Here is a 72,089-nt window from a genome sequence, read left to right on the forward strand (position 1 = left end):
GTTCAAATAAGACCATATTCATTGAAAAGCCCGTGAAATGAAAGTAAAGGGAGAGAAGAGGAAGTACTCATCACATGTGCACCAAGGCTCAGAGTCCAGATGAAAAGACTCAAAGCCCCATGTTGGACACCAAAACTATGTAATTTATAGTGTTGGGGTTCGGAGCCCACAGCCAAGAAAGAATTCTTGAGACATCTTTGGTACAAAAAAGGTGGCTTCATAAAAGCCTGAGGACAGGACCCATGGGCAGAAAGAGCTGCATTATAAGTGTAAGAAGTAACTGATTATATTAAGAATTTTCTATCCTATGGGGGGCAGGGTGACATCAAGGTCCCAGGAAATTGAATCTATAGGTTTCTGGAAGTTTGGCTGTTGATAAAATTGCTTTTTTCCTTGTAAACCATTAAGACATTTGCAAACCGATGGAGACTCGCGTCCTGCATGACTGTGACCTCTATCAGTTAACCATTGGTTTTTCCCTTTCCTTTGTTCCTGGGCAGCCAGGAGTGCCTGAGGGATGTCACACATATCCCACCTGGGACAACTGTTAGCTTGTGCTTTGCCCTCGACTTGCCTTTGTTGCCCACATCAGGTCGGCGGTATGGTGATGAAAACCCTTAAATCCTGCCTTTTCCGATACCATCTTGTCAAGCTGCTGTATCCTCTGGTCACCTCCCTCGAAGAGCTGCAGGAAGCTAGCCTGAACACGGGTGGTGCCCTTCATTCCCCAGAAGCACAGGTCATCTCAGGCACACTTCAGGTTCTGGAGATCCGGGCAAAGATCCCGAATCCAGGGTTAATGGAACACAGCTGGGGGTGGGGGGTTGCACAGGATGATACTGGAATTATCGACAGGGGTGCAGGCTGCACCAAGAATTTTGGATTTTATTTTGAGTCCAGTGGGAAGCCAACGAAGCATTTTAGGCAGGAAAATGATGCCCAAGGTGAGCTTTTTAAAAAGGTCATTTTGGCTGCTTTGTCAAGAAAGAAATCGAGGTGGAAAAGTGTGGAAGCAGGGAAACTAGTTGGGTCATTGCACAAGGCCAAGAAAGAAGTAGTAACAAATTATACCGAGACAGACCATACTAAACCATGATGTATGGCACTAAACAAGGTCAAATAATTTTACCATCACTTCATTCAGACCCACCCATATGTACCAAGAGAAGACCACAAATAACTCTGAACAGACCCATGTGTTCTATTAAAAAAACAAAAAACAAAAAACAAAAAAAAACAGAAACAAAATTAAAACAAAACAAACAAACAAAAAAACCCAGAAACAAAAACAAAAACAAAAAACAGGCCCCAAATGGAGTCACTTACGGTAAGCTCTACTAGATTTAATACCTAAGGTAACTGCAATGTCAGCCTCTCCCAGGAGTGGAATTTTAAAGCACTCAGTCTGGAATTTTCTGACCAGCACTAGTTAGGTAATCTGCAGGGTAAAACACTCCCCCCACCCCCTCCTCCTACCACCTTCCTTGAAGGGAAGTTAATCTTGCCTGAAATAGTCCTTTCTTTTCATTGTTGCCTGAAATAGTCCTTTCTTTTCATTTGCTAATAACCTCCTTGTCCCAACTGCTCTGTTCCAGTCTACAAAATCCTTCCATTTTGTACAACTCCTCAGCGTGCCCCTCCATTTACCAGAAGCAATCATGACCAGCACATGAGTTGTTGAATAGAGCCAATTAGATCTTCAAATTTACTCCGTTGAATTTTTGTTCTTTAACAGATTCCAAGAGAAGACCAGCATCTCCTGCCAAGTTCACACATTGTAACCAAGACCTTGCTTGCCTTCTTCTGTCTTAAAACCTCCCTTTGATAACCCCAGCCTCCAGAATGTGTAGGTACCTTTCCCTAGCCACCCCCCCCCCCCTTTAAGACACTGTCAAAGGTTGTCAAGGCAGTCCTCTTTCAGCTTTACACAGTCTGCCTGTTTTCTCCTGGTCTTTATACGTGGCAGCTTTGACCGTAACTTAGACTATGGTGGTACCAGGCAAAATAAAAAGTGGATGGAGTCCATGTGTATTTTGGATGTAGACGCCATAGGTCTTGGAAATTGAATATAAAGGATGAGAGAAACAAGATGATAAACAATTTAATTCCAAATTTCTGTCCTTTTATTTCACTCCAAGGAGATAAAGCCTGAGGACCCGATGCAAGGTACTGGCACAGTTCTTGGCATGTAGCAAACAATAAATGTTACCTGCTCTACTGAAGATGATTCACAAGCACGAATTCTAATATGCAAGACATTTAGTTGTCTATATTAATTGTATTTTCCTATAATAATTTTTGTTACAAGCCCCTTTTCTGCCTGGTAACAGAAGCCTCCTCAGTCAGTTCCGGTGTTGCCCCAGCTCCATCCTGCAGGGGGAGGCTGAATGGCTCCCTAGCACCAAGCCATCAAGGTGCTCGGGGGACAGGAAGGTTGATGCAGCTGGTCCTTGCTCCACATCACCACAGTGATATCTGCTAACACTACCTCATGTCTGTCAGGTGTTCTGTCATTCATCCACTAAGTCATCCCTGGGCCCTGTTCGTTCCCACCTCAAGACCTCACGACACTCAGCTGTCTCTGTCACGTGTGCCTGTCTGATCCATGAGAAAGACTGTTCCTTCTTCTAAACACCAACTATGAGAAATTAGATGGGGCTAGCTCAGGCACTTTGCCTTTTATATTCCACTGTCCCCATTTCATGCCGGACCAGAGAAGTCTGGGACTTTGGGGGGGTGGGGGGAGGGTGCTTATCAGCCTCCTGGTGTTTCCCTGGGTCTATAAGGGATGGGCAGGAGGCTCAGGTCCTTTCAGTCTCACACCTGCAGATCCCTGCAGTACTTTCTTCCCTCTCTCCCATCAAGAGAACTTAAGGGAGGGGAAGCCAGCATCACAATTTCCAGTTCTATCTCCTCCAATGAGAAGATAAGCCCACCTGGCCCGGGGGTGAGATAAAATGGTATTCTTTCAAAGCCTTTGTTTATGCACAGAGCTTACTTTTTTTTTTTTTTTTTCCTGTGTTCTATGCCCCCGGAAGATACTAAATCACTGAGATTTGAAGGAGGGAAAGGGTTGTACAGTTCAGGAAACACTGAGAACAACAACTAAATTCTTTAATATATCAAACTACTGTCCCACTATACAGTTATTATCGCTGTTCATGTTTACTGTGAATTCACTGATTTCAAGAGGCTCTGTAGAGAAGTAATTAAGCACTTAGACTCTGGAGGCTGAAGGCTTGGGTTCAAATCCCAGCTCTGCTAATTGTGCGCTAATTGCTAGCGGTATGACTTTGGGTGATTGTTTTTAGTGCCTCAATTTCTTCATTTGTGTCCTGGAGATGATCATAATATCTCCCTCACAGTGTTGTTTTGGGTATTGAATGAGATCACTAATGTCAGAACATGTCAGAATAGTGCGCATCTTGCCTGCAGTGTGTTTGCTTTACGACTACTAAGCCTGTCGGGCCCTTCTAACACTTGGCAGAAATCCATCACTGGTTCCTGTAATTGTTGGAGAAAACAAACCACTGTGTTGCTTCCAGAAGAAAATGTCGTATGTGAGCCCATAACATGACATTACAATCCCTACCCTTAACAGCATAAAAGGCAGATATGGAACATAAATTTAGAACTATGGAGCCATATACTGTTAGAAAAGACTCCCTATCTTCCTTTATTCACTCATTTTCTTTTTATTCAATTAAGTATGTATCTACTAGCATGAGGCGCTGCTCTAGAAACTGGGGGCACAGTCTGGATTCCATGGCCCTCACACTCTGGTGGAGGAAGACAACAGAAATAAACTGAGAAAGAATAAACAGCTGCCCAAATGATACAAAGCCTGTGTTAAAATAATTAAGATTCATTCTCTGCTTGTTCTGGAAGACATTCAAGAATTTTTCGGCAATCCTGATAACAGTTACCAGGCAATGGAGAAAAATTCTCCAAACCCAGGAATACTATTCTGAGAACGCCCAGATTACAGGAGGGAGACACAGATAGATCATCAGGCATATGTTGCCACAGTCTGCGATCCATGTTAAATGTTAAGCTAGCTGTGGGGGCACCTGGGTGGCTCAGTCGGTTAAGCGTCCGACTTCGGCTCGGGTCATGATCACATAGTTCGTGGGTTCGAGCCCCACATCAGGCTCTGTGCTGACAGCTCAGAGCCTGAAGCCTGCTTGGGATTCTGTGTCTCCCTCTCTCTCTGCCCCTACCTCGCTTGCTCTCTGTCTCTCTCTCTCAAAAAAAAAAAAAAAAATGTTAAGCTATTTGTGGCTTAGTAGTATTGAGTCACATTAGGGCCAGCCCAGTTCATGTAAAATATCTGTGCTTAGTGTGTCGAGATTTAACATTAACTATGTGCCTTAGGAAGTCACTTAACCTCCTCTGAGCACTGGTGCTCATTTGTAAAATGGAAAAGGTCACGTCTATCTTATAGGACTCGATTAGAGGCAATGCCTATACAATACATGGTAGGAACTCAAAAATTGTTGCTCTACAATGGATGCTTAAGGGGAACCAGACACTATCACATAGACCTCATTGAATCTGCAGCACGTTGCTGTGATGTAGGTGTTATTATCATTAGTTTGCCCTGGAAGAAACCAAGACTGAGTGAAGTGACCCACCCACCCCACAGACACTTCTAATTTCCCACTATAGCTCTGACATGCTCACAGGTAGCTGTAGGAAGTGTATTGCTGTGTAAATGAAAACAGCTTCCGGTAGCCTTGTGGCCTGGATTTGCACAGCCTATTAACTAGTAGTCCTCTAAGAACTCCAAAAACCCTCACTTTGGGGTGCCTGGGTGGCTCAGTTAGTTAAGCATCTGACTTCGTCTCAGGTCATGATCTCATGGTTTGGTGTTCGAGCCCCACTTTGGGCTCTGTGCTGACAGCTCAAAACAGGGGCCTGCTTCTGATTCTGTGTCTCCCTCTCTCTCTGCCCCTCCTCCTCTCACTCCTGGTCTCTCTCTGTCTCTCAAAAACGAATAAACGTTAAAAAAAATAATAAAATTAAAAAAACAAAAAACCAAAAATCCTCACTTGGTTTAACTCTTCCCTGGGCTCTAAGAAAATTAAAAAACCAGCTCCCAAACCAACTTCCTGGTGAATGGGTCAAAACCGGACTCAGGCAGAGTTGGGGCAAAGACAATACCTTTTACCGGGGTTTTCGACTCACATTATTACTAATGAATGCCTGGCGGTGCGTCAGGCACTGTTCTAAGTGCTGAGGATACAGCAGCAAATAAAATCGAAAGGAGTCTTTGCCTTTATGAAGCTTATATCCAGCATAAGGCAAGAATAGATAATAAACAAAACAAATAAATAAAGGTTAGATCATGGGAAGTTCTGTGGGGAACCATAAAGTAGGGGAAGGGGAGAAATGTGGGTGAGAGCGAGCTGTTCCAAGCAGCCTCTCCAACTCTGCACAAGTCCGGGGGGTAAAACCAGAAAAGGCCACCTCGGTGCTAGATGCTTCACAGCAGGGCTGGTTTGCTTTGTCCCTACCACTGGAGATCACGGTTACGAGTTACTCTTCTTGGAGTTGCTTGGACGAAGGATGCGAGCCTACCTGCTTTGAGAAAAACAGTGACATGGGGGCTTGTAGAAGTTCCAGGGAGGACTTCTCCTACGTGGGTTGGTGATATCCTGTTATTGCCAAGGTTGTTTACCTTGGGAGGTTCAGGCAATTGGGCAAGCTCACCACTAGAAGGACGAATTGGATGGCTCTCCCTTTGCAGAAGTACTACCAGTTCAACAAACACACCATGTTGCATGCCAGGCTGTGGGCCGTCCCTGGGAACTGTGCACCCATATAATTTCATTGCCATATCAAACTGAGTTTATAGGGGAGGAAAAGTCATGGGGCGAAAGCATTTTGTAGGGCAGATAAATCAGATCATTCTTTAGAGAGCATTTATTCTTTAACAGGCCTATATTCATGTATACCAAGCTTCGGAGATTTTATTTTATGGTTTGAAATAAAAAGCCACTTGCACATTGATTATCTCATGAGCATTTTTGTTAGAAAAGACATTTACAAAGCCTATTGTAAATGGATCCCTCAGTTGCCAACAACAGGTTGCATTTCTGTTTCTTATGACATTATGAAACTGGTCTTAAGTCATTTCCCTTTTATAGTGTGTGCTCTGCTCTCTTGGTATCTAGTAACCTTCACCTCCTCACCACGTAGCCCCTGTTCCCACAGCTACGCCCTGGAACCCTGTCATCACCAGGAATTACTCCACCACTCGTCTCTTAAATTCAAGCAATCCTGCTTTGGGACCTCCACCTCTTATATTTCCAGAACCCTGAACCTCCTATATTACTTTCGTAGGGCTGCCATAACAAATACCACAGATCAGGTGGCTAAAAACCCAGAAATTTATTTCTTCACAGCTCTGGAGGCTGGAAGTCCCAGATGAAGATGAGGATTTCTTCTGAGGCCTCTCCCTGCTGGATTAGTCAGGGTTCTCCAGAGAAACAGAACGAAGAGCCATTTGGAGACACGTGTAACAGAGTATAGGAATTGGGTTCAGTAATTCTGGAGGCCACAAAGCCCCACTATCTGCCTTCTGCAAGCTGGAGAGCCAGGACTGAGAACCAGAAGCTCCAATATTCAAGGGCAGAAGGGGTTGGATGCCCCAGCTCCAAAAGGAAGAGACCAGATATACCCTTCCGCCCTGTTTCTGTTCTGTTCAGGCCCCCAGTGGATTGGATGCTGCCTGGCCTCCTTGGTGAGGCGGATCTTCACTCACTTTCCTGATGCAGTGCTAATCAGAAACTCTCACAGACACACCCAGAAACCATGCTTTACCAGCTCTCTGGGCATCACTTATGCCAGGCAAGTTGATACCTAAAAATTGACCTACACAGCTGCTTTCTCTCTGTCTTCACACAGTCTTTCTTCTGCATATGTCTGTGCTACAGTCTCATACTGGATTAGAGCCTATCCTAATGACCTCATTTAACCATAATTATCTTTGTTTTTTTACAAAATTTTTTTTTAATGTTTATTCATTTTTGAGAGAGACAGAGACAGAGAGAGAGAGAGAGCACAAGCAGGGGAAGGGCAGAGAGAGACACACACAGAATCCAAAGCAGGCTCCAGGCTCTGAGCTGTCAGGACAGAGCCCGATGCGGGGCTTGAACCCACAGACCGTGAGATCATGACCTGGGCCGAAGTCGGACGCTCAACCGACTGAGCCACTCAGGCGCCCCCCCCCTTTTTTTTAAGTTTTATTTATTTATTTTTAAGAGAGTGCATGCATGCATGTGCACAAGTGGGGGAGGAGGAGAGAGAGAGGGAGATAGACAGAGACAGAGAGAGAGAATCCCAAGCAGACTCTACCCTGTCAGTGCAGAGCCCGATACAAGGCTCAAACCCACAAATGGCAAGATCGTGACCTGAGCCGAAGTCAGACACTTAACCGACTGAGCCCCCCGGTGCCCCATAACCTTAATTGTCTTCAAATAGAGTCACATTCCGAGGTACTGGGAGTTAGGATTTTAACAAAGGAATTTGGGGGGGACATAGTTCACCCCATAACCGTCATTCCTACCACACCAGGTCTCCCAATCTGTTGGGACATTCAGACTCTTGAGACCATCCTCTCACATCATTTCCTTCTCTGCAAGGCCAAGGACTCTTGTTTTCCACTTCAGCAACCTTCCTAACAAAAGACACAATTCCACCACTCTTCTGCTGTCGACCCATCTAAAGAAAACATAAGTCTTGGATTAATTCACCTATTGTGTAACTGAGCTAATTGTGAATTTGCTCCTCGGTGAGATACAGAAAGAGACCACACTAGCTGGAATCGTCTCACAGAGGATACTTTATTAGATACAAATAAGGAATCATGGGTAATAACTTCCAAAGCTGTGATGCTCCGAGTGGGGGTGAGTGGGTTTCTTTTATTTAGGGGTAGGATAAACATTCAAGAGGGGAGTTTGGTCACCACACGTAAAGGTGGGTATAAGGTTGCTCACGTGTACTTAGGAAACATGCTTATACATGCATCAGATGCTATGTCATTAATAAGGAGATTTGTGTTCCCCTTTGGGCAGAGATTTCAACATTATAACTGGATAGATTTAACCACCGGACACTCCATAATTCATCTTTTTAATTTTTTTCCTTCAAAGACATGATTTTTTTTTATTCACTTCTCAATTTTTTTCTGTTTTGACAGTCTGGCTAAAAACGAAAGCACATTTCAGAAATTAAAATTTTTAGTGGTGAGCCTACCTACTTTTTATAATCCAACTTCATGAGCAAATTGGATCTGAATCAGAAGGCTCTTCGCCTTCTCTGAAATAAGACATGTGATTCAGCGACCTCACACAATATTCTCCTGCCACTCATTGCTGACGGGGTAGCAAGTGTAGCCGCGACTGACAGTCTGCATATCCCGGGTCCAATCTATTAGATTTAGTCATGTTTCACCAAATTCACATGAATTTAAACGTATTGATCCTTATTTTATCTACAAATATGTATCTTTTAAGATTATTTCCATTATTTAAATGCTTTTCAAATATGTATTCAAATTAAATGATTAAATAAACGAAGTTTGAAAGATGAAGATAGGACTTTGCAGAAGCCACAACCCAACTGTTGGAAGAGATTAAATACCCCCAACACCAGCACTACTCTGCATCTGATGCACTAAACTCTACTCGCCACAAACTCCTGCCTCTCCTCTCTGTCACTCTTTTTAGGATTTTGTCCTACATCAATTAACACTTTTACTGAGTACTCTTTGTTTCAAGATTCTGTGCTAGGCATTGAGGATATCACCATAAGTATATGTATTCCCTTCCTTTGAAGATTTTAAAGGGTAATTGCAAAAACAAGACAAACAGGAAATTAAATAATAATGCAAAAGATAGTAATAACAGTGCAAAATAATAAGCAAGGCAGAACATAAAAGGTTGTCACAAGAAGGGTGCCTGGGTGGCTCAGGTGGCCGAGCGTCCCACTCTTGATTTGGGCTCAGGTCATAATCCCAGGGTCATGGGATGAAGTCCCATGTTGGGCTCTGCACTCAGTGTGGAGCCTGCTTAAGATTCTCTCTCTTTCTCCCTTTGCCACTCTCCCTGACTCCCTCTCTCCCTCTCTCTCTCTCTCTCATATAAAAAATTTTTTAAAAGTTGCTACAAGTTGGGGAAAGAGAGTCAGAGAGGGAACTGGTACTTTTAAGAACCTGTTGGGGCGCCTGGGTTGCTCAGTCGGTTAAGCGTCCGACTTTGGCTCAGGTCATGATCTCACGGTCTGTGAGTTCGAGCCCTGAGTCGGGCTCTGTGCTGACAGCTCAGAGCCTGGAGCCTGTTTCAGATTCTGTGTCTCCCTCTCTCTCTGCCCCTCCCCTGTTCATGCTCTGTCTCTCTCTGTCTCAAAAATAAATAAACATTAAAAAATAAATAAATAAAAATAAAAGAAACTGTTTTATGCCAGGCTCTGTACCAGGTGGTTTTACAGCCTAAGCATTTCTAGATGGCAACAACTTTGTTAATTAGCATTATGTAACTAATGCTGTTCCCCTGAGTTTCGTCTGAGCCTTCAGAATCTTGATCATAATAGAAAATAGCCATTTAATGTAGGAATTTACTACGAAAACACAATTCTATCAAGTTTGCTGCTATTAATATCCCCATTCTATAAAAGAGAAAACAGAAGCTTGTAAACATTAAGTAATTTGCCCAAGGTCAAACATCCAGTAGCTAGAAGAAACACTTTTTTAATTCTAGACTTTATGCAAGTCACTCAAGAACTTCAGAGTATCTCAAACCCACACTCTGGAATAAGTACCAGATGGCCTTCCCTTAGCCAAGTTAAGCATAAATACAAGTAGCACTACCTTAAAAGACAGGAAGCAGGGTCTTTATGTGAATGGGCAGTTGCTCCCTGCTGAGGAGCTGGTCAAAGTAGCCTGTGTAACCAAGGGACCAAATCTAGTGTGGTCTGGTCTGGTTTGTATGATCCTTAAACTCAGCAGTTCTTATGCCCGGGGAAGAGTTTGCTTTCTTTCCTTTCAGAGCCAGTGGGGGAGTAAGGCGTTACAAGGCATGTGATTCATTCTTGGACTTCACCCTTTGCTTCTGGCCCAGTAGGTTTGAGATGAAGCCTGGGCAGGGGAATCTGCTTTCTTTTGTAATCCCTTCAAGTTCATTTTGGTGTTCACAGATGTTTAAGAACCTTTAATGCCCTAAAGCATGTTTCAGGGCAAAACGGATTAGGTTTAGCTTCGGTGTAAGTGATGAAATAAAGGCCACTTTCAGCGATTCATCACTTGATTTCTCAAGCTGTTTGCTCATGTCCACTAAGACCTACAAAATGCACTGCCTTAACCGAAGAAAGCTCCTCTTAAACAGAAGAGTGTGTTTTTTGGTGCCTATATTTTCCTTACCAGCTGTGCTTTCTTCCAGAAAGATACTTTGCTGCTCAATGAGTATGTGTGCAAAAATACTGTCTGCCGAGTAGCATATGCCTCTGTTTCATATACATCAGCTAATTTATCCCTGTGGCCACTTTTTGCAGTAGTGTCCGTTCTTACTTTACTGATTAAAAAAAAAAAAAAAGATTTGGGAAAGAAATAACTTTCTCAAGGTCATGCAGCTAATATACGCTGGAGCTGAGTTTCAAACCAGATCTGGGTGATTCTAAATCACTCTCCTTTGATGTTTTCCTCTTGGTCTTCATTTTCTTTCCTGCCCATGTCTTGAGCCCCATCGTACTACCCACAGGCGTCTCTGAGTCTTATTCCTGGTTCTGAAGGCTAGGGAAGTTGAACCTTGGTGCCAGGTAGATTCCTACCTAGAATTTTCAGCTTATATATGAGCCTTTGGAGAATTCATTGGTTTGATGCACACTAAAAAGACGAACAAGTTTGCTGTTTGGTAACTTTGCCTTTCATTTTAGAGACTACGTATAAATATTATCTAATGTTTATTCATTCACCTTCTTCCTACCTAATTGTGGCTCTGAGACCAATTCCCACATTTGTTGGGGGGATGGGGTGCCCTACACCACCAAGCAATTCTCTGGACACCATCTGGGTGTCCTACAATCCAATTCAATTCTGATGCTATCTCCCAAGAGATGGCCATCAGATCACACAGGTTATGAATTCAGTCCTACAAGACTGCCACCTCCCCACTTCAGAGGCTGGTCACAAGCCCAGGTTGTTACCTGTGCTTCTGTCCAACCGGCTACAGATTGGAGGTTCCCATGACTCCCCCTTTGGGTTCAATGTTTTACTAGAGCAGCCCACAAAACTGAGAGAAACGTTTTTCATACTAAATTACCAAAGAAGACTAAATTATAAAAGAATATAACCCAGGCAGACAGAAGAGATGCATCAGGCAAGATAGGGGACAGAGTGTGGAACTTTCATGCCACTCTTCACAATCTCCACTTATTTGCCAACCCAAAACTCTCTGAGCCAGTCCTTTTGGCTTTTTATGGAGGCTTCATTATATCATCGTAATTGATTAAGTCATTAGCCTTTGACAGGGGGCTCCAGCCCCTCTCCCCTCCCAGGAGGTAAGAGAACAAGAATTCCGACCCTCTAAGCACGCGGTTGGCTCCTCAGGCAACTTGCTGCCATTTTTAGGTGGCCAAGGGGTTTCCAAAAGTCACTTCCTTAACATGACAAAAGACACTACCACTCTTACCTCTTAGCAAGTTCCAAGGGTCTTAGGAACTCTGTGCCAAGAATGAGGATGAAGATTAAATTATATATTTCTTATTATAAATCATAAATTTAAATGCTTGCTTTTTATTATAAACATTGATGTATTTCCCAGGAATACAAGGTCTCCAATTAGAAAGAAAATCTTTCTGTTACTGGACTTTTTTTTTTTTCCAGGTCCAATCAAACCCCCTAGCAATAATGTCACCATGGATGATATTATCAAGAGAGAGAAGGACAGTGAGAAGAAGTACAATAATATTTGTCAAAGTTTCATAACTTTAAATGGGCTTGACTGTAAGGCAGACTGCTAAAGACCATAGTCTCTTCTGCTGTCCTGGGCTTCTGATTCTAAAATTGGACCTCATTTCTAAAACCTCAGACCATTCAGTAAATAACCTGGTGAGAATATACTATGCATTGGACATTGGGCTAAGAGTTGTGCTAAGATGAATCCAAGGAAGAATAGAAAACATGACTCCCACATTCTGCAATGAATTTTTAGAAATGAAGTATCATTATGCAATGATAATGATAATGGTAACTAAGGTATAATTGTGTCAAAATTAAATAAGATGAAGGTCAGGCTTGAAGATCCCCTGAGCAGACAAAAACAGCTAAGCACTTAAGCAAAACTTAACCTAGCTTACTTCATGAATGTAAGGGCAACTGAACTTGGATTATTTCTTGTAAATGTCTCTACTAATCATAAATGAAATCTGTCATCTTCCTAAAATGGTATGTCAATCAATTTTAACCAATCCCCTGCCATCTGGAAACTTCTATTGTAATAATCATTGTAATAATCACTACCATCATCATCACTGTAAAGGTTAAACAACTTCCTTGCTCACACTTTATAAATCACCCTGTAACAGCATGTCTCTAAGCTTCAGGCCACTTTGGGGTTTGAAGTCTCCCTGTTCCAAGACTATTTTGTTTCTCACTCAATAAGATATTCATATCGGGTAAAGCTCTCTAGATTTTCTTTTGACAGTAGATAATCAGTACAGTGAAAGTTGAGATATCAAAATAAGCAGGTGCTTCTTTGAGCCTAAGTAAGTCCTTGCAAAGAAAAGGAAAAAAATCATTCTGCTATCAAATAGCTGTACTATAACAACTTTGACTTTTATCATGCCAGAAAGTGCTAAATTATGTGCTTAAACAGGGTTCTTTTTGTTGTCTGCTGATAAGATCAAAGACGGTGTGGATCTCTTGTAGAACCTTCAGAAGTCAAGCCAGCAAAACTAGTTTACAAGTACACTAGGTTTCATGTAAGTAAATGCATGCTAATCTTCAAACCAACTTGATCCACAGATAAAATCCATAGTAATCACCGCTATAACATTTTCATCACTATATGTAACGTTTTCATAATCTTCAAGCTTTCAAAAGCAATTTCAATTTCTTTTTTTGTTTGTTTTCTCATGATGACTTCTGTGAAAGTGGCTTCTGTGTTGCTTATGGGCCAGTAAGTGTTGGGTCTTGTCTTGATGTGACCGGGTTTGGGAGGGATAGGGAAATGGAAGAGTATTTATTTGAAAACTTACCAATGATATCTTAAATTTTAAAGATATACCACTGATGGCATTCAGTTAGGAGTAGAACTGGAAAGTAGCCACAAAGAAGATCACTTGAATAGAAATTGCACGAGGGAATGGATCCTTGATGCTCAAAACATTAGCTGGCGCACAGTAGGCATTCATTTACTAGATTAATGACTGTGAAAAGTACACATGACTGTAGTTCAAGATACAAATGAAAGGCATCATTCTCCTTGGTTATAAGTTCCAACCAGCTCTGTGAACCTTACCTATTTGCTCTTCTGCCTATTTAATGTCATCCAACTCTGCACACTGAACAGTGTGTGTGTGTGTGTGTGTGTGTGTGTGTGTGTGTGTGTGTGTAAAAGTGAAATTACCTACTTATGTGTCTGCCTCCTCTGCTAGATTCTGTACCCGGTGCCATATAAATCTTTATATCTTTGGAGCACCTGGGTGGCTCTGTCTGTTAAGCATCCTACTCTGTATTTCAGCTCAGGTCATGATGTCATGGTTTGTGAAACTGAGCCCCGCATCAGACTCTGAGCTGACAGTGCAGAACCTGCTTGAGATTCTCTGTCTCTCCCTATTTCTCTGCTCCTCCCTGGCTCATGCTGTCTCTCTTTCTCCAAAATAAATAAATAAATATTTAAAACAAACAAACAAATAAATAAATCTTTATATCTTTAGCAACTAGTTCAGTGCCTGACATATAAGAGTCATGAATATTTGTTGAACTAGTCAACGACAGTTTGAATAAATCTTTCAACATCGTTCACATTTTTTTGGTCCAAAAATAAGGTAAGTGGGTTGATCTATAAGTGGTTCTCAGTGAACCACTATGTGGTAGGCGCATCTAGAAATGTACAGAGACAGCTTTTTTGTTTTCCTAATGCCACAGAGTTGTCACTGGCCCTTCTGACCAGGTCGCAGGCAAGTTAAATACACTGCAATCACTAGGCTAGTCCCACACACTGAAGAATTGCTCTGCCCAAAATATCATAATGAGGCCATTCAGAATTTCATTCCCTAAAGTCTTTTCTAGTTCTGAAACTCTATGATTGTAATATTTTAAAAATTACTGTTTCAAAATGCAGACACGAATATCGAGTTAACATCAGCTAATAAGGCTCCTGATTTGTTTCCTATTTGCCTTCAGGTATGTTCCTGCCTGGCACATTGCTCTCAGATACAGTATGTGGACTACATGAATGAAAAGGCCAGTTTTTCTAGTGTGAAACTGAACTACTGTCCCTGCTCCTCAGGGCCCCCAGACTAGCCTAGGAAATCTTTTCTCGCCCTTGTATACTAACCTCATTCCAGTAGATAGGATCTGGGAAATGCAATAGGGCCAAAAGGATCTCTAATCCCTTCACCCCCAAATGTCGATCAAAGCCCCCAAGACAAGGAATCTTCCTCTCACGAGCCATAAAACTGATCTTCCTTATTCTCTAAGCCTCCTGCTCTAGAAGGCTCTGGTATTGCTGCCATTTTCCTGGTGATTTAACTTATTTGTAATTTGTGTAAGATAAGCTCTTCCTCACGTAATCACAGCCCTTTGATTGTCTGGCTCCTAGGATAATAGTAGTTGCAGAATAATGACCTTGCCCTTTTGTAAAGGTAAACACCAGGGGGAGGGATCAACCCCTCAAAGCCTGTGGGTAGATCTGACTTTTAAGTCAGTGTTTCTCAACAGTTCATCCAAGAGTCAAAAATCACAGTGATTCACAGCGAAACTCCGTTTCACCCTCCTGTTCCAATGTTCACTTGCTTGTTAGCTCCAGGATGAAATTTACAGTCTTTTTCCTAAGTTGCAGAACACTTAATTTTTTTTCCTGATCAGAATATTTTCATTTCAGTTTTCTTTATTTTTTAAATTTCGTCTATCGATTGATTGATTTGGTCCTAGCTCTTTCATCCATTCACGTATGATTACCTCACACGAAAAAGCATATTACCAACTTGATATATATCCATTCATATTCCTCTCCCTAATCAAAATTCATTACAGATTACATGAGTGATTGTGTGTGTGTGTGTGTGTGTGTGTGTGTCCATACATATACAGAATTGTTAAAAATCATGGTTTATCTTTCAAATTAGGATCATGTCATAAGCACTTTTCTATGTTTGGTTTTTGGGTTTTTTAGTTTGTTTGCTTTGCTCTCTAACACTTTATGGGGTGTTTCTCTAAGTCATCTGTTATAGCTCTAACTCACACTTTTTAGTACCTGCAAAAAATTTCATGGAAGGGATAAAATAACTTATCCACTTCTCTAACAATAAGCATCTATTTTGTCCTCAGTTTTTTGACACTTTGACAATACAGAAATAAACTTCTTCATACAATATGTAGAAACGTGCTTGTGTTTTCACTTCTCTAAGATAGATGCCCAAGAATAAAATTGCTAGATCAAACACGATGTATCTTTTTTTTTTTAAAAAAAAAAAAGAAAAACTGGGAGCACTTTATCATCATGATTGAAGTTAACAAATGATAAACCCAATAAAGGAAATGTTTTGTATAATTTTACATCACTGATCCAAGACCTACAGATACAGGAAACGGATAGAAAACAGAGGAAAACACATACATCTTTGGAAATGAACACAGCATTCCTGTGGAGGTGAAACTTAAAATACAGAACACTTCTTAAGTTTGTAGCTCAAGTGCAATGGATTGCCTCAGCCTAACTTCACACTGCCTGCACAAGATGTCCCTTCCTGACTTGAGATGTTAGCTTCAGAATATGTACACTAAAGAGGCTGCTATCTCTGGAATGTTCCACAGGAGCACTAGGGATCCAGTCTGAATTTTCAAAGGCCATTGTCATTTCATACAAGCCTTTCATCCATTAAGGACGACATGGCGTCACCAGACTTACCCACCACATCTCTTGTGAGTCATTTTGAAGGCAAAAACAAAATGTCTTTGAAATACAGAGCAAATCCTGCTTCTCTCTGAGGAAGTGTTAGAGAGATTGATGGGACCAGATATGCATCTCTGTGTACCAGTTGGCAGATGTAGATTTGATGATGGTATCTGCAACTCCAATGGAGCAGACAGTGCTCTCAGTATCCAGCTGACCCTCAGCAAGTTACAGCTCGGGGCAAACCGGTCAAGCCAGCCTGCGCACTCCCCCCAGCACTGTGTCGGAAGACTTTAACGCCTGAAGACATAAGCCACTGTAGTTTTTAGTAGGGCACTCCAGGGTCGTCATCCAAGTAGCAGTGTGTAACATCGTTCGGTAGGGAAAATGTGTAGGACAATTTAACACAGTCTGACCCACTCACACAATCCTATCTACTCTCAGCAAACAAAGACATGTTTTAGCTCGAATCTGTTCTGTCCTAATCTTAGCCACTACACTGAGACTTCATACATCCAAACAGCAAAGCATAATATGATGACCTCTAAGTCAATGCTTATTCTGGATTCTAGTAGCAGACTTCTTAAAACTAACGTGAATTGGAGGTCAACCTGTTGAGCGTCCCTTTATTATTATTGGCCAACTAGCCGCAATCTACATCTTCTTCTTATCCTTGTGACTATACTGCTTACAAGCTTAACTGGATGTAACCTTCTTAAATTACGAGTCCTTGTATATTTATTACTCCAGTCTTCCAAACCAGAAATGGAGACAAATTTCTCCCCACGGCCATCAAGGAAGGAGCCCTCAGCTCCACCATCAGCACCCGGAGTTGAAATTCTACTTAAACTATTCCTTGTATGGTTATATGTAAACAAGAAGCATTATTGTCATATTCTATGTTGATATTGAGGAAAAATATTAAAAATTCACCCACTATGTATATCATTCATTATGTGATCCACCACATACTATTTTATCAGCATATACATGTTTAATTATACATAATACTATATGTAATTGTACATTAAACTACCTGCCCCATTCACATAAGCATGTACATTAAACTATTTATCTTACATAATACATATCATACATAAAACCCCAGACAACATGAATAGTATATGCTACATATCACCATTCACATTACATACGATATCACATTATTGAGCATCCAGAGCCAACTGAGTCAAATTAATCCTTGCCACCATGTTTATCATAGCCATTGTCTTAATCACCAAGTGTTGAGGAACTAGCAACCTACTCAGATTATACCCATTCCCTCTCTGGCCCCATAATATGTTGGGGTTTTTAATGGGAAACTATACCTGGCATCTGGTTCTTACTTCAGGACAATTCCACCCAAAATCGTCCATTCATTACCTTAAATAAGACATCCCAACAAACCAGTGACTAATCATCTCATGCTCACATAACTGTGGTGCCATACATTTGGTATTTTTTAATTTGGGGAGGCTGTCAAAGGTCTCAACACAGTCAAGCAACTTGTAGCTGAGCTTAAATTGAGTATTGCTTACCAATATCATAACCCTATGGCTTTAATTAGTTAATGCTTGTAGGATATGTAAAAACTTAATTATAAATTTGTACACATATTATCATCAAACAAAATTAGCTTAGCAAAACTCCTCGTCCCCCAATAGACTTTTAACTGTAAAAAATATATAAGTTTATCTTGCCAAACTCCCAAAATAAGACTCTCTAACATACAAGGCCCAAATAATCTTAATTATTCCATAATTTGTATATTTTCTCCAATTACAGTCTCAACCAAAACATATTCTAGCCCAACTCCTAATTAAATAAAATTTTAAGACACTAAAAATTTTTCAAATATTAGGCTTCATGAGCTAATTATTTTTTATTCTTTATTAAGTTTAATCCCACCCCTTTGAAAAACTGATACAGCAGTTAGTATTTTGAAAATAAAATATTTGGAAAGGAATTTTTCTAGATATGATTTAGTTAATGAATCTTAACAATTAAAGCCAGGCACTGAAAATGCCTAGATGAGTTTATAAAACTCCATAAGCTCATAGGCTTTGTCCCACTATTTCTACTAATTTTGTATCAAATTATACAGGCAAGTATATGCATCCCAGTGAGAATGCCTTCCAGATCTGTGAAGATAAGGGAACAGGCCTCAAGGTCAATAACAAGGAGTTCATTATGCCTTGCTTAACCACACACCCATGAAACACAGCAGTGATAAAAATTGTTATAAGTGAAAGTTTGACTAATTTATATTAGCTTACTATTAGAGTTGGTAAATTTTGTGCCAGCCACTGCAGTCATACAATTAACCCAAATTAATAAAATTTGGGGGTAAAGCATGTTTAAGAAAATTTAATAATAAAGTTAAATTCTGATTAAACTACAAGAAGCTGTGACTAAAATCAAAACAACCTGCAGAAATGACTTTGATATTTCTGGTTACACAATAGCTAACTGAGATCCGAACTGGGATTAGATACTCCACAATGCTCAACCCTACACCCAGATAATTAATATAACAAATTACTCGCCAGAGCACTACTGGCAATGTCTTAAAACTCTAAGAACTCGGAAGCCTGTTCTATAATTTATAAACCCAGATAAACCTCACCACCTCTTGTGAATCCAGACCATGAACCACCCTCAGCAAACCCTAAAAGGAATGATAGTAGGCAAAAATATCAGCATAGAAATATAGGTCAAGCCATAGCTTACGAGGTGGAAAGAATGGGCCATTTACTCCACTTCGAGAAGATTAAATGCCATGCAAAAGCCTGTATGAAACTGAAGACTAAGGAGGAGTTAGTAGTAAATTAAGAACAGAGAGCTTCATTGAATTAGGCCATGAAGCAGGTGCACAATCATCCATCACCCTCATCAAATGTTAATTTCATTTTTTAAGACTATTTATAATTATCTAACACATGAAAAAAGACAAGTGTGTTTGGACAAACCAAGGTGTAAATAAAGCATTTGGTTTACCCTCCGGAGATTTCATCTTAAAATGACCGCTTTGAACTAAAGCCAGCCAAAACTTAACTAAACCTAACAATTCTATTTAAATGCAACAAGACATTTATTTACAAAGGCGAATATAGGGGAGAGGAATCTTAATGGGTGCTATGGAGAAGATAGCGCAAGAGAATGATGAAATAAGTGTTTAAAGTAGTAAAGAGCAAAGTTTGCCCGTTTATCTTTTGCATCATGAATTGACTAGAACAATTTTGACAAAGAGAGCTTAAGTCAAAACATCAGACTGCTACTTGCAGACACTTTAAGGAACAAACTCATCTATTTGGCAAAACAGTGACAAGATCTATAAACACAGGTAAAAAGCCTGATGAGCTGGGAGATAGCTGACTCTCCAGTTCAACTTCAGTGTTACCCAGGGGCTTCTGGGTGGCTCGGTCGATAGAGCATCTGACTTCTGCTCGGGACATGATCTCACAGTTTGAGAGTTTGAGCCCCATGTCAGGCTCTCTGCTGTCAGCGCAGAGCCCGCTGTGGATCCTCTGTCCCCCTCTCTATCTCTGCTCACGCTCTCTCTCTCTCTCAAAAATAAAAAAATAAAATAAAATTACCCAAATTAGTTCAACTTTACAGTTACCCAAAAAAGTATGGGGCGCCTGGGTGACTCAGTCAGTTAAGTGTCCCACTTCAGCTCAGGTCATGATTTCATGGTTCATGAGTTCAAGTCCCTGGAGCCTGCTTTGGATTCTGTGTCTCCCTCTCTCTCTCCCACTCCTTCACTCACGGTCTGTCTCTCTCTCTCAAAAATAAACATTTAAAATAAAATAATAAAATAAAATAAAATAAAATAAATAACCCAAAAAAGTATTAAGTCCTACATAAATTTAAATGTTAATTTTAAAAGGTACAGCTCTTAGGACATGGGAAATAACCTTCTTTAGAGGTTTTTACAATATTTACAATATTTTACAATATTTACAAATCCACAGTTGCCTTAAAAGGCAAATATTTAGAGTTCTTATTGACAATAAGGTGCCAATAAGGTGACAACCTCAATGCCAGACCAGAATATCCCAATGTTGTAACTACTATCAATGGTCCTTCTGTTCAATGATTAAAGTTTCATATGATTTGAGTTCAAACTAGAGCAATCCAGATTGATTTCTATTTCATATTTTCCCCCCAGGAAAAGACAAGAGAAATGAGGCCAACCTGAGAAAAGTGCCTTTGACCGAATATATGATATACTCTTCATCTAATTAATTTCTATCAGCCCTGCTCTTGGTCTGGGTAAGTAGAAGTCCGGTAACCTCATAAAACTTGAACCTTTATAACTAGGGGTTCAAATCTTCTTCTTCTTAACAGCACATTCATGGGGTGCCTGTGTGGCTCAGTCAGTTAAGCCTCCGAATGCAGCTCAGGTTATGATCTCACAGTTTGTGAGTTTGAGCCCCAAATCTGGCTCTGTACTGACAGTGTGGAACCTACTTGGATTCTCTCTCCCTCTCTCTCTGCCCCTTCCTGTCTCGCTCTCCCCCTCTCTCTCTCTCCCTCAAAATAAATAAAATTTTTAAAAAGGTATATTTATAATTAATCTTCTGTTAATTATTCTCCCCCCCACTTTTTTTAATCTAAATTCAAAGTAGTTAACTTACAGTGCAGTCTTGGCTTTCGGAGTGATTCATCTCTTACATATGACACCGAGTGCTCATTCTGAAAAGTGCCCCCCTTAATGCCCATCACCCATTTAGTCCATCATCCCATCCACCCTCCCTCCAGCAATCCTAAGTTTGTTCTCTATATTTGAAAGTCTTTTATGGTTTGCCTCCCTCTCTGTTTCTATCTTATTTTTCCTTCCCTTCCTCTATGTTCATTGGTTGAGTTTCTCAAATTCCACATATGAAGACCTAAATGTGAGATAGGAAACCATCAAAATTCTACAGGAAAAAACAGGGAGCAACCTCTTTGACCTAGGCCGCAGCAACTTCTTACTTGACATGTCTCCAGAGGCAAGGGAAATAAAAGCAAAAATGAACTATTGGTACTTCATCAAGATAAAAAGCCTCTGCACTGCAAAAGAAAATCAACAAAACTAAAAGGCAACCGATGGAATGGGAAAAGATACTTGCAAATGACGTATTAGATAAAGGGATAGTATCCAAAATCTATAAAGAACTTACCAAACTCAACACCCAAAAAACAAATAATCCAGTGAAGAAGTGAGCAAAAGACATGAATAGACACTTTTCCAAAGAAGACATCTAGATGGCAAACAGACACATGAAAAGATGCTCGACATCACTCATCATCAGGGATAAACAAATCAAAACCACAATGAGATACCACCTCTCCCCTGTCAGAATGGCTAACATTAACAACTCAGGAAACAACAGATATTGGCAAGGATGTGGAGAAAGGGGAACTCTTTTGCACTGCCAGTGGGAATGCAAACTGGTGCGGCCACTCTGGGAAACAGTATGTATGTTCCTCAAAAAATTAATAGTAGAACTACCTTATGACCCAGCAATTGCACTACTAGGAATTTATCCAAAGGATTAAAAAATTCAGTTTTGAAGGGGCACAAACACCCCAATGTTTATAGCAGCGCTACCAACAACAGCCAAAGTATGGAAAGAAACCAAATGTCCATCAACTGATGAATGGATAAAGAAGATGTGGTATACATGTATATCATAGAATATTACTCGGTGATGAAAAAGAATGAAATCTTGCCATTTTGCAACAATGTGATGGAACTAGAGGGTGTTATACTCAAGAAATAAGTTAGCCTTCTGTTAACTATCCTTATTTTACTTGCTCTAGTTCTTTTCATATTAACTGAATGAAAAGTATTAAGTTATGTAGAACTTCATAAGGGACGAAATATTGTTGGTCCTCATCATCTATTTAAACCCATCACCAGTGCCTTCAAATTCTTTATCAAAGAATATTTACAATCATTGACATCATCAATAATTATATCATAGCACCAATCCTAGCCCTTACAGTAGTTTAACAATATGTATTTCGCTACCCATACTATATCCACTAATCAACATAAATCTAGGTGTATTCTTCATATTAGCTGTAGCAAGTCTACCTGTTTATTCTATTCTCTGATTGGAATGAGCTTCAAATGCAAAATATGCCCTAATTGGTGTAGGCTGAGCAGTAGCACAATTTCATATGAAGTAACACCAGCAATTATTCTATTATCAGCACTACTAGTAAATGTATCATTTACATCATCAACCTTAATTATTACTCAAGAGTATTTTCTTTTTTTGAGAAAGAAAGAGAGAATGAGGGAGGGGCAGAGAGAGAGGGAGGCAGAAGATCCAAAGCAGGCTCTGTGCTGACAGCAGAGAACCCAATGAGGGGCTCAAACTCACAAACCATGAGATCTTAACCTGAACTGAGGTCAGAAGCTTAACCGACTGAGCCACCCAAGGGCCCTTCAAGAGTGTTTATGATTAATTTTTTTCTTATCATGACCACTAGACATAATATGTTTCATTTCAACTCTAGCAGAAACCAGCTGGGCCCCCTTTGCCTTAAGAGAGAGAATCAGAATTTGTCTCTGGTTTCAGTGTAAATATGTAGCAGGCCCATTTGCTCTATTTTTTTTCCTAGCAGAAATATGCCACCATTATCATAATAAATACTTTAACAATTCTTTTGCTAGCAGCATTTCACAATCCTTATATACCAGAAATGTATACAATTAACTTCGTTATCGAAAACTTTCTTCTTTCTGATATGACCAACTTACACATCCCATATGAAAAAAAATTTCTTATACTAATGTTAGCATTATGCATATGATATGTATCAACTCCCATTATTATAGCAAATGTCCCACCACAAACTAAAAATATGTCTGAGGGGCATCTTGGTGGCTCGGTCAACTGAGCGTCTGACTCGATTTCGGCTCAGTCATGATCTCAAGACCATGGGACTGAACCCCATATCAGGCTCCACGCTGAGCACGGAGCCTGCTTGGGATTCTGTCTCTCTCTCTTCTCTGCCCCCACACCCCTCTTGTGCTCTGTCTCTAAAAATATATAATAATGATAAAATAAAATAAAATAAAATAAAATAAAATAAAATAAAATAAAATAAAATAAAATAAAATAAAATAAAATAAAATAAAATAAAATAAAATTTTTTAAAATAATAAAATGTCTGATAAAAGAATTGCTTTGATAGAGTAAATAACAGAGGCTTAAACCCCCTTATTTCTAGCATTATAGGGGTTGAACATAATCCTAAGAATTCAAAACTCTCCATGTTACCATAATACATCATATTCTATGTTAAGGTCAGCTGAATAAACTATAGGGCCAATACCCCCAAAATTGTTTATATTCTTCCCATACTAATAAACTCTCTTATCTTTAGTATTATATTATTTACCATTATTACAAATACCATAATCATTATATTAAGCTCACACTAATTAATAATCTAAATTTGTTTCAAGATAAATATAATAAACCACATTCCAATTCTAATTAAAACTTATAGTCCATGATTCATAGAAGTAGCCATTAAATATTTCCTAATAACAAACAAGCTACCACGTCTCTACTTCTCATAATAGTTATCATTATTAAATTAATATATTCTGGTCAATGGACAATTACTAAAATTTTTATTCCACAGCATCCTTTATTATTACAGTAGCCTTTATTATAAAACTTGAACTTTCCCCATTCCACCCTTGAGTACCAGAACTTACACAAAGTATTCCATTAATAATCAGACTTAATCATCTTATCAGCATGACAAAAACTTACCTATCAGTTTTATATCACATTTCACCATCAATTAATCTATTATTAACAGATCATAAGTTTACTATATTACTATATAGTATTACTATATTATTAACAGATCATAAGTACCACTTCCTTTGATCCTGAAGGAGGAGGAGACCCAATTTTATCTCAATATCTATTCTGATTCTTCAGTTACCTGAAGTATATATTCTTATTTTACCTGCATTTGGGATAATTTCACATATTGTTGTATATTACTCAGGAAAAAAAAAGGCTTTTGGATATGTAGGGATAGTATGAGTCATGTTATATTGGAGAATCAGAAGTTACTAAAGGATTTTCAACTGCACAGGAGGTCAATGCCCTTGACCCCGACATCGTTCAAGGGTCAACTATACTTGCAACACTGGTATTACACGTGGTACTTTGGCGAGAACAGTACACTCAAGTACCACACACAAGTTAAGCAATAAAAGCAATATGTAGACATTTTATTCAGTAGTATTAATTTCTGAGAACCTCTCCCTTTCCTGATGGGCCCTTTCTGTTCTGTTTCATTTACATCTAGCTCAGAATCCTTGATTTTCCTCCTGTTGGGGCCCATTCCTGCCTTTAGATTTGGTGGCTCATTTTGGTTTTGTTATCTTGATCTTTACTGATTTATACAGAGTTTGATTTGATTCTCTTTACTTCTTGACACGTTAGGTAGGAACTCTTCCTTCATTCTGACCCTTGTGACTGCAATCCCTTTTAGGCTAAGTGCTAGCCATATGTCACCTTGGTTTCCTCCTCAGGGTAATTCTGATAATTTACCATCTATGAGATGCACTTTTCTGTGTATGTGAAGTGTCAAACATTCATTTATTCAAGAAAAAAATTTTTTTCTACATTTGATCTTCAACAAACACTCTGACTCAGATCTAAATGTATCTAGAAACATAAATTTTTCTTTGCTCTTCTGTTTATTCACACGTTTAAATAAGAATACTCAGTGTTAGAAATCAATGATCTCTCATGAAGTAGGATTTCGTTTTCGGGTGTAAAACTCTTTTGAAGGAAATTTATATAACTGTGGGACTGGTTAGTTAAGGAGTTGCTTGACTTAGATTTGTCAGTATTTTGTTGGACTTTTAAATTTTCATTTTACATCATTCTTGGTCATTATTGTACCTCACTGAGATTTATGATCTCTGTATGTGAGCAGATGAATAAACAGATGGAAATGATAACTAAATGGTAGCCCTGGAGAATGGGTGTAGTTCTCAGACAAGCCTCCACTCACTGATGGTTAATTCTGGCTTTCCTGAGTTCTGAGGTGGGCGGGAATGTGGTGAGCACTTACTAGAGGGGGGATCCATCAGGGTGGGCAAATTGAATTTGCAAGAGGCATGTTCACTTGGAAATTCTCTTCCCTAGAAAATTCCTTAAAAACAGAACTATCTGTTCATACTTTGAAGCTTTTTAATAAGACCACCTCACAGAAGACCCGCAATACCTTGAACAATGATTCGCTAGAATAATGTTTCTCCAAAGAAGGGGCAGGCCTGTGGCCAAATCTGGCCCCATTTGTTTTTGTATGACTTGCAAGCCAAGACAAGCTTTTACATTTTCAAACAGTTGGGGGCAAAAATCAAAAGAAGACTAATATTTCATAAGATGTGAAAATTACATGAAACTCAAACTTCAGAGTCTACACATAAGTTTTATTAGAACCCATCTGGGGTGCCTGGATGGCTCAGTCACTTAAACTTCCAACTCTTCATATCAGCTCAGGTCATGATCTCATGGTTCATGAGTTTGAGCTCCTCTGCCCTGACAGGGGCTCTGCGCGGACAGTAAAGAGCCTGCTAGGGATTCTCTCTCTCGCTCTCCCTCTGTCCCACCCCCCGCCTCTTTCTCTCTCTCTCAAAAATAAATAAACATTAAAAACACACATACAAACACACACACATCCTTGCCCATTGATTTACATATTGTCTATGGCTATTTTCAGCTACAACGGCAGAATTAAGTAGTTCCAACAGAGACTGACTATATGGTTCACAAAGCTAAAACATCTGCTATCTGGCCCCTCGCAGATAAAGTTTGTCAGCCCCAACTCTAGACCTTATATGAGGAAAGCAGGCACTGAATCCCCCTGGGTACATACAAAATGAACATCTCTATGCAGTTAAGGAGACTGAACAAGTCAGGAAATAGAGAAAAGACGGTGAGCTGGTAGTCTCAGTGCTTAACTCGAACATTCCTTCAGGAAATCTCGGTTGTCAATCCTCTTCACTGAAGCACTCACATTCAAACTGCCACCTGGAAACCTGAAACTGTGGGTCTAGAACAGCTGTCAAAGCTAGTGCATTGGGAATGGAGCCAGGAATTAAGAGTAAACCTGGGACATACCCAATATGCATCCCTCCATGGAGTGCCATACCCTGAGCTAAATTGCTCTATCAAATATTCTCTCTAGCTGGCCCCGTTCCAGAGAACAGGAAGGAAACAGCATTAGAGGTTTGGAAAAGAGGGGGCAATGAAGCAAGAAAAGCTAGGATGAGGTGCCCAGGAGAGACAGGGGGCAATAAACGTGTCCTCCACCGACAGAATATACACTCCTGCGAAGGGCAGAGAGGGGAAGAGTGGCCTTTTTCACCTCCTGGAGAAAGAAAACAACATCAGAGGCCAAGGTGGAATTGGGTGTGTCCCGCCCTTCCTTAGATGAATAAGGCTACAGGAACGTTCCTGAGAAAGCGATCCACAGTCTTTTCTTGCACTATAGTTTATGTGGCATGAAAACTGAAAAGAGCTGTATGAGAAATGAGATAAAACCATGCGGTCTGAATTGTAGCCCTAAAAAATTTAGTGAACCCCATGATTTAAAAAAAAAAAACTTACCAACAGTCCACATTTACCATTTAGTAATTGCTAACTACATGCCACATATGTGTATATGTACAAATATATATATACATCTATAAATATATATATACATAAATATACTGTAATCCTTGCAACAACTGAGCAATACAGATGGTAGTAGTGAAGTATCCCTATTTCATTAATGAAGAAACCAAGAATTAGAGGGGTTAAATGACTTGCTCAAAGCCAAACAGCTGTAAGAGACAGAATGAAGATCTGAAGTCTCTCCGTCCAGTTAACCACGTTTACTTTACAGATGAGCACTGCTACCATCTTCAAAAGACATAAAAAAGCAGCTCCTCAAAAAATTAGATATATGCCAGTTTCTGCTAAGTATCACCTGCTCAATTAAGGGATTACCTGGGTAGAATAATTGAGGCGTCATAATTTTAGTTGGTATAAGAAAATGCTCGATGGGGAACCAATTTTTAGCAATTTCACTGTATTTCATGAGTGGGAGTTAGCTTGCTTGGTCCTAGCCAATATAATTTTACCTGGTAGTAATGGATCAATTTATTAAACTTGATCTTTTCCAGGATGGCACACTGTCCCAGAATCAAAGAAATACAAATTTGTGACCACAAAGGTCAAAAGAGAGAACGGGAGGAAGGAGCAGAGAACACCCATTTTCACTGCTGGGATATCTCAATTAAGCAGCTAGGTTTCTACAGTGTTAGGGGGCGCTACTATGAGATACCCCCCCACTAAAATTAGGACCGAGTAAAATAAAGTAAACACAATAAAATAGAGCAGAAAACTGCGGTCACCTGGGAAAAAGTGTCTGACTCCCAGCAGAGTATCCAGGAGTGTAAGCGGTGGATTATATTTACCTTGACTAAAGGGAAAGCAGGTGCCAGGTAGCCAGGAGACTGGGCAGAGCCCAGCCCACCCAGGGAATTGATAAGACGGCCATTAAGTGAGTTCCTCTTTAAAAGCAGTTCCTCCCCCCAAATAAAAAAAAAAATTAAATAAATAAAAGCAGTTCCTCCCATTTGCCAATAGCTTCCATGGAGTGCTAGTTCAGGGAAAACATTTTTCCTTCCAAACTGCCCAAACACCTGGGACAGGACTGAAACATAGAGGAGAAGGGAAGATAAAGAAAAAGGTAGAAAAGGGGAAAAGGAAGATACTATAATGGGCAGAGAGGGAGGTGGGAGGGATGGGTAAATGGAGAAGGGAATCTATAGTTCATACCAAATGTGGCCAGAATGAGAATGACATCTAATTTGTGTAGATCTTTTTTTCCTAAGAATTAAGAATCATGATTCTTGTCATCCAAGTCTATGTCACTGCATATCTATGTGATTTTGTCTAAAAAGAAAAAAAATAGAAGTAATAGTAAGACCTAAAGATAGTGTCAGAATCAGGAAAAGATTAGGAAATCTAATTTTTAAAAAAGAGAATGGAGGTTTGGGGTGGCAGTTAATGGAAGGAAGTTGTTGTTAGATAAGAGACCAGACTTTTTTTTTTAATTGAGAAGGTGAAGAACATTGTAGGGGGGAATGAGGTGACTGCCTGGCATACTAAAATATAAATATGCCCTGACTTTCTTCCTCATTCAATCTTATGTCAAAGTAGAAAGAAATTAATGTGTGTGTGTGTGCACATACACGTGCATATTTGTTTCTTCATTCATATATACATACATGTTTGTGGGTATTGATGTGTGCATATGTGTTTTAGTTGTGAATCTCCTTATCTTTCTCATGTTCACTGTCTCTGGTAGAAAATCAATGACAAAAGGGCAAAAGCAAAAAGGATAAATACATATACTACACCATCAGTCTCTTAATTTGGGGGAGTTGACTAAAAGCAAAGCGCTTCTTTTTTTGGAACAAAACATTGTCTTTAAAAATCGGAGAGAAATGCAAAATGTAGTTAGATTACTTAAAAAGGTTCTGATCTATTTTTTTTAATATTGCTTTCTTAGTGCAAAACAAAGGTTCTTATTAGGCCAAAGAGTGATTAAAAAAAAAAGTTTTCAGCAATACTGTTGCTAGAAATGTTCCCTGGGTCTTTGCATAGGCAACCATGGGAAAGAGAGTGGCCATCATCGGAGCTGGTGTCAGTGGCTTGGCCACCATCAGAAGCTGTCTGGAAGAAGGACTGGAGCCCACCTGCTTTGAGAAGAGTGAAGATATTGGGGGCTTGTGGAAATTCTCGGTGAGTGGGACATCACTGCAGCAGACCAGGAAGTGGGGTGGGAAGTGTGTGACAACACAATTCTGGAGCACAGGCCTCTAAACCAACTGCCCCGCAGTTAGAATCCCTCTTAGGTTGGAATCTACAAAACACAGCATCAGAAGCAGGTTGAAAAGTTTCTTGCTTACTTCAGAAGTAAATGAGATAATGGGCTAGCTTTGAAGATCTCTGTGTACAGAATTGACCCCGATAAACCATTAATAACTGAGCCACTCAGAAATAAAATCTGAGGGCAAATATTGGTTAGATTTATGTAATATAATCACATGAGTTCCTCACTTAAAAAACAATGACTGTTCCCATTCTTTTGTTGAGGTTACCAAAGGTCCACTTAGTGATTCAGACCACAGATTCTAAGGTTTCAGGTGACAACTCTGGCTTTGCCAAAACTCTGGCTTGGTTCTAGAAGAACCAAGAAGAGGATACACTGATTTGAAGTTCTTCAATATCCTTTTGTCTCTGTGCATTCATAATAAGGACTCTGCCAGCAGACATGCCTCTACGCAGCCATTAAATCACTTTCTGTGTCACCTAGCAACCATAACAGCAGGTGTGAGGGCCTTCCTGTGCCCCAGCTCCTTCACTGTCTCCAACTTAGGAACACTCACTAAGCCTACTCCATCTATCTTCTCCTTCTTCTCCTTCTCCTTCTTCTTCTTCTCCTCCTTCTTCTTCTCCTTCTCCTCCTCCTCCTCCTTTTTCTTCTTCTTCTTCTTCTTCTTCTTCTTCTTCTTCTTCTTCTTCTTCTTCTTCTTCTTCTTCTTCTCCTTCTCCTCTTTTTTCTTCTTCTTCGTCTTCGTCTTCGTCTTCTTCTTCTAATAAACCATTCATATATGCAAATTTAAGAAGAGCAATAACCCTTTTTAAGCTACTATTTTCTCCTCAAGTGCAAAATTGGTATTATATTTTATACCTCAATAAAAAAGTTTGCATTTAAGGAGACAGTGTCTATGACAACTCTTTAAATATTATAAGGATATGAAAATTATTCTTATTAATACAGATATTTTCTGGGCTGTAAAGAATTACTGAAACTGCTTAATCTTGTATAACATTGTGGCGCCTAACATATGTTCATGAAATGTGCTGACAGGGCTTCAGATTAGCATACCGTTGACTCCTAGGGCTATTTTATTGAGGACTCTCTATATTCCAAATGCTTTTTCCCGTTTAATTCAATCTTTGCAATAACGCTATAAGGTAGGTATGAGTTTTTCTCTTTTATAAATGAATCTGAAGCTTAAAAAAAGGAAAGAAAAGAAAGGAAATGGAAAATGGCTGGTAAATGGCAAAGACAAGATCCTGATTCAAGCTGGCTGTCTCTCCAGCCTGAGTGCTTAACCCCTCAGTAAACTGCGTGGCACAATTGCAGCATGTGGCCTATTGAGCTGGCAGGATTTCTACAGGAATCTTAACCAATCCTTGTATTCCAACTTACTTTGCAAAACATCGCTAAAGATAGACACTGATGATACAGCCTTTGAGAGCAGCCACATCTCTTGCTGCTCAAGAAAGCCTTTAAAATTTTATCCTGCCATCATAGAATGATTAACTACTCAGCTGCAAACATATGTTTCTCTTCAAGAAAAAGATGAAAATAACATTTAAAAAAATTAAAAAAAAAAGGGGGGGGCACCTGGGTGGCTCAGTCGGTTAAGCATCCGACTTTGGCTCAGGTCATGATCTCATGGTTTGTGGGTTCAAGCCCCGCATCTGGCTCTGTGCTGACAGCTCAGAGCCTGGAACCTATTTCAGATTCTGTGTCTCCCTCTCTCTCTGCCCCTCCCCTACTCACGTTCTGTCTCCCTCTGTCTCAAAAATAAATAAACATTAAAAGAAATTTTTTTTAAAAAAAGTAAAAGATGAAAACCCCAGAGGGTGACACTGCAGGCCCAGAGGTTGGAATCTTGAAACATAGAGGGTTATTCCCAGGTCTTGAAACCCAATAACATTGACCCTACTGGACTTCATAATTGAAACTGGTAACTCCTTTCCTCCTCCCATTCTCTCCTTTTTGGAATGGGAACATCTATAACTGGTACCCAATGCCTGTTTCACTGCTGTACGTTAGTAGAAGAGAACTTGTTTTCTAGTTCACAGGTCCACAGAGGGAAAGGCATTTTGCAGATGGATCATACCCGGAGTCTCATCCATATCTGATTGAGATAATTTAGATGATGCGATTTGGGACTTTTGAGCTGATGATATATAGATAAGATTCAGGACTTGATTTAGTGCTGCAATGGATTGAGACTTTGGGGTGATGAGATGGGGTGAATGAATTTTGCATGTGGGATATATATGAATCTTTATGGGCCAGTGGACTGTGGTAGGCTGAACAAGTGAACAATGGTGCCCCCAAAGACACCAGATCCTAATCACTGGAACTTGCAAATGTCCCTAATAAGGAAAACTAAGATATGATTAAGTTAAGAATCTTGAGATGGTGATATTATTCTGGATTATCTGGGTGAGCTGAAAATGCCATAACATATATGCTGATAAGGGAGAAGCAGAGGATATTTGACACCCAGAGACAGAAGGGAAAAGGTAATGTGATCACCTTGGCAGAAAGAGAGCTTTCAAGATGTTATGCTGTGACTTCCACCTTCAAGATGGAGGAAGGGGCCATTAGCCAAGGAATTCAGGTGGCCTCTAGGCCCTGAAAAGGCCAAGGAAGGCTGGCATCTGCCAGAAGCTGGAAGGGGCAAGGAATGAGTCCTCCCCTAGAGCCCCTGGAATGAACACAGCCCTATGGACACCTTGATTTCAACCTCGTGATACTGATTTCTGACACCTGGCCTCTAGAATTGTGAGAGAATAGATTCCTGCTATTGTAAGCCATCGAGTTTGTGGTAATTTATAACAGTACACAGGAAACTAATACATTGGTTATTCAGAGTTCCGTAATTACCTCTGTGAGAGGGCCCACATTGCAGATGACAGCATCACTTACCATGTTTCTCAAATACCACTAAAAGCCTTACAGCTGTATGCCTTGAACTCATATTATGGAATTATATCATAAAGTCATTTTAATTTTGTATTTTCATTACCTTTAGTTTCTAAAGTCAGCATTATATATTCTCTCAGCATTTTGTCTTCCTTTGAGAGGTATCCAAACATTTGTTAAGTGTGAAAAAATCATGGTACAGATCAGTCAAACTTTTGTAGCTGTTTCCTGGATCACTTCCCTAGGTCCTTCTAAAGCCAGAGTAATGTCTTTCCCTCACCTGTTTTGATCACTGAGAGAATTAAGTACTTTAGGACTAGGCCACAGGTCTAGGGGAAATCTCTTTCTGTCTCAGGAGATACCCAAACAATACATCAGTAAATTGTCTGGATTTGGACCTGAGGTTTCATGAATAAAGGCTCTTTTTTTCTGGTCACACAACCCTTTGTTCACTTCCCCTGAATTTATTCTACTCTGGATCATTTTTTTTTTTAATGTTTAGTCTCTCCTTGTGTTGAAACTACCCAGCTTTCTAACCTCACCAAAAGCTACAAATCACAAAATTACTAGACAAAAATCAATCATTTTTATATATTTTAGAGTTAGCAAACTGGCTGCTTTTATACTGCAGCTGATCTATTTTATTTTAGCTATACAGTTTTTAAGATTTTAATCTAATACTTTACATAAAAATCTAGAAATCTGTCTTCTTTTGAACAAATCAGAAAATCAGGCAACACTGAATCTTCCCTTACTCATAGTAATAACTGGCCTCTTTTAGCCTAAATTTAAATTCTCTGTTTCACCATATTCATTTTTGCCCATTTCACTCATCTCTTGTAACTTCCTCTACACCTATAAAATTTGTCATGGCTTGATGCTATGTACAAACAGCAATCCTTTAAATTATGTGGAACAAAAGTCACCCCCATTTACAAAATTTTTCATCTCCTTCTTCATATAGTTTCATGATCCTTTTTGTTTAAGCAAACCTTCATGTGTATACTGTTATAATGGAAACATTGGTCATTGCTGAGCCACTTAGTGGATTCTGATTACATTTTCTTTCTTGAACACTTTTTGTTTTCACTGGAGTTAATAATCACCTGTATCCCTTGTTTAATTTTACAAATACTGTCTCTAATTCATCGCCCACACTCTCCCACAGAATTATGATTCCCCTTCCAGTATGTTTAAACATATCAGCGAGTCCATCAGCTTAATTCTTCTCTCAACTATCAAGGATAGTTCTTCTGGCCATCTTCTTTCCCTCATCAAGGCCACCTTGCCATTACCTGGGCAACCCTGTTTTCCTTGTTGTGCTACTATTTAATTTATTCTCTCCTTTTAGTAGAGTACATCCTCCAGTAGTTCTTTGAGAAATCATACATGTGAAATAAAAGACTACCTTGAATGTCTTATAATATCATTATTGGACCTGGGTTCCCATTTGATTTGACCAAGGCTTAGCTTTTGGCTTTCTTAGGTTTCTTAAGTCAGTTGTCATCATTCATCTACGTTGTATCTTCCAAGATGTGATTGCTGGGTTTTGTTTGTTCTTAATTCTCTCTCTCATTCTCTCTCTCTCTCTCTCTCTCTCTCTCTCTCTCTCTCTCTCTTTCCACATCCCCCCCCTCCCCGTGAGTTCAGACCTCTGATACTTCTACAGTCCTTTTAGTAAAGTTTTGGGTGAAAGAAAAGTTAAATGTATCTACATAATCTGTCATGTTTAATCAGAAGCTTGAATTACTTTTGTAATAAGAAAAGAACAAATCTACTTCCATAAATAAGCAGGGTTTGGCTTGCTGTTGACCACTCCCTCAAAAAACCCCTAGCATATTTAAATATGCAATTATTGACTCTGGAGCCATAAGAACTCTGGAAAGTTCTCATGAACTTTCTACCTGATCAACTTAAAATAATCAGTCTGTAAACATGAGCTCTGAGATGCACTTTATAACACTGAGTGGGAACAGTAAGATATCCATCATTAAGTTTAAAAAAAAAAAGAGCAAGTCACAAATCACGTATTTAATTGATGTTGCAACTTCTTTCTCAGTAATCGGGGCTTTGGGGGAACCTAAGAAAAACTGAAGACCAACCAGCTAAACATTTCCAGGAAGACTGATTATCTTGGGGCAGCCAAAGTTGCAAAAGCACCCCCAACCTGTCTCAAAGGTTTGCATTATTTCTCTTCTATGAAACTCCTCCCTTAGTGTAACATTACCTAATGTTTCCCAACATTGGCTTGCTCCAGTACCTCACCTTTACCCTTGTATTAGCTTTCTATTGCTGTGTAACAAATTACTGCAAACTCATCAACTCAAAACAACACCCATTTATTATCCTCAATGATGTAGGTCAGAAGCACAGTATGCTGGATTCTCAGCTTAAGGTTTCACAAGGTCAAAACCAAGGTGTTGACTGGGCTGGGCTCTTATCTAGAGCACTGGAAAAGAACCTGCTTCCAAGTTCATACACGTTTGTGACTGAACTCAGGTACGTGCTGATGTTAAGCGAAGGTCTTTGTTTCCTTGCTGGCTACGAACTGGGGATTCCTCTCAGCCCCTAAAGGCTGTCAGGCTCTTTGGTATGTGGCTACTTCCATCTTCAAAGGCAAGAACAGCAAGCTGAATTCTTTTCATGATCTGAACTGGCTTCTGCTACCAGCCAAATAAAATGTTCTGCTTTTAAAGAGATTATGTGTTTAGATGAAGCCCGCATGACAACGTAGTCATGGGAGTGATAAGATATTCATAGGTGTCACCCACACTCAAAGAGGAGAGGACTACACAGGAATGAGGGACACTGAGGGTCATTCTTAAAATTCTGCCTACCACATGACTTAGAAGTTGAGGGAACAATCTAAGACTGTTGAGTGAAGCATATCACCAACCCTAAAACCCTTGCTCTGTCCTAGAAGATCTTCTCTCATCTTGGGAGTTTTTGATATTTTGCATGTTTTATCCATAAGCACTAGTGGAGGTTATTAATGTTCGTAAATAGCCTAGACTGTAAGCATTAACTAGACTATTAATGCTCAGGTTACTTTTTTATATCTAGCATAAATAGGACAACAAACAAATATCCAAAATTTCATAGGGAGAAGCATAAAAGCATTCCAAGACAAAAGGAGTACCCCAAGTTTTCATAGCTCAATCTCCAGGTCTCTTTTGGATCATACTCAGTCTTTCAGATCACCCAAAACCTCTGGCTTTTTCCAAGATTGGATCTGGACTTATGAAGAAAAAGGACTTATGTGACTTAGGGCGGAGGAAAACCAAACTTTCTCAAATTCAAACACAGGTCCTGGGACTGTTCTCTGGCCCTTCTAGTCTCTTGGTGTTCCTGTTTTGCTTGGTTATCATTCATGCTTATCCTTTAGGAATCTTAAATTGAACACAGTAGTTAATGAACTTGGAGACTGGCCTCTCATAGCTTAGTCAGAGGCCAGTGTCCCTCCTTGCTGATGAAATCCCACTTGCCTATTATGAGCACATCAGATGATCCTCCCTGAGGTCCAGTCTTCCCATTGAGTTCCTGACCCGAAGAGTCCACTCTATAGCTGTCTATGCATATTCCACTTAGCCCTCTCCATGGCAACTCTCTGGTAGACTATCCGCTAAGAGTCTCAGATAAATTCTGCATCTCTTTGGGAGCAAGTGGGAACTCCTATGTTCTGTTCAAACTGAATGGGCTTAAGGGCACTAAATTAAGATCCTACCTCTTCCTAATCACTGCTACTTGACTACTGTGTCAACCTCCCCTTATCAGATTGGTGCAGGCAGAGTCTTTAAGTGAAATCTCACCAAAATTTCAAATGTGAAAACAAAAGCCCCTCTGCCCTCAGTGTTCCCCTCAATTTTATCTGAGGTATATTAATCTTGGAATTTCAGCCCACAGAATAAACTTGAAGACCTAGGTGATTTACATCAACCTCTTTCCTGCCTCTATTCTCTTTTCTTCTACCCAATCTTCCAAATATCACCCTTCCATTTTTTTTAAACCACTGTTTTTCAAACTGGAAACTATGACCCGTTGGTGTGGTATGAAATAAAGATGAATCCGACTACATTTTTAAATGGAATGACTAGAAAATATCAGAATGCAATTCAAGTAGTTGGATATGATTTATTCATAAAACGTTTGGGGTGTGTGTGTGTGTGTGTGCATGCTGTGTTGCAATATAAAATATGTACTAATTACAGGTCGTGGTTAAAAACATTTGAAAACACTATTATAAACATAACCTAAGTTTTCTATGCCCTACATACATGAGAAAATATTATGATCTAATTAACCAGAACTATCTCATGAAATGTTAAAGTGATATGTATTTTGATATGCATAGTTCTGTGGCATTAAGTTTATGCACATTGTTGTATGAGCATACCATCACCCATGTTCAGAACTTTTTTTAATCTTCCCAAACTAAAACTCTGTACCAGTTAAACAATCACTCCCCATTCTTCCTTCTTCCCAGCCCCAGACAACCACTATTCTTTCTGTCTTTATGAATTTGATAACTCTGGATATATCATATAAGTGGAATCATACAGTATTTGTCCTTTTATGACTGACTCATTTCACTTAGCATAATGCCCTCAAAGTTAATGCATATCATAATGTATCAGAAATTCCCCTTCTTTGATTCTCATTATATATTCCTAAAAAGACATAATTAAATTTAAAATGTTTCCCTTAGAAAAGATCTTAAGAAATATATATTCTCCATATTGTAAGTTCCTTTGATTGATGTCAAATTGTTTAAATAAAGTTAATTTATTCCTCATCTTCCTGAATATACTTGTGGGTAAAGGTGACTTAAAGGAGTGATAATTATTTGGAACTGGCCATGACCATGGTAAGTGTACCTATTTACAAACTCTTTTTCATTTGAAACTATACATTTACAGGACCATGCAGAGGAAGGCAGGGCCAGTATTTACCAGTCTGTCTTTACCAACTCTTCCAAAGAGATGATGTGTTTCCCAGACTTCCCATATCCCGATCACTTCCCTAACTTTATGCACAACAACAAGATCCAGGAATATATCACTGTATTTGCCAAGGAAAAGAACCTCCTGAAATACATACAATTTAAGGTAAGATGCTATCAAAAGATTAGATCGGGGCATAACTGTGAGGAATTCTATATTTACTATCAGATTCTTACTCGTTCTTTTCAGTATCTCTTTCTTAGTTGTCAACATTTTAAAAAATTTTTTAATTTATTTTTGAGAGAGAGATAGAGCATGAGCAGGGGAGGGGCAGAGAGAGAGGGAGACACAGAATCTGAAGCAGGCTCCAGGCTCTGAGCTGTCAGCACAGAGCCTGATGCAGGACTCGAACTCACCATGAGATCATGACCATCTCGAACCATGAGATCATGACCTGAGCTGAAGTCAGACTCTTAACCTACTGAGCCACCCAGGTGCCCCTTGGTTGTCAACATTTTTAAGAGTGTGGCCTCTCTGACCCCAGATTTAGAGAATACATTGGAAATTTACAAAATACCACATACCACATTTAGACTAAAATGCCATTAACTTAGATATCAATAAAGGGAAAAATAAATGTAAAACAGCCGTGAATTTATAAATGAAAAACTCCTTTTTTTCTAAACAATTTATGGGTCAAAGAAGAAATTAAAATAGAAATTTTAAGATATTTAGATCTGAATGATAACTTAAATTCTACATATCAACACTGTGGAAAGCGTAGAGACCAAAACTTTAATGAAAATTATAAGCTTAAATGATTATATTAGAAAATAAGAAAGTTGAAAAACTAACAAGATAAAGAAATTAGGAAAAGAAAAACAGAATAAGCCCAAAAGGACATAGAATAAACAAGGTAGTAAAGAGAACTTAATGAAATTTTAAAAACATCTTATGATGATTGAAAATTCATCCTTCGAAAAGCCAAAAAAACAAACAAAATAAACAAACAAACAAAAACAAATAGCTGACAGTTTGAGGAAAAAGGAACAAAGATACAAACAAAGATACAAACAAATAATATTAGAAACAAAAACAATGGATAAAACTGATGCAGATGAAAAAAATATATAATAAGAAAACTATAAAAGCATTGCCAAATAATGTTTAAATTGGTTAAATTTTAAAATCTTTTTTATTTTAAACTTCCCAAAACTCGCATAAAAAGAAGTAGAAAGTCTGAATAGTCCTTTGGCAACTTAGAGTTCTTTTGACTCAGAAACTAAAATTTTACCCATTAAAAAAATATTCTGTAGGTAGTTCCAAATTTACAATGAACAAGCTATTTCAATATTTTGTAAACTCTTCCAGAGACTAAAAAAAAAGTATGACTTCCAAACTTATCCCATGACATTATAACCATGACATCAAAAGCAGACAAGATTAATAGGAAATAGGAAAATTATAGGCATAGCTCCCCATGAAAATTGGTGGGAAAAAAACCTTAAAAAATGAATTCAGCAAAATATTTTTAAAAATTAACTATCTTCATTGAAATTAGTTTGGGCTAAGGATACAGAGAATTTTAATATCATGCAATATAAACATGTAATTCAGTATAAAACCCTGTTACAGGAAGAAAACCATATATTTACCAAATTCTGAAAAGTAAAATTTAACATCTATTTCTACCTAAAAGAAAGAAAAGAGAAAAGCAAAGAAAAAAAGCCTCACCAGACTAAGATTAGAAAGGAATTTTCTTGACCCATGGAAACATACAAACATCTTAAATCTGCACTGTTCAGTATGGTAATCACTATCCCAAAATTGAGATGTACTAGAAGCATAAAATAACACCCTGGATATCAAAGTCTTATTATGGAAAAGAATATAATATACCTATTAACAATGTTTATGTAGGTTACTTATTAAAACAACAAAACATCAGATAGATTGGATTAAATTATACATTTTTTTCTATTTTAATGTGACTACTAGAAAATGTTTAATTACATATGTTGTTCATGTTATATTGCTACTGGACAGTGCTGTGTTAAAGAGTGCAGAGTTGGAATCATTTCCTTTAAAATCCAGAACAAAACAAGGATTCTTATTATTACTACTTTTTTTCAATAGTCTTAAGAAATTTAAGAAACAGTACAGCAAGTAAAGAAAAATAAGTAAAAGGAATGACAACCAGAAAAAACCATCATTCATCACAGATGATATGACTTTCTATATGGAAAACCCAAAAGAATCTAGAGACGAATTACTAGGTTTAATAGCAATTAATATAAAAATATTGGGCAAGGTGGTAGTATATAAGATCAATATATACAAATCAGTTGCAATTCTGTAAACCAGCTGCAACAAACAGAAGATATAATCCAAAAAGGAACCATAAATAAATTCATAATCCCAGAGTTATTCTAAACAAATGATATGCAAGACCTCATGAATTTATAAGTGCTTGTTTTGTTATATTTCATAAATAACAAAGATATTATACAGATATGTGTAGACATATTGTTTAATATGAATGAGATGCTATACATAATAAAGTTGATAAGAACAATTCAACTCTTGATCTCAGGGTCATGAATTCTAGCCCCACAGTGGATGTGGAGCCTACTTTTAAAAAAAGAAAGAAAAAAGAACAATTCATATCAAATAGAGATTCTCTTTCCAATATAACCAGAAGAATTGAAAAAAAAAAATTGAAGAGGAAACATACCAACCAACAGGCAGCCATTCAGCTGTGAATAAATATTTATTGATAATCTAATCCAGTGTGACTCAATGTATGGGCCAAATAGCATTAAGATCACCTGGGAACTTGTCAGAACATCAAATTTTCATGTCCTGTGCCAGACCTAGTAATTCAGAATATCTAGGAATGTGGCCCAGGAGTCTGTACTTCGACAAGCTTTCCAGGGAATCCTTGTGCACACTAAAATTGGAACTTATGCTATGAATATAGACAGTATCTTTCACTACAAGACAACAATGATATTAAAAAATAAAATGGAAGAGGTATATTAGGAGGTAGTTGTTACTACAAAAACTATCATCCTGGGGCACCTGGGTGGCTCAGTCGGTTAAGTGTCCGACTTCAGCTCAGGTCACGATCTCGCGGTCTGTGAGTTCAAGCCCCGTGTCGGGCTCTGGGCTGATGGCTCAGAGCCTGGAGCCTGCTTCTGATTCTGTGTCTCCCTCTCTCTCTGCCTCTCCCCCGTTCATGCTCTGTCTCTCTCTGCCTCAAAAATAAATAAAAAACGTTAAAAAAATAAAAACAAAAAAACAAAAACTATCATCCACTAGATTACTCAGTATGTGTGATACATGCCAGTTGTAAGCTGTGATTAAATTCACATCATATCTCCAAGAGGGGAGTCACTCTGGTCTGCAGAACATATTGGTTATGCACAAGAAGCCATGTGAGGACAAAAATATGTATTTACCATTTAATGTTTGATTTTCTTGAATTTTAAATTCATAATATGTACCTTAAGAATGAATTAAGTATTTTTCCTAATCCAACGTTAACGATTTTTTCCCATACTATTCTATCAAGTTGGTGCCAAATCTAACTGTTAGCATAGAAAAGAAGTCTGTCTTTATTTCTTTTAGACACTCGTATCTAGTGTCAATAAACGTCCCGATTTCTCAGTCACCGGCCAATGGGATGTTACCACTGAAAGGGATGGTAAAAAAGAATCCACTGTCTTTGATGCTGTATTAATTTGTTCTGGACACCACGTGTACCCCAACCTACCAAAAGAGTCCTTTCCAGGTAAGGGTGAAATTTAGGCTGCCATCTATACATTTGGCACGAATGACTATCTTGATCATGTTTTTTAAATATATATATATATATATATATATATATATATATATATATATGATTAAATTAACATATGCTTCTATTATATGTAATATTCCTGGAGTGTTGAAGTTCCATATCATTCTGACTGCATTCACCTACAAGCCTTTTATAGCAGATTTTTAAATGGAAACCAAATGACTCATATGTTTGCCACTTTTCACTCAGGACTAAAACTTTTTAAAGGCAAATGCTTCCACAGCCGGGAATACAAGGAACCAGGAATATTCAAGGGGAAGCGAGTCCTGGTGATTGGCCTGGGAAACTCGGGCTGTGATATTGCCACAGAACTCAGCCGCACAGCTAAACAGGTACTATTTCTCAGGTACTCGGGGAACTATCTTTAAAGGAACAGAAATAGTTACCACTGGAAAGACGTGTTAGGAAACCGGGGGCAGGGGAAGCAGCAGTGCACAGGGTTCTTGACAGGAAGACTAAGTAGTGTTTCTTTTATCTCAGCTTCCCTCCACAACAGGTGAGGTTTTCAATAGTTTGGTCTGACAAAGGCAGATCATCAGCAGGGAGTGAGGTCATTCAACAGTCGTCTTCTTCAGGACGTTTGGTGTCTAACAGGTGTCTAATCAATTCCTCCAAAGCTAGTGTGGATGTAGGGTTAAGGTCATGACTCTGATACTCTTGGGTCAAGTCCTTCAATCCCTCCAAGTGTCAGTTTTCTCATAAAGATAAATAAAACAGATAAAAAGAGAATCTACTTTGCGATTTTGGTAAGGAGTCAAAGCATTTAATTCTTTAAAAGTGTTTATTTTTGAAAGAGAGACAGAGTGCCAGTGGGGGCAGGGGAAGAGAGTGGGAGACACAGAATTTGAAGCAGACTCCAGACTCTGAGCTGTCAGCACAGAGCCCGACACGGGGCTCGAACCCACGAACCGTGAGATCATGACCTGAGCGAACTCAGATGCCTAACTGCCTGAGCCACCCAAGCGCCGCAGGAGTTAAAGCATTTAAACATGATTTCAGCAATACCGAGTTCTATAGTCATTCATGCATACAATCATCCCCATAGTTATTTGTTGAGGGCCTACTATGTGCCTCAACAAATGCTTAACCAAGCACTGGCTTGGGTGCTGGAGAGAAAGTGGTGAACAAAACAGGCATGACACCCACCCCAGAACTGAGTCTAGGGTGGAAAACAGACATTAAAGAAGTAAATGCACAAATAATTTGAAAATTGTGAAAAGTGCTAGTAAAGAAAGAAAAAGCATGCTGTAAAAGTGGATAATCAGGGTGAGCTGCCTCAGACAAGAGTGGAAAGGCTCTTTTCAGCTGATGACATTGAAGCTGAGGACTAAAAGTTGAGGAAGGGGTTCAGTGTCAGAAGAGGACTCCAGGAACAGAAGACCAGGGGGGAGGGGAAGGGGAAAAAAAAAAGAAAGTTACAGAGAGGGAAGGAGGCAAACCATAGGAGACCCTTAAATAGTGAGAACAAACTGAGGGTTGATGGGGGGTGGGAGGGAGGGGAGGTGGGTGATGGGCATTGAGGAGGGCATCTGTTGGGATGAGCACTGGGTGTTGTATGGAAACCAATCTGACAATAAATTTCACATAAAAAAAAGAAGAAGAGGATTCCAGGAAGAAGGTCTTGAAGCAGGAAGAAGCTTAGAGTCTCAAGAAACTGAGGAAAGACCCCTTTGCTGCAACTCAGTGGGTCTGGAAAAGAATGGTAGGAGGAGAGGTTGGAAAGGAGATGGAGTAGAGGTGATACAGGGCCCATAAGGTCACGGGAAGGAGTTGGAACAAACATTGCCTACCAGCCTTGAAAGATTCTAGAAGCCCACAGACAGGAATCTTTTTCTTTTTTTTTTTAAATGTTTATTTATTTTTGACAGAGAGGGAGAGACAGAGCATGAGCAGGGGAGGGGCAGAGAAAGAGGGAGACACAGAATCCGAAGCAGGCTCCAGGCTCTGAGCTGTCAGCACAGAGCCTGACGTGGGGCTCGAACTCTCAGACTGCGAGATCATGACCTGAGCCAAGGTCGGACACTCAACCACCGAGCCACCCAGGCGCCCCCACAGACAGGAATCTTCTCTCTAGATGCTATGCCTACTGATGTGATAGCATCCTCAACATAAGTCTATTTTAAATGATGGTATTGCCATGAGTGAAGCAAGGAGGTCATGACAGGATAAATGGCATAAAAATATATTCCTATTTGCCTGCTCAAAGCACTATACTAGACAGCATAGAGACACAGAGAAGTCAACTTTGTGTCCCCTCTCCTCCAAGAACTTCAAATGTGCTTGGGAAAATAATACCTCGATGGGATATAAATTAAACATAACCTCAAGAGTTAAGTGGAAAGCCTAACAACATAACAACAGAACAAGAGGCCACCAGGACAAAGGCTGCCCCAGTGATTCAGGAACTAACTGCTCTGATCATGGAACTGGAGGCCTCACCAAGTGGGCAGACCTGCACCAGTCCTTGAAGGATATTTATGAGTCATATGGTTGACGAGGTAGCAAAGGAGTTCTTGCAGGGCGCCTGGGTGGCTCGGTCAGTTAAGCAGCCAACTCTTAATTTCGGCTCAGGTCACAATCTCATGGTTCATGAGATCAAGCCGCCTGTCGGGTTCTGCGCTGACAGGGAGGAGCCTGCTTGGGATTCTCTCTCTCTGCCCCTCCCCCACTCACATTCTGTCTCTGTCTCTGTCTCTCTCTCTCAAAAATAAACAAACATTTAAAAAAATTTTTTTTACGCATGGGATGCTTAACCAATGGAGCCACCCAGGTGCCCCAATAAAAAAAATTCTGTAAAAATGCCTGAAAATCTATACCATTAGGGATGATCATGACAGAAGGGGAGGAAAGGAATACATCCTCCATGTCAGGCAATGGTGGCCGTACTGCATGGCTAGCACACTGTATCAGCTCTCCCACAGATTTGATGTGGCGGGTACCTATTATCTCCATCTTACAAATAAGGAAACTGAATATTAGAGAAGTTAAAGGAATTTGCCACAAATCATGTTATTAGTAAGTAGGAGAGCCAAGATTTGAGCCTATGGTTTTCAGATGCCAGATGTCTTTCTTGCCCTCTTTCAGGATGGGGAAAGGCATTTTAAGTTGAAATGCCTATTCGGGGGTCATAATTGCTTGGTTGTAGACAATGGTTACCAGCTAAGCACTAGAGGAAATGGGATGAGAATTTAGGTATTGGGCACCTCCATCAGAGGAGATGACAGGGTGGTTGGTCCTGAGATATAGATAAGACGCAGGAAATTTACTTGGGAGATGAGAGAGCCAAAGGAAGGATGCTTCCCTTACACTACTGCAAAGCTACACTTCTGACTTGTCCCCAGTTGGGATGAGAGACCAGGTATCAAACAGTCACTGAAGGCAAGAAATACAGAAAGGGCATAAGACTTTGGGTGAGGCCCTCTTTTCAACCAAAGCAATTCTCAAAGAGGGCTGACAGCCGAAAGCCATGAGACAACACTCACACCAGCTGCTGTGACAACTCCCCAACTCCCCTCAGACCCGAGGGACACACCACAATACCCACTACAAACAGTCACCGCTCTAATGGTTAAAAATTGCTGTTTTTTTAAGGTCATCATCAGTTCCAGAAGTGGTTCCTGGGTGATAAGCCGGGTCTGGGATGATGGTTATCCATGGGACATGGTGTTGGTCAATCGATTTGAAACCTTCCTCAAGAACAACTTGCCAAAAGCCATCTCTGACTGGTGGTACAAGAAGAAAATGAATGCAAAATTCAAGCACGAGAACTATGGTTTGATGCCTTTAAATGGGTAAAGCAGAGTTAAATATGATATGCCTGTTACTTGCATTTCAGTGTCAACAATTCACAATGTGTGTCGTTGTAACTCCCAAACCAACCAAAATAATATTAGTGAAGCAATCATGTCTCACATTTCAGAGGATGAAGAACTGCAAACATTTGGAGTTATTTCCCATTTTACAATCCTCCCTCCCATATTTGCACAGCTGGAAAGTTATACACGTCCCTAGAGTCCCCAGAGAATTAGTCCCTAGAGTAACGATAATATTTGACATGTTTTAAGCACTTAATGCAGCCCAGCAAGGCTCTCACGTGCATTATCTCATTTTATCCTCACAACAATTACTACATCTCTATTATAATGCCCATTTTAAAGATGAGAAACTGAGGTTCAATGTAGTTACTAACTTTGCCAAAGTCCCATAGGCAGAAGGCAGAAGCAGTATTCAAAATGAGCCCAGATCTGCTGACTCCAGAGCTTCTCGCTCTCAGCCACCTTGCTCTCCTGCCTCTCACTTCACGGAAAAGTTCAGTTAAGCAAAGCAGGGCTTTCCCTGTGCTGCACTCTCATCACCCACCCTTAACAGAGTCCTCCCACTGCAATGTGGTCACAATGTCTGCCTCTTCAGCCTCCTCCTCACTCTTCCCTATCATATCCCCCTAGATATAACCCTCGGGCACATAAGAAATTACCTTGACATGGGGTGAAAAATCCAAATTATAAACTGTTTACATCAAAGTTAACTTATTCAACAAATATTTATTAAGCGTTTATTGTGTGTCAGGTCCTATATTGAGCCCCGTGACTGTAGTTGTGAAAAGACATTCAAAATCCTTGTCTTCATGACCTTCTGGCAGTGGGAAACAGACAGGAGACAGATAGCAGAAGACCATATGCTGATGTGTACTATGAAGAAAAGAACAAAGAAGGCAGAGGTGATGGGGAGAGCTGCCAGCATTCCCAGAGGAGGCCTCACTGAGGAGGGGACTTTTAAGTAAATCCCTGAAGGAGCTGAGGAACTGAGCCAGGGGAGTGTCTGGGGGAAAGTATTCCAGAGGAAATAGTTAGGGCATTGCCTCTTCAGGGCCATGACTGCCATGTTCAACAAACTGGCATGTTCAATGGACTTCTCTCCATGGGCAAAAGAGGATGGGGAGAGTAAGAGTAGTAGGAGATAAAACCAAAAGACATCAAAATGGCCAGATGGCATTGCACCTTGTAAGCCATTGTAAGGACACTGGCTTCTACTCTAAATGCAATGGAAAGCCATAACAAGCATCTGACAAGATCCAAGTTAATTTGAAGAAATCACTCTGGACCTGTGGTCATCATTCAGTGTATAGAGGTAGGTCAAGGAAGGAAGCAAAAAGACTAGTTAAGAGGCTATTGTCAAAAACCCAGATGACAGAGCCTGGTGGCTTAGACTAGGCTTGTTAGCAGCAAGTGCTCAGAAATGGTCAGATTTGGGATATACTTTAAAGGTAAACCCACATAGGATTTTCTGTTAGGTTGGCTAACAGATGTGAGAACAAGAAAAGAGTTCGGAGATGTATTCCAAACTCTTGAACTGAGCAAGGATGCGAGGGTGGAGTTGACAGTTTTTATGGGATGTGGAAGACTGTGGGAGAAGCAAAGTTTAGTTTGAAACATCTCAAAATTGAAAGGCCTATGAGTCATTGTGAGTCATCATTGTAGAAGAATGTTGAGCAGGCTTGCGATACACAAGACAAGAAAGACTCAAACCATAAGTTAAAAATGCAGATTCACCGGAGTATAGATAGTACTTTAAGAAATGAAGCCAGATGACATCTCTTGAAAGGTGAATGTAGATGAAGAAGACAAAAGGTCTGAAGGCTGAGTCCTGGGGCATGTCATTGTTCAGAGAGAGGTCAGGAAGAGGAGAGTTCAGTGGGAGACAGTAATAAAGAATAGCAGGTGGATAGGAAGGGAACTGAGAGAGTGATGACCTGGAAGCAAAATGAAGGCAGTGTTTCAAGGAGGAAACCATCAACTGCGTCCAACGCCGCTGATAAGTTGAGTAAGATGACAAGTGACAATGGATCATTGGATCTGGCAGTTTGAGGATCCTGGTGGCCTTGACAAGAGCAGGAGGCTCATACCTCACCCTCTATTAGAAACCCGGCCAGGATCTTTGTCTTATTTCCACCTCCCAATGACCCGAGGTGGGCATAACAGTTACTGCTGCTCCAGATGAGAAAGATGAAGCAAGATAAATTAAGAAACTTTCATTTGATCAAGGTTCACAGTTAATAAGAAGTGAAGAAAAAAATCCAAATACCCCTGGACTCTGATTTAGGATCTTTCCTGACAAAGCTTTCACAGGGGATAGGGCCCAGGTGCTTAATTCTGAGGTCTGGAGCTCTGTGGGAGAGAAAAGATCACAGGAAATAGAGAAAGGAATGGCAAAGGCAACTTTTCTTAATTCACAACATTGCCTTACTTCAGTTTCGTTCTTCAGTCATATTGGTGACACTCCATGGCACAAGAAAAAAATCTTGGGTAGTTTTCTCCTTCCTTCTTAATTGATTATTAATTAATTATTATGGACCAATAAAACAAAGAGGAAATATTACCGTTCTAGTGGCTGTCTCTATTTTCCATACAGAACCCTGAGGAAAGAACCTGTGTTTAACGATGAGCTCCCAGCCTGCATTCTGTGTGGCACAGTGTCCATTAAGCCTAATGTCAAAGAATTCACAGAGACTTCGGCCATTTTTGAGGATGGGACAGTGTTTGAAGCCATCGACTGTGTCATTTTTGCAACAGGCTATGGTTATGCCTACCCCTTCTTTGATGAGTCTATCATTAAGAGCAGAAACAATGAGATCACCTTGTTTAAAGACATTTTCCCTCCTTCACTGGAGAAGCCAACCCTGGGAATAATTGGTTTGGTCCAGTCCCTTGGGGCTGCCATTCCCACAGTTGACCTGCAAGCTCGCTGGGCAGTAAAAGTAGTAAAAGGTAAGTAGACAGGGGCTCCTGGGTGGCTCAATTGGTTGAGCATCTGATTCTTGCTATCAGCTCAGGTCTCAGTCTCATGGTCGTGAGTTCAGCCCCCATGTTGGGCTCTGTGCTGACAGAAGGAGCCTGCTTAGGATTCTCTCTCCCTCTCCCTCTGCCCCTACCTGGCTCATGCTCTCTCTCTCTGTCTCTGTCTCTCTCTCAAAAATAAACAAATAAGGGGCGCCTGGGTGGCGCAGTTGGTTAAGCGTCCGACTTCAGCCAGGTCACGATCTCGCGGTCCGTGAGTTCGAGCCCCGCGTCAGGCTCTGGGCTGATGGCTCGGAGCCTGGAGCCTGTTTCCGATTCTGTGTCTCCCTCTCTCTCTGCCCCTCCCCCATTCATGCTCTGTCTCTCTCTGTCCCAAAAATAAATAAACGTTGAAAAAAAAAATTAAAAAAAAAAATAAACAAATAAACTTTTTTTTTTTAAAAAAAGGTAAGTAGACAAACAAGGTCATTAATGCAGAAGATGGATGCCAATAAAAATGCCTTTGAGTCTTTGAAAACAATCATCCTAATAACAAGGGGAAAATTCTAGGTCCCATCTGGTTTTGAATCTATAATTCTATATTTTTAGTATTGTATTTTATAAGCAATTAAAAATATTACATTGGATTATCATATGCAATAGTACAAGATATTATTCAGGGAGTATTTTGTGATTTATAACTCTTTAAAGTGGCTGACTTTCATTAAACTTAAGAACACCGGAGCTTTTGGTCTTAAATGCATGACAATTTTATAAAATTATGATTTCAAAACTCAACAGAATGACATTGCTTAAAAGGTTCATAAGAGATGTTTCCAAGCCAATATCCAGCCAGCTTCCAATATCCACACTCATGGAAGAAATTATGATTGCTGGAAAGGCAGTGTTTTTTTTTTTTTTGTTCTTTTTCCCTGCCGTGTGTCAGATAAGAACAAGCAATGGATCATTAGAAGCAGAAAGTCCTAGATGTATAGATGACCAGTCTCTAAGGTAGGGAAATACTGAGTTCCTGTATTAAAAAATAATAATAACAACAACAAACTTTATTGGGGTCAGGTATGGAAAGCAGTCAGCATCCTCCAGCAGAAGATATGAGGATCAGATTCCCACTAAGGTTTAAATGTAGTCATGCGAAGATTCAAATCATAAAACCAAAAGTCCATGGTTAAAGAAACTGAATGTGCGAAGTTTGTTTGGTCCTAGAGGTATAAAACTTCTGGAAAGAGATTTTAGCAGGCCTACTTCCTTCGAAGCCCTATGTAAGGCTTCCAGTCCTACTTGACATGCTGGAATTTAAATGTTCTTTTATACAGGAGGTTGGAACCTTCCACTAGGTATACTGAGACACCTTTCATCCCCCAGGCTGTCATCCACATCATTACAGTCATGCATATCAGTGATCTCTTTAAATTTCCTTCACTCTTTCATCCAAGGCAGAAGTATGTTGCAGTGTGAATGTTGCAGCAGTGAAGCAGCAGCCAGGAAGGTGATGACAAGAAATCCCACTAGGAATAAAGTGAGCTTAAGGTTCAAGGCTCAGGGAGACTGGCATTAGAGGGTAGGACACTTATTCTGTTAAGATAAGTTGTAATCTGGGCTCTGATGAAAGGAGGCAATGATCCAAGGCAAACACTCAGTCTAAGGGGAAATGAATGATAAAGCAAATAATTCAATTTGGGGGAACCCAAGTACCAGGACAGAGGGGCCAGTTACAGGCAACCCAATGATAGTAGCTGGTGGGCTACTGAGCAGAAGCTCTTCCTTCTTGATCTTCCTTCTGCCCAGGACAGAACAGGTTCCAAGTTTTGGAACAAGGTCATACCTAAAGAGGCTGTTCAAGTGACCCTATCTGTAAGGTTTGCAGGAACAGGAAGTTAGGCAATCATGGTATGTTTCTGAGCAATCAGATCTGGGCATTCTAGTCTTGTTCAAGGTGATCCCAAAATTACCAAAGAAACCACCCTAAATTTGAAGTATCTCTGGGCACAAAAGAATGTTTTGGTATGGGTCTCAGAGAAGTGTGCTAACTATTCCAGAATGAGCCTGAAATCCTAGAGCAGTCCCAACTCGGATCTTGTCTCTAGGGGCTTGCCCATGTTCTTGGTGACTTGTGCATAATCCATATCCTCCGTCTCACCTAGGAACTGTTGGCTCTTCAGAGAGAAACTTGGGGCTTGACTAAATTCTACATGTTATGTGTTGGAAATTCCTTTTTCTGACAAAGGAGGATAGTTTCCTATGAAGGTTTATTTTCTTATATCTTAAAAAAGAGATGCCAATTTACCTTTGGCTATAAACTATTAGATAACATTCTTTAAAAAATACTGCTGAGAGACTAGAAGATAATCCTTGAAACTGATTTTAAACATCTTCTAACTTGTTTAACAGCAAAGATACAAAGATAAAATGCTATATGGCTCTTGGTTTTTAATTATGTGACACCTCAATTCTGAGAAGACTGGAAATTACTTGTGTATTTGTCTCAAAATGACCACCTGTTGATCGGCTCAAGATTTTACTTTGCTAGACAATGACCCCCCCAAAAATGGAAATACTGATGTGATTCATAACCCATTATTAAGAAGAAAACATTGCAGGCTGATCTTATGCCAGACTTATTTAACTATTATCATATCTTTCCCTTTATCTTTTCTTTTGTTTTAGGAACTTGCACTTTGCCTTCTATAACAGACATGATGAATGATATTGATAAAAAAATGAGGGAAAGGCTCAAATGGTAAGAGCATCTATTGTAAAGAGGGTCTATGGTTTCCATAGAAAAAAATGTGAATAGTTGGAACTACTCTAGTCTTACATGGTCCAGAGTGAGGTCATTAGCGCGACAGCTAAGAGTTAAATTCATCCATTCCACAAGTATTTATGGAAGATTTCCTTTGCACCTGACATGGTACTCGGTCCTAATCCATCCCTCCATGGCTCCTGCAATATATCACAGAAAGAAGACCCAGAAAGGATTAGAAATCAGAGGAGTCTGGGAGTGCATGAATGTGGGCTCCTATTTTCCAGTCTATAAATCCTGTAAGATACAGAGGATGCCCTCCAAATGGATGGCTCTAATGAACACGAGTCAGCAAATGAGAATAATCAGGGTAATTGAGCTCTAGTCCTATCTCTGTCACTAATTAGCTCGGTGGCCATGCATGAACTTCATGAGCAAGAGACAATTTCCACTTATGAACGGGGATAAAAATGCCTTTCAGTTGCTGTGCAGTCTTGGGAAATGTCCAGTTGAGGTCGGTATGCAAGTCTCTTGGAAAGCTACCAAAGCACAGAATAAATGAGCAAGGTCCCCTTACCAACACAAGGGATTGACATTGAGTCCCTCTGATAAAAAGCTGTAAGGAATTTTCCCCTGTTCTTGTTCCTGTGAGACGTCCTACATAGAGCTTCAGTACCCACAGACCTGTTTCCTCTCCCACCTCTAGGTTTGGCACCAGCAACACCATGCTGACAGATTATATTAATTATATGGATGAGCTTGCCTCCTTCATTGGGGCAAAGCCCAACATCCCGTGGCTGTTTCTCACAGATCCCAAATTGGCTGTGGAGGTTTTCTTTGGCCCTTGCAGCCCATACCAGTTTAGGCTGGTGGGCCCAGGGAAGTGGCCAGGAGCCAGGAATGCCATCCTGACCCAGTGGGACCGGACCCTGAAACCCATGAAGACAAGAGCGGTTGGAACCCCCCTGAAGCCTTGCTTGCTTTGCCGTTGGGTCAGGCTTCTTGCTCTTCCCATTCTGGTTGTTGCTATTTTCCTGGCTTGGATCCAATGATCATTCTCCCCAAGATGCTGAAAGTTACTGAGAATACCTGGGGCGGGGCGGTGGGGGGGGAACTTTTCTATTTAAAAATTAAGAATTTCACACCTCCTACTTCCCTATTCAGCAGGCATTAGTCAGTAAAGCAGTACTATTTCTAGGCTTTTAAATAAGCCTCTTTAAGAAGCATGCCATGACCTAAAGAGAGCATTAATCATTTCTTTTTAGGTTCCACTAACATTTCATAATCAGAACTATGGTCTTCATCTCTAACCTCAATCGTCTCCTGAAACATTTTGACATAGTTCCTCTTCTCCTTTACACAAGGTTTAAAATACATACTTCAAATCTAAACAAAGAGCAAATTCAGCAGAGTAGTTGTGATATTCTCAGGCCACCTCTACAAACCATTTGCAGGAGGCTCAAGTAGGGAATTTGGCTATTAATTCTATTTTTGTGTTATGCCATATCCTCCAGGCAATATGTCCTGTTCCTGGGCCTCCATAGCATGGACACCTGGTTTATAATGAAAATTAACAAGAAGTAACTCATCATATTTGTATTCTCAACAAGGACACAAACACAGCAGCAAAATAATACCAACAAGGAGTAGAACACCAAATATACCATTAGCTGAATGAAAAGTCTTCAAATATTTAGCCAAAGTCCTGACAAAAATTTAATACTGCCTTTATAACATGAGCTTCTGGAGTATCAGCATAAATCTAAAGTTTTGCTTTTTAGGGGCATCTGGGTGGCTTAGTTGGTTAAGCATATGACTTCAGCTCAGGTCATGATTTCATGGTTTGTGAGTTCGAGCCCTGCTTCGGGCTCTGTCCTGACAGCTGGGAGCCTGGAGCCTGCTTTGGATTCTGTGTTCTCCTCTCTCTCTGCCCCTCCCCCACTCATGCTTTATCTCTCAAAAATAAATAAGTGTTAAAGTTTTATTTTTAAAAGTATTATTAGATTTCATAGCTAAAATTTTAATAGTTAAAAGTTTTAAGTTTGACATTATAGAGTAGATAAAATAATCTGGCAGTGTCATCAGTTACCAGAGGCCTCTACAGGTGGTTACACCACCTTTTTCTTACTACATGTTCACTTCTGAGGCCAGTGGAATGGCAAGATAGTAGATATATGTTAGATAGATAGATAATAGATAGATAGATAGATAGATAGATAGATAGATAGATAGATGATAGATTATAGATAAATGATAGATAATAGATGATAGATAGATGATAGATAATAGATAGATAATTGATTAGATAGATATAGATGATTTGTAGATAGATGATAGATAATAGATAGATAATTGATTAGATAGATAGATAATAGATGATTGATAGATGATAGATACACAGATGATAGATTGATGATAGATAGATGATAAATAATAGATAATTGGTTAGGTAGATAGATAGATAGATAGATAGATGATATATTGATGATAGACAGATAGGTGATAGATAATAGATGACTGATTAGAAAGATAGATTATAGATTGATGATAGATAGATAGGTGATAGATAATAGATGATTGATTAGATAGATAGATGATAGATGATAGATTGATGATAAATACATAGCTAGATGACAGATAATAGATGATAGATACATGATAGATAATAGATTATAGATAGATGATAGATAATAGATTATAGATAGATAAAGATAGAGATGATAGAGATAGAAATAGAGATAGTTAGAGATGATAAAGATAGACAGAGACAGAGATAGAGATCTGTAAGAAAGGGGCAGGAGACCACATTTTTCTGTAATACTTTGTTCTTTTTATTTTTAATTCTCTTTATATGTTTATCTTTGGATCTAAGATTTATCATGGATGTACACAATTTTTTTACAGTATAATTTTACTTTTTTTGAATTCTACCATTTTTTTAATATGAAATTTATTGTCAAATTGGTTTCCATACAACACCCAGTGCTCATCCCAACAGGTGCCCTCCTCAATGCCCATCACCCACCCACCCCCTCCCTTTCACCCCCATCAACCCTCAGTTTATTCTCAGTTTTTAAGAGTCTCTTATGGTTTGGCTCTCTCCCTCTCTAACTTTTTTTTTTCTTCCCCTCCCCTATGGTCTTCTGCTAAGTTTCTCAGGATCCACATAAAAGTGAAAACATACGGTATCTATCTTTCTCTGTATGACTTATTTCACTTAGCATAACACTCTCCAGTTCCATCCACGTTGCTACAAAAGGCCATATTTCATTCTTTCTCATTGCCAAGTAGAAACTGATGAATGGATAAAGAAATTGTGGTTTATATACACAATGGAATACTACTTGGCAATGAGAAAGGAGGAAAACCATTTTAAATATATCCCTTTCCCTAATTGTTTAAGGTAGCAAAGTAACATTCTGCTGTTAAGGTCTTCTCACAAGATGTGAAATATTCTCAAATGTTCCCAAGTGAAACAGAACTTTTCTTAAAACCGTGTGGCCTCAATAGAATCAAATAACTAAAAATTAAATATAGCCCATGGAGGGGTGCCTGGGTGGCTCAGTTGGTTAAGCATCTGACTTGGGCTCAGGTCATGAACTCCAGGTATGGTGAGCCCGAGCCCCCCATCGGTCTGTCTGCTGTCAGCGCAGAGCCCGCTTCAGTCCTGTTTCCCTCCTCTGCCCCTGCTCCGCCTCTCACATGCTCTCTCTCTCTCTCTCAAAAATAAATAACCATTTTTTAAAAATTAAATATAGCCCATAGAATTTATGTTATTTGGTGTTATCAATGCTATTACATGAAATAAATTGAAGATAAAATTGATATAATCCAACTTCTGTTATTCTTCCTCATATGATTATTTAAATTTATGTAAACATCGGGGCACCTGGGTGGCTCAGTCAGTTAAGCGTCCAACTTTGGCTCAGGACAAGGTCTCGTGGTCTGTGAGTTTGAGCCCCGCGTTGGGCTCTGTGCTGACAGCTCAGAGCCTGGAGCCTGCTTCGGATTCTGTGTTTCCCTCTCTCTCTGTCCCTCCCCCACTCACAGTCTGTTCCTCTCTGTCTCTCAGAAATGAATAAACGTTAAAAAAATTTTTTTTAATTTATGTAAACATCAAGGGCTCATAAAGAATACAATATTCTTCCTAAGCTAATGTAGCCAACATGTTCCCTAAATGATGGTATTAACGTCAATCAACTTCCGTACTAAATTGGACTATTGCCAATGTCTTACTTCTATACATAACAGTAAGGATTTTCAATCATTCATTTTTGCATGCTTTACTGATAAAATTAAATATATATTTATACCTCAACAGACATACAATCTGAACATATGGAGCCAAAAGATCTTTTACTCCCAGTTGTATCTCAAATTTCTTACCAGGACTTAAAAGTGCATAGTCAGATATTAAAAATACAACCAGGGGTGCATGGGTGGCTCAGTTGGTTAAGCGTCTGACTTGATTTTGGCTCAGGTCATGGTTTCTGGGTTCATGGGACTGAGCCCCACATCAGGCTCTGTGCTGACAGCATGGAGCCTGCTTGGGATATCTCTCTCTCTCTCTCTCTCTCTCTCTCTCTCTCTCTCAAAAACAAATGCACTTAAAAAAATACAACCAGCTAAAAATTGTCTTTGTGCAGCTATGCTGCTCAGATCTGAAGCTAATCTGCATGATCACACCCAGTTTTCAGGATGGGAGGAAGGACTTTGAAGAGGACTTTTGGCTCTTCAGCCTTCTAGAGATTTCAAGCTTAGCCAAATACCGAGGCCAAAGCCAAACTTCAGTGTATACATCTGCCAATCTTCTCCTCATTCCTCTGTTCCTTCCTTGCTCTTTCCTCTGTATCTTCCTCTTCTTTCTTGTTATTATTCTTACTTCTCTCTCCCTTTTTCTTTCTCTAACTTCTTTGTCTTCCTTTGTCCTCTTTGTTCTTTCTTTTGCCTTCTCCTCTAGCAGGAATGATCAGAGGTGGGAATATTCGCTTTGAAGGACTCTTGGATCTTCTGGGATGGTGTCCCAGATGCTACCCCAAGTGGTCTTTCAAAAAGTGAGCATATTCCCCCAGATGCAACTATCTAACCAAATTCAACATTACATGAGACCTAACCTCACCATTCATTCTCGTCACTGCTCAAATGCCAATCTGTATAAAAATACAATCCTTTGTCACTCTCTGCCTCCTGTCCTGCGTTTTTCCTTGTGGCATCTGACACAGTCGCTTTGTGTTTGTGAGTGGTCTGTCCCCTCACTAGAAGCCAGCACTGTGAGGGCAGAAACATTTTGTCCATGGCTGTTCCCCCAGTGCTTAGAACAGTATCTGGCACCTAGAAAGCAGCCAATAAATATTAGCTATTCTCTTTGAAAACAGGTGTTATTCAGTCTCAGTCAAAAGTTCCAGACACAAAGCATTTAAGGGTAAGGGGATAAGAAAGTGTTTTGCTAGGGGTTGTTCCTTTAAAATGTTATTATTATTCAGGTATGGCAAAGCCAACAGATCAGGAGATTATGGGTTGTTAATACTCACAGATTCCAAGAACAGGAGGCATGCCACACTACATGAGTCTATACAGGAGTCACCAGGGTCAGACAGGAGGCAGAGGGAAGGGAAAACATGGGTAAAAGGCTTTATTGGGGGTTTTTTGTTTCCTTAGGTTTGTTTTTTTAACAAACATAAGTATTATTATTTCTGTGAGTATTATTTTTTCTGTGAGAAGGAGCAGAGGAGACAAGGTAAGCAGGTTTAGGACTGGCTGGTTTGAGTAATGTGAACAGACTCTAGGCTGTGGGGGATACCCATAGTTGTCTGGTACCTGGAGTGTGAGAGCCAGCAGAAGAAGGGTTGTGGGCATGGGCTCTGGATTGGTTGCTTTGCTTATGAAAGTCACACTCCCTGGGCCAGGTGAGTTTTTGCTCTCTCTAAAGATTAGCTTGCCCTGGGAAAAGCAAGCTAGCCTGACACAGCTAGCAAGTCTCCAAGATTAAAAGCATCAGAGATGCTGAGCATCTCTGCTCAGAATGGGGAGCAACTGGATGGCTCAGTTGGTTAAGCATCCAACTTCACCTCAGGTCATGATCTCACAGTTCATGAGTTCGAGCCTCATGTCGGGCTCTCTGCTGTCAGCACAGAGACCGCTTTGGATCCGCTGTCTCCCTCTCTCTCTCTCTGCCCCTACCCCGATTACACTCTCTCTCTCTCAAAAATAAGTAGGGGCGCCTGGGTGGCGCAGTCGGTTAAGCGTCCGACTTCAGCCAGGTCATGATCTCGCGGTCCGGGAGTTCGAGCCCCGCGTCAGGCTCTGGGCTGATGGCTCGGAGCCTGGAGCCTGTTTCCGATTCTGTGTCTCCCTCTCTCTCTGCCCCTCCCCCGTTCATGCTCTGCCTCTCTCTGTCCCAAAAATAAATAAACATTGAAAAAAAATAAGTAAACAATTTTTTTAAAATACAAAGTAAATAAATATTTTTTTAAAAATTTAAAAAGGGGCATCTGGGTGGCTCAGTTGGTTAAGCATCCAACTTCAGCTCAGGTCATGATCTCATGGCTTCTGAGTTCGAGCCCCATGTGGGGCTCTGTGCTGACATCTCAGAGCCTGGAGTCTGCTTCAGATTCTGTGTCTCCCTCTCTCTTGGCTCTCCCCTACTTGTGCTGTCTCTCTTTCTCTCTCTCTCTCTCTCTCTCTCAAAAAGAAATAAACATTAAATTTTTTAATAAAAAATAAAAATGAAAAAAAATACAGACTAAAAAGACGTGATTAATACAATGGTCAAATCTGCCCTGGGTTGGAGCTGGAAGGGGGAGGCAAGAGTCAGACCTAGAGAAGGGAGACCTAGAGAAGGAAAGACCTAGCAGAGGGAGAACTAGAGAAGGGAGAGCTAGAGAAGGAAAGACCTAGAGAAGGGAGAGCTAGAGAAGGGGAGACCTAGAGAAGGGAGACCTAGAGAAGGAAAGACCTAGAGAAGGAAAGACCTAGAGAAGGGAGAACTAGAGAAGGGAGACCTAAAGAAGGAAAGGCCTAGAAAAGGGAGACCTAGACAAGGGAGACCTAGACAAGGGAGAGCTAGAGAAGGGGAGACCTAGAGAAGGGAGACCAGGAGAAAGGAGACCCAGAGAAAGAAAGATCTAGAGAAAGAAAGACCTAGAGAAGGGAGACCTAGAGAAGGGAGAACTAGAGAAGGGAGAACTAGAGAAGGGAGAACTAGAGAAGGAACACCTAAAGAAGGAAAGACCTAAAGAAGGGAGAGCTAGAGAAGGGGAGACCTAGAGAAGGGAGACCAGGAGAAGGGAGACCCAGAGAAGGAAAGACCTGGAGAAGGGAGACCTAGGAAAGGGAGACCTAGAGAAGCAAAGACCTAGAGAATGGAGAACTAGAGAAGGCAGACCTAAAGAAGGAAAGATGTAGAGAAGGGAGACCTAGAGAAGGGAGAGCTACAGAAGGGGAGAGCTAGACAAGGGAGACCAGGAGAAGGGAGACCCAGAGAAGGAAAGACCTAGAGAAGGGAAAACAAGAGAAGGGAGACCTAGAGAAGGGAGACCAGGAGAAGGGAGACCCAGAGAAGGAAAGATCTAGAGAAAGAAAGACCCAGGGAAGGAAGACCCAGGGAAGGGAGACCTAGAGAAGGAAAGGATTCCTTTTAGCCAAATGACAGGGATTGAAGTGGAATGGCAGAGTCAGCTCCCTGGAGCCTAGGGTGGTGGCAGAGGCCATCAGAGGGCTGGAGCAGTTGACAACAAGAGTCTGGGAAACCCCTGATGTCTGTCTTAAAACTAGGAGATTTAGTAGAAATCCATCTGCTCTCAAGACAATTAGTTAAAAGGTAAACATCTAACACTGGCCTTTCACACATGGGTTATTTTGTTACTCCAAGTGAAAGGTCTTGCAAAACTATGTGTATTTAAGCATTTGTATCTATAAAATTAATTTTCATCTATTTGAATAAAATATATATACACAAAGTCCTTTCATCAGGATATTTTCCCTGAGTGTTTTAATTCATTTCAATTAATTTTATTTCAATTTCAATTAATTTTGCCTATTCTATAGTGCTTTTTTTAACGTATATTTATTTTTGAGATGGGGAAGGGCAGGTGAAGCAGGCTCCATCCTGTCAGCACAGAGCCTGATGTGGGGCTCGAACTCACTAACCACGAAATCATGACCTGAACTGAAGTTGGATGCTTAACTGACTGAAACACCCAGGTGACCCTATTCTGTAGGGCTTACTAACAAATTGGAAACATCTCAATCGTCTATAATAAGGAATTAAGTGTCCTCTATGTCCCCCACATCTCTGGGATACTGCATTCTGCCCTCCAAGTGACCACTTTATTACCATTGTTGCCTGACGAGGCCAAAAAGAAGCCTCTGGTGGCCAAGGTTTGTACTTTAAAAAAACATAAAAGTAATTTTTTTCAAGTCATGTGTGCCACATACACTTAGGAAGCTCTTTGTGGGATAAACGCTTTCTTGTTTTCATGGAATTTATAGCTGGAAGGTGAGAACAGACATGGACAAGTTTATATTTACATTTACTCCTTTTCAGGAGGCTTACACTTTTGAGCAATAAACAGTTGTTATTTTTAGCTATTGTTTTATTTTTCTTTGAATAAACCTTCTGATTCTGCAGGCCTGTGCATTACTATGTGATAATCTAAACATAGTCTTAATCAGATGTGACATTTTATGAAAATTTTTGAAAAGTCAGCTAGCTGTCATTCCTAGCAACAATGGCAGCAAGAAGATTAACAATGTTTTGGTGCACCTGGGTGGCTCAGTTGGTTAAGTGTCCGACTTCGGCTCAGGGCATGATCTCGTGGTTCATGAGTTCGAGCTTCATGTCAGGCTCTGTGCTGACAGCTCAGAGTCTGGAGCCTGCTTGGGATTCTATATCTCCCTCTCTCTCTGCCCCTCCCTCATTCACACTGTGTCTCTCTCTTTCTCAAAAAGAAATAAATGTTAATTTTTTTTAAATGACAATGTTTCATTAATAAATTCTCTTTTCCGGCCTCTTAGACCAGTTCCCCGAACATTAATTGGTAGCCTATTATGGCTGAGTCACCATGCTAGACATTAGGACAAAAAAGCAGAGTTAGGAATGGTCCCTGTTGGCTCAGTGGGTTGAGTGTCCCACTGTTGATTTTGGCTCAAGTCATGATCCCAGGGTCGTGGGATTGAGCCCCACCTTAGGCTCCATGCTAAGCATGGAGCCTACTTGGGATTTTCTCTCTCTCTCTTTCCTTTTGTCTGTCTCCCCCACTCATGTGGTCTCTTTCTCTCTCTCTAATAAATAAAGTTCAATTAAAAAAAACAAAAACAAAAGAAAGAATGGTCCCTATCTTCAGTCAGTTACAGTCTGCAGTGTAACAGGGAACTAAAAATATCTAACTTTGCTTTGAGTAAGCAATAACTTTTTCATAAAAATCCAGTCTCTGTACCCTCAATTACCCAAGATTTTTAGAAATTACTTGCACCTGTTACCATCTTCGATTTAATTAAAGTATTAAAACTTAATTAATCCTCAGAATAATACCCTGACATGGTTCTTATCACCAGGCCCTCTCAGAGGTCATGAGAAGCTGGAGACTTTTTTTTCTATCAGAATATTTTTTTAATGAAGAAAGATCAGAAAATTATAAAAATTACAATTTATTTTAAATATTTATGTAGGACAAAGTAAAACTTTGAAACAAAAAATATGATGCAATATTGCATCATATTGTATGTATATTTGCAAGATGACCTTTGGTTCTATTACGGTGAATCTGTGGCTGCACGTTTCATCTTGTCTGGAGAGGAGATCCAGAGTAGAAATGTGAGGCCCTTTAGGGAATACGAGTCTGGGCCAAGTGGCGTCTCTGCACAAGATGTTAGAATCAGCACAATTCAATGCAATGCCCCATTTCAACAGCAAGAATCTTGCAAAAGGTTATCTTGCATGTATACAAAACAATAGAAAGTCCAACTCACTGACATTGATAAATAACACTAGATCCGTAAGTCCACCTCTTTGCATTGGTATCCAGAAGTGACTGGGAATAGACAGGAGACTCTCCTTTCCTTTTCTGAATCATTTATGAAACAATTTGTGAATTCACTAGGTTTATACCTACCACTGCCTAAATGGTATCTTTTCTTGGATGTGGATAGGCATCGAAACATAAAAACTATCTAGTCAAACTCCCCACCACCACGCACACACATGTGTACACAAACTTGTGTCTTCCTTAGCCTTATTCATTCTGGTAATGAGACCTCTAGATACACAGCTTCTCAAGCCCAAACCCCAGGCATACTCCTGCATTTCTTTCTTTGCCTCACATATTAGTTTGCTAGCATGGCCATAACAAAATGCCACAGACTAAGTGACTTAAACAACAGAAATGTATTTTCTCACAATCCTGGAAGTTTCAGGTCCAATATCTAGGTATCAGCAGGGTTGTTTTCTTCTGAGACCTCTCTCTCCTTGGCTTGTGGATGATGACTTTTTCTGTCCTGTGTCTTCACATGGTCCTTCCGCTGTGTGTGTTTGTATCCAGATTGCCTCTCCTTATAAGGACATCAGTCATATTGAATTAGGCCCACCCTAAGATGCCATTTTAAGTCAATCACTTCTTTACATACCCTATTTCCAAATACAGTCACATTCTGAATACTACAGGTTAGAGCATCAATACAGAAATTTGGGTGGGGGGAACACAGTTCATCCCATAACACCTCACCACCTTTCTCAAGCACAAATAGAATCTTGTCACCACCATGCTAAACCCTTACAATGGTTAACCATTGCAATTAGTATAAAATACAAAGTCCACCATGTCCTATAAGATCCCACTTTACCTTCAACCCCATTGGATACCTTTCTCCTCCTTTTCCATATTGCCATGAGACTGGCCCTCTTTCACACTAAACTCACTCCTCATTGAGAGCAATTACATTTGTTCTCTCTCTCTCTCTGCTTGAAATGCTTTATCCCAAGATCTCTGCACAGCTAGCACTTTCTTATATACAAATCTCAATTTACACAGGACAACCCCAAAAATGAGACAAAGGAGATGCCTTCCTGGCCACCCAGTTTACATCAGCACAACCCTCTCTCAAATCATCCTATTTTTGTCCTTCATGGAACTTTTGTTTCTATTCATTTTTTTCACTGTTGTTATCTATCATCCCCTTTCTCACCCCTAACTGGGATATAAACATAAATATTGCCTATTTTATGCTTCACTATATCTTCAGTGATATATCCTCAATGTGCCTTGCATAGTGGACACTTACTGAATATTTATTAAAGTAATCAACAAATCTACATGTATACTGACATTTCATGTAAGCATACATTTAATATATGCTCTTAACTCATATTAACTTTTAAAAAGTTATTTAATATGTTCCTTTTAACATCATTTTATTCAGTAAAATAAATAATATTATTCATTACTTACCTTCAAATTGTGAAATATTCATTATATAAAATGATACATCCATTGGAGTCTGAGTAAACAATATAAATTTACTTTTATTGCTCCTAAGCATTATGGTTGCCTTGTATCAAGACTAGTATCAAAACCAACCTATCATAACAACTTATGTCAATAATTAATATTAAATCAATAAATCTTATGTCTTTTGAAGCACCTTCTTCTAATATCCAATCTACTATTCTTTTTTTTGTTTGTTTATTTATTCTTGAGAGAAATAAAGCATGAGTGGGGGAGGGGGAGAAAGAGTAAGACAGAGAATGCCAAGCAGGCTTTGTGCTCTCAGCACAGAGCCCAATGTGGGGTTCAAACCCATGAACTGTGAGATCATGACCTGAGCTGAAACCAAGTGTTGGGCATTTAACCAACTGAGCCATCCAGGTGCTCCCAATCTACTATTCTTGAAAAAAAGACTTAAAATATGCCAGGTGAAAGACCATATTAAAGTCAAATTTGCACTGTACTTAATACATTCATATTTATAAGAGTAATTGGGGGGGGGGTATCTGAGTGGCTCAGTTGGTTAAGTGTCTGACTCGATTTCAGCTCAGGTCATGATCTCATAGTTCATGAGTTTGAGCCCTGCATCAGGCTCTGTGCTGACAACATGGGGCCTGCTTGGGATTCTCTCTCATCCTCTCTCTCTGCCCCTACCCTACTCACTCTCTCTCTCTCAAGATAAATAATTAAAACTAAAACAAAATTTTTTAATAAATTAAAACTAATGGGAATACTTAAAAGACATAAGTAGTTATATTCTTGAAAACAATGCTTTTTGTTACAGTTATTCCAGTCAAAGATATTACTCATTTTGAAATTTCAAAATCCTTGGGGATTAAAAGTCAACTAATGAAGAGAAACACATGCTACTAAGTCATGTGGCAAATTGACTTGCCACATGAAGTCCAGAAGTACATGGTTAACCTGCTTCGCTATTATCACCATCTCTAGAAGATAATATGTTCTTTTTTTTTTTTTTAATTTTTTTTTTCAACGTTTATTTATTTTTGGGACAGAGAGAGACAGAGCATGAACGGGGGAGGGGCAGAGAGAGGGAGACACAGAATCAGAAACAGGCTCCAGGCTCTGAGCCATCAGCCCAGAGCCTGACGCGGGGCTCGAACTCACGGGCCGCGAGATCGTGACCTGGCTGAAGTCGGACGCTTAACCGACTGTGCCACCCAGGCACCCCGAAGATAACATGTTCTTGAAGGCCACACACTGCTCTCCAAGCACCTTCTTCTTGACCTTATCATCCTTTTGTCAAGAACAGCATATAGACTTCAAGCTGTATTACAAACTGTAATCATCAAGAGAGAATGGTACTGGCACAAAAACAGACACTCAGATCAATGGAACAGAATAGAGAACCCAGAAATGGACCCACAAACATATGGCCAACTAATCTTGGACAAAGCAGGAAAGAATATCCAATGGAATAAAGACAGTCTCTTCGGCAAGTGGTGCTGGGAAAACTGGACAGCGACATGCAGAAAAACGAACCTGGACCACTTTCTTACACCATACGCAAAAATAAACTCAAAATGAATGAAAGACCTAAATGTAAGACAGGAAGCCATCAAAATCCTCGAGAAGAAAGCAGGCAAAAACCTCTCTGATCTTGGCCGCGCAACTTCTTACTCAACGCGTCTCTGGAGGCAAGGGAAACAAAAGCAAAAATGAACTATTTGGACCTCATCAAAATAAAAACTTTTGCACAGTGAAGGAAACAATCAGCAAAACTAAAGGCAATTGATGGAATGGAAGAAGATATTTGCAAATGATCAGATAAAGGGTTAGTATCAGATAAAGGGCTAGTTTCTAAAATCTATAAAGAACTTATCAAACTCAACACTCAAAAAATAAATAATCCAGTGAAGAAATGGGCAAAAGACATGAATAAACACTTCTCCAAAGAAGACATCCAGATAGCCAACCCGACACATGAAAAAATGCTCAACATTACTCATCATCAGGGAAATACAAATCAAAACCACGGAGGGGAGTCAAGATGGCGGAACAGCATGGAAGTTTTTTGTGTGTCTCACATCCATGAAATACAGCCAGACCAACACTAAACCATCCTGCACACCTAGAAAACTGATTTGAATATTAACACAACAGTCTGCACAACCTGAACCACAGAACTCAGCAGATACACAGTACAGAGAGGTGAGCTTGGGGAGAGAGAAGCCGTGAAGGGCAAGGAGCCACTTTTGTGGGCAGAGAGAACAGAGATTTGGGGGAGAACATGGGAAAAGCACCCCACCCCAAAAGCAGCTGGAGAGAAAGTGGAAAATTGGAAACAACCACAGGGACTAAACTAAAAAGGGAGAAAGAACAAAGGAGAGGGTTTAAATTCCATTAAGACTGTAAACAAGGAGAGTGCAGAGTCTGCAACTCTGCAGCTCGATACCTGGCAGTGCTCTGGTGGGAAGGGCAAATCCCCAGAAGAAGAGTGGGATCTGGGAGGCTCTTGGGCCACACAGGGAAAAGCGGTTCCACTCCTAGAAGGACATTTGCTAGACACTGTTGAGACCACCTGGTCCCAGCAGACCCTACAGAATGGCCACATTCGCTGGTGCTGGAACAAGGTTGTTAAGGGTGAAGCCTGGTGCCAGATGTGCACTGATTTTCCATAATCCCTGAAATGCTGCTGCTACACTATCTTGCGAACTTTTTCTGGGGTGGGCTGGCACCTGGCCACAGTCTCAGGGCACCGGCAGCAGCAGAGTCCAGCAAGCGTTCCTGGGTGCAGCGGGCATTTGGCCATTGCTCGGTGAGACACTTCCCACAGAGGGGCGGAACAGGTCAAAGCCGCAGTCCTTCAGAAGTAAGGGGCGAGGGAAAACAGCCGCATCTGAGACAAAACTCAGGAGAGAAGTACTGCCTGGAGCTTGGTCAGGGATAGTGAAAAAGCAGGCAATGGACAAAACCTGAAGACACAGGACAGTGCGCAACTCCTGAATGGGAAGAACAGAGTTTCGATACTAGAGACTGGGTAGCTGGGTGACGCCATTTTCACTGCTCCCATGCATGCGCATACGCACCTACAAGTGCTACTAAAATGCATCCCAGTAGGCTAAGCAGTGCCATCTAGTGGAGAATGGAACCATTACACTGAGCTCTGCCCAACTGGGCCAACCTCTCTCTTCAAGAACACAAGTCTCACCACCTGGTTAGTTTATGGACTATAAAACACTTCATAGTCTGACTTCTAGGGGAAAATGAAGTAATTTCAGTCCTATTTCAATCTCTTAGCAGGTCCATCTATTCAATTTTCTTTCTTTTTTTCCCCTCTTTTTCACTTTTCTTTTTCTTGAATATGGAAAGGGAAAAAATTCATTTTTATTTTCAATTTTTATGAAAATATTTTTCTTTAATGTTTTTATTTTTTTTTAAAATTTTTTTTTCAACATTTATTTATTTTTGGGGCAGAGAGAGACAGAGAATGAACGGGGGAGAGGCAGAGAGAGAGGGAGACACAGAATCGGAAACAGGCTCCAGGCTCTGAGCCATCAGCCCAGAGCCTGACGCGGGGCTCGAAATCACGGGCCGCGAGATCGTGACCTGGCTGAAGTCAGACGCTTAACCAATTGCGCCACCCAGGCGCCCCTCTTTAATGTTTTTAAATATATTTTTACTTTTGTGTAATTTTTTCAAATTCTATTTCACTTCCATCATTTTATTTTAGTCTACTTCAGTGTATTAATTTTTTCAAACTTTCAAATGATTTCCTTTTTTTTTCTTTTTTTTCATTTCTTTTCTTTTTCTTGAATACAGAAAGAGAAACGTCATTTTTATTTTCAATTTCTATTAAAAGTATTTTTCTTTAATTTTTTTCTACTATATTCTTTACTTTTGTGTAATTTTTTTTAAATTCTATTTTACTCCCATCATTTCATTTCAGTCTACTTCAGTGTATTCATTTTCTCAAATTCTCAAATGATTTCCTTGCCGCCCCCCTTTTTTTTTCTCTAATCTATCAAACCACTTTCAACATCCAGACCAAAACACATCTAGGATCTAGCATCATTTATTCAATTTTGTGTGTGTGTGTTTTTAATTTCTTAATTTTAATTTTTTAATTTTAATTTTTTTAATTCTCATTTTTCTACCTCATTAAATCCTTTTCTCCCTTCAAAATGAGGAAATGAAGGACTTCATCCCAAAAGAAAGAGCCAGAAGAAATGAAAGCCAGGGACTTAAACAACACAGACACAAAGAAGATGTCTGAACCAGAATTTAGCATCACGAGATTAAGAATATTAGCTGGAGTTGAAAATAGATTAGAATACCCTTCTTCAGAGAAAAAAGAAGTAAAAACTACTCAGAATGAAATAAAAAATGCTATAACTGACCTGCAATCACGGATGGATGCCACAGCAGCAAGGATGGATGAGGCACAACACAAAATCAGTGATATAAAGGACAAACTTATGGAGGATAATGAAGAAAAAAAAAAGAGGGAGATTAAGGCAAAAGAGTACGATTTAAGAATTAGAGAGAATTTAAGAATCAGTGACTCATTAAAAAGGAACATCAGAATCATAGGGGTCCCGGAAGAGGAAGAGAGAGAAATAGGGGTAGAAGGGTTATGTGAGCAAATCATAGCAGAAAACTTTCCTAACCTGGGGAAAGACACAGACATCAAAATCCAGGAAGTACAGAGGACCCCCATTAGATTCAACAAAAACCGACCATCAACAAGGCATCTCATAGTCAAATTCACAAAATACTCAGGCAAGGAGAGAATCATGAAAGCAGCAAGGGAAAAAAATCCTTAACCTACCAGGGAAGACAGATCAGGTTTGCAGCAGACCTATCCACAGAAACTTGGCAGGCCAGAAAGGAGTGGCAGGATATATTCAGTGTGCTGAATCAGAAAAATATGCAGCCAAGAACTCCTTATCCAGCAGGCTGTCATTCAAAATAGAAGGAGAGATAAAAAGTTTCCCAGACAAACAAAAATTAAAGGAGTCTGTGACCACTAAACCAGCCCTGCAAGAAATTTTAAGGGGGACTCTCTGAGGGGAGAAAAGAGGAAAAAATAAATACATACATACATAATACTTACATACATACATACATACATACATACATACATACATACAAAAAGCAACAAAGATTAGAAAGGACCAGAGAACACCACCAGAAACTCCAACTCTACAAGGATCATAATGGCAATAAACTCATATCTTTCAGTGCTCACTCTAAACATCAATGGACTCAATGCTCCAATAAAAAGACATAGGGTAACAGAATGGATAAGAAAACAAGATCCATCTATATGCTGTTTACAAGACACCCACTTTAGACTTAAAGACACCTTCAGATTGAAAATAAGGGGATGGAGAACCATCTATCATGCTAATGGTCAACAAAAGAAAGCCGGAGTAGCCATACTAATATCAGCCAACCTAGACTTTAAAATAAAGACTATATCAAGAGATGCAGACGATATCATAATCAAGGAGTCTATCCACCAAGAAGACCTAACAACTGTAAACATTTATGCACCAAATGTGAGAGCACCCAAATATATAAATCAATTAATCACAAACATAGAGAAACTCATTGATAGTAATACCATAATAGTAGGAGACTTCAACACCCCACTCACAGCAATGGACAGATTATCTAATCAAAAAATCAACAAGGAAACAATGGCTTTGAATGACACACTGGACCAGATGGACTTAACAGATATATTCAGAACATTTCATCCTAAAGCAGTGGAATATACATTCTTCTCCAGTGCACATGGAACAGTCTTCAGAATACTGGGACACAAATCAGCCTTCAGCAAGTACAAAAAGATCGAGATCATACCATGCATATTTTCAGACCACAACGCTATGAAACTCACAAGCAACCACAAGAAAAAAATTGGAAAGGTAACAAATACTTGGAGACTAAGAACATCCTACTAAAGAATGAATGGGCTAACCAAGCAGTTAAAGAGGAAATTAAAAAGTATATGGAAACCAATGAAAATGATTACACCACAACCCAAAACTTCTGGGATGCAGCAAAGGAGTTCATAAGAGGAAAGTATATAACAATCCAGGCCTTCCTAAAGAAGGAAGATCTCATATACACAACCTAACCTTATGCCTTGAGCTAGAAAAACAACAGCAAATAAAACCCAAAACCAGCAGGAGACAGGAAATAATAAAGATTAGAGCAGAAATTAATGCTATTGAAACCAAAAAAAAGTAGAACAGATCAATGAAACCAGAAGCTGGTTCTTTGAAAGGATTTACAAAATTGATAAACCACTAGCCAGTTTGATCAAAAAGAAAAAGGAAGGACTCAAATAAATAAAATCGAGAATGAAAGAGGAGAGATCACAACCAACACAGCAGAAATAAAAACAATCACAGGAGGATATTATGAGCAATTATATGACAATAAAATGGGCAATCTGGAAAAATGGAAAAATTCCTAGAGACATATACACTACCAAAACTGAAATGGGAAGAAATAGAAAATTTGAACAGACCCATAACCAGTAAGACAATCAAATTAGTAATTAAAATCTCCCAAAAAACAAGAGTCCAGGGCCAGATGGGTTTCCAGGGGAATTCTACCAAACACTTAAGGAAGAGTTAACACCTATTTTCTTGAAGCTGTTCCAAAAAATAGAAATGGAAGGAAAACTTCCAAACTCTTTCCCTGAAGCCAGCATTACCTTGATTCTAAAACCAGACAGAGACCACACTAAAAAGGAGAATTATAGACCAATTTCCCTGATGAACATGGATGCAAAAATCCTCAACAAAATATTAGCCAACCAGATCCAACAATACATTAAAAAAATTATTCACCACGACCAAGTGGAATTTATTCCTGGGATGCAGAGCTGGTTCAATATCTGGAAAACAATTAACGTGATTCATCACATCAATAAAAGAAAGGACAATAACCATATGATCCTCTCAATAGACACAGAGAAACCATTTGGCAAAATACAACATCCTTTCTTGATAAAAACCCTCCAGAAAGTAGGGATGGAAGGATCATACCTCGAGATCACAAAAGCCATATATGAATGACCCAATGCTAATATCATCCTCAATGGGGAAAAACTGAGAGCTTTCCCCCTAAGGTCAGAAACAAGACAGGGATGTCCAACCTCGCCACTGTTATTCAACGTAGTATTAGAAGTCTTAGCCTCTGCAATCAGACAACACAAAGAAATAAAAGGCATCCAAATCAGCCAGGAGGAGATCAAACTTTCACTCTTTGCAGATGACATGACATTCTATATGGAAAACCCAAAAGATTCCACCAAAAAACTGCTAGAATTGATTCATGAATTCAGCAAAGTTGCAGGTTATAAAATCAACCCACAGAAATGGGTTGCATTTCTATACACCAACAATGAAGTGACAAAAAGAGAAATCAAGGAATCTATCCCATTTACAGTTGCATCAAAAACCATAAAATACCTAGTAATAAATCTAACCAAAGAGGTCGAAAATCTGTACACTGAAAATTATAGAAAGCTTATGAAAGACATTGAAGAAGACACCAAAAAATGGAAAAAGATTGCATGCTCCTGGATAGGAAGAACAAATATTGTTAAAATGTCAATACTACCCAAAGCAATCTACATATTCAATGCAATCCCTATCAAAATAGCACCAGCATTCTTCACAGCGCTAGAACAAATAATCCTAAAATTTTTAGGGAACCATAAAAGACCCCAAATAGCCAAAGCAATCTTGAAAAAGAAAACCAAAGCAGGAGGCATCACAATCCCGGACTTCAAGCTATACTACAAAGTTGTAATCATCAAGACAGTATGGTACTGGCACAAAAACACTCAGATCAATGGAACAGAATAGAGAACCCAGAAATGGACCCACAAACGTATAGCCAACTAATTTTGGACAAAGCAGGAAAGAATATCCAATGGAATAAAGACAGTCTCTTCGGCAAGTGGTGTTGGGAAAACTGGACAGCAACATGCAGAAGAATGAAATTAGACCACTTTCTTACACCAATCACAAAAATAAACTCAAAATGGATGAAAGATCTAAACCTAAGACAGGAAGCCATCAAAATCCTGGAGGAGAAAGCAGGCAAAAGTCTCTTTCACCTCACCAGCAGCAACTTCTCACTCAACATGTCTCCAGAGGCAAGGGAAACAATAGCAAAAATGAACTACTGGGACCTCATCAAAATAAAAAGCTTTTGCACAGCGAAAGAAACAATCAGCAAAACTAAAAAGCAATCGACAGAATGGGAGAAGATATTTACAAATGACATATCAGATAAAGGGTTAGTATCCAAAATCTATAAAGAACTTATCAAACTCAACACCCAAAAAACAAATAATCCAGTGAAGAAATGGGCAAAAGACATGAATAGACACTTCTCCAAAAAAGACATCCAGATGGCCAACTGACACATGAAAAGATGCTCAACTTCATTCATCATCAGGGAAATAGAAATCAAAACCACAATGAGCTGCCACCTTACACCTGTCAGAATGGCTAACATTAACAACTCAGGCAACAACAGATGTTGGTGAGGATGCGGAGAAAGAGGATCTCTTTTGCATTGCTGGCAGGAATGCAAACTGGTGCGGCCACTCTGGAAAACAGTATGGAGGTTCCTCAAAAAACTAGAAATAGAACTACCCTACGACCCAGCAATTGCACTACTAGGTATTTATCCAAGGGATACAGGTATGCTGTTTCGAAGGGACACATGCACCCCCATGTTTATAGCAGCACTATCAACAATAGCCAAAGTATGGAAAGAGCCCAAATGTCCATCGGTGGATGAATGGATAAAGAATATTGTATAATACACACACACACACACACACACACACACACACACACACACACACACAATGGAGTATTACTCGGCAATCAAAAAGAATGAAATCTTGCCATTTGCAACCACGTGGATGGAACTGGAGAGGATTATGCTAAGTGAAACTAGTCAGTCAGAGAAAGACAAAAATCATATGACTTCTCTCATATGAGGACTTTAAGAGACAAAACAGATGAACATAAGGGAAGGGAAACAAAAATAATATAAAAACAGGGAAGGGGACAAAACAAAAGAGACTCATAAATATGGAGGACAAACTGAGGGTTACTGGAAGGGTTGTAGGAGGGGGGATGAGCTAAATGGGTCAGGTACATTAAGGAATCTACTCCTGAAATCATTGTTGCACTATATGCTAACTAATTTGGATGTAAATAAAAAAAAATATGTTGATACCATAATCTGATCACATTCCTCATTTTAAAAACTATATGACTTGTTAATTAATCTGAATTGATATGAATGGATTAACAGCTTCCAACTGGAGATATTTCTGTGCTTTATACAACGTGATGAATTCATTCTAAGTTTTTAAAGTCAAAAGAAATAACTCATAGTGCAATTAATAAAATGTGTGTCCCTATCATTTCTTTTATAAGAGACTTAACATCCCTAACTATGTCAGATTTTAAGACTGTAGTCTTTCCTGGGAACAGAGGAAACGGAGTGAAGAAATTAATATTTATAGAATACCTATTGTGTATCAAACACTATGACGGGCACTTCCATTTTCTCATTGAATCTTCCTAACGACTCTCCAAGTCAAGTATTATTATCCCCACTTGAAAGATGGGAAAATTGCCGAAAAGAGATTAAGCAATTTTTCGAAGGTTTCATAGCAAGTGTTTGGGATCATGATGTAAACTCAGATCTGCAGTTTCCATTCAGCTCTAGCTCTCCACTGATGGCATGGCGACACTGATTTTGAGGCTTGCTTTGTAATTGCACTTGTCAACAGAGATAATAAATCTCTGATCTTAAAAAACAAAAAAAAGGGGCGCCTGGGTGGCGCAGTCGGTTAAGCGTCCGACTTCAGCCAGGTCACGATCTCGCGGTCCGTGAGTTCGAGCCCCGCGTCAGGCTCTGGGCTGATGGCTCAGAGCCTGGAGCCTGTTTCCCATTCTGTGTCTCCCTCTCTCTCTGCCCCTCCCCCATTCATGTTCTGTCTCTCTCTGTCCCAAAAATAAATAAACGTTGAAAAAAAAAAAAAAAAAAAAAAGAACAGCATGTAAACCGGTCAGAACATTCTCCCCGCCCAGATTACAGACAAGGAAATATATACACAAAGAAGTAGTGGTATTTCCAGAGATCTTCCAATTCCCTGGCTAATTCTTATGGCAAAGCATAGAAGGGAAGCACGTATAATCTAGAAAAACATCTCTGTGTTGACAGTTCTCTCAGGTTAGGATAACGCTATTTACCAAAGGAAATTCTGACTATGCTTTCTAATCCTTAGAGGGTACCTACACTGCTCCAACCT

At 39.7% G+C, this 72,089-nt stretch overlaps 1 protein-coding gene across 2 annotated transcripts; it reads left to right on the forward strand.

Annotated features, from left to right (window-relative positions):
• Positions 1–27,739: 27,739 nt before the first annotated feature.
• On the forward strand, positions 27,740–51,897 carry FMO3 (flavin containing dimethylaniline monoxygenase 3). Of its 2 annotated transcripts, none has more exons than XM_003999196.3 (9): positions 27,740–27,893; positions 28,814–28,951; positions 36,860–37,048; positions 40,514–40,676; positions 40,935–41,077; positions 44,337–44,536; positions 47,154–47,509; positions 50,204–50,276; positions 50,986–51,897. In XM_003999196.3, the coding sequence occupies exons 2-9, from the start codon at positions 28,820–28,822 to the stop codon at positions 51,329–51,331; spliced, it is 1,602 nt and encodes a 533-aa protein (XP_003999245.1). In that variant the 5' UTR covers positions 27,740–27,893; positions 28,814–28,819; the 3' UTR covers positions 51,332–51,897. The 2 variants fall into 2 exon arrangements, with proteins under 2 accessions (XP_003999245.1, XP_044904838.1); XM_045048903.1 differs by lacking the exon at positions 27,740–27,893 and adding an exon at positions 34,003–34,121 and having other exon boundaries at positions 28,813–28,951.
• Positions 51,898–72,089: the final 20,192 nt, after the last annotated feature.

The sequence above is a fragment of the Felis catus genome, chromosome F1 (genome assembly GCF_018350175.1).
Source record: "Felis catus isolate Fca126 chromosome F1, F.catus_Fca126_mat1.0, whole genome shotgun sequence".
Classification (NCBI taxonomy): Eukaryota; Metazoa; Chordata; class Mammalia; order Carnivora; family Felidae; genus Felis; species Felis catus.

What these genes read in the sequence shown, in the direction of transcription:
- FMO3 (XM_003999196.3), top strand. Translation starts at nt 28,820, where the DNA reads ATGGGAAAGAGAGTGGCCATCATCGGAGCTGGTGTCAGTGGCTTGGCC. An exon ending in TCAGCCGCACAGCTAAACAG is followed by an intron (nt 41,078 to 44,336) that starts GTACTATTTCTC and finishes TGTTTTTTTAAG; the next exon opens with GTCATCATCAGTTCCAGAAG. An exon ending in GGCAGTAAAAGTAGTAAAAG is followed by an intron (nt 47,510 to 50,203) that starts GTAAGTAGACAG and finishes CTTTTGTTTTAG; the next exon opens with GAACTTGCACTTTGCCTTCT.